Here is a 72,089-nt window from a genome sequence, read left to right as displayed (position 1 = left end):
AAGAAGCCACGCAACCAGAAGATGGTCTTGTTGTTGATGAACCAGAAACGCGGGATTAACCTTTTTGGCGGTAGCATCGTCGGTGGTGAGAAAACGCGGTGGAGGAGGAGCAGATCCGTCAAGAAAATGAAAAAGCTGAAGACCACTTACATGAGCAAGAATTTGTTGTTTCCATATGAGATAGTTATCATCGTCGAGTTTTAAGAAGAGAGGAACCGGAAAGGTATGCAATTGTGTGGAGGAAGAAGAAGAAGGAGACATGATGGTTTGAGAAGAGGCAGCGGAAGGAGATGTTACGGACATGGTGATGAGGACAAAAACAGAGGAAGAAAAAGAGGGGTAGAGGAAAAAAAAAAATCAATGCTCTTGAGTGCTCATACAGGGAAGATTTAAGAAGATTATTATTGAAGAAAAGTGTTTACAAAGAGGAGATAAAACCTAATATATACAAGAGAGAAAGACCCACTAAAACAACTAACAGCTCTATTAACAAACTAACAGCTCTATTGCTTAATAGGTTGCTTTATATATTCCTACAATCATTTTTCCTTTTATATATGGTTTTGTGTTAGCTATGCTTGAACTATTGGTTGGGCATTTTTGTGCCTGTACTCCAATCCTTTGTACTTTAGTAGTATCGATGTGCTTATAACATGATCCGTTGTTCAGGAGGAAATGGACCTTCCTTCTTGTTGTTATGCTTATAGTCTCTAGAAAGGGTTTTGTTAACGAGTGTCCTGACCTGAGGAGCTGGTTCAGCAGCATGTAGTACACTCTAAATAGGGCCTATTTGGATAATATTCTTCATAAACCTTTCTAGACAAGAAAATAAGAAGAAAAAATTAAATGAGTCTCTCTGTAAGTTAAAATTATCTTATGCAAAAGTTAAAAACAAGAATCTAAAGAAACTATGAGAAATTTTTTACAAATTAGCTTATACATAAACCAATTTTAGTTTATGGGGAAGCGCATTTAATTTTTTTTCTCTCTTTTAGAAATGTTTAAGGAGACATTTGTTCAATTAAACCCTAAATGCTTTCAAGTACTTAGGAGGAACAAATATTAAATTATTTCTGTTCTTGTTATAATACATGTTTTATTTTCCATAAAAAACTTAATACTTTTGATTCCTTATAATAAATTATTAGCTTGTGCCTTCAGGAAAAGATATTGCCTTTTGATTAAGCGAGGTTCAATTTGTAAAAAAGTGAACTAAACCTCCTTCACATTCTTATATTAAATGTGTATCAAGCACGTTGATAATATATACTGTTGGAAGACCATGGACATAATTTGTTACTTGTCAAGACCGCTGTAATTTTTAAAGATCTGGCTTTCATTTTTTGCTCTCGATATATCTAAATTAAATCCAAAAAGAATGGCTTAGACCATAATCATATTGGTAAAGCCTGATAAAAAGAGTTTTTTTTTGGTTTTTCTATTTCTTAACGAAACAGCAGAATGTATGTGAATTTTTCTGATTATCTACCAAGAAAAGTAGCTTTTCATTTGAAAATTACCTTTGATAATAGAGAAACAGTGATAGGGAAATAGGGAAAGCAGTGCTGGAGTCAAAACGGTTGAGTCAACTGTTAAACGTTAACTTTCTGAAAAAGAAGGAAACAGTACTGCCAATATTTCCTTATAATCAAATTGTAAGAAGACTAAAAATGCGAAAATAACGAAACAGACAAAAGTTCAATATAACAAATTATTTGTCTCTCTTACTGAAACCCCACTAAATCCTAAAATACTCAATATAACATCATCATAGAGAACCTAAATGAATACATTTACTCGTACACACTATAACCAAAACCTAAGCATTAGAGTTCAAATCAAACTGTATTTCTCTTGAAACTACTTATCCTTTTATATTTCAATTTTGACCATAGTATATCCCAGTTTGACTCCATATGTGATCTGCATAGTTAACAGTGACACAGCATTGAGACACATTTCGTTTTACTAATGGTGTGAATTTCTTTTACTATGTATGTTTTTATGCAAAAAATGTTATAACATGGCTATCATGTAAAGCTGTAGTACGAAATGTTTTTCAATGGTAGTTAGATTAATCAGAGATTGGACGTGGTCAATCCACATTATCTATGCATATCAGCTATTGCACTATGCCTTGAGTTTTGGCGATTAATTGTTTTTTTGTTTTCCCAGGAGATACTGGGATGAAAGATGCAGAGTCATCTGGTACTACCAAAATAATAGCCTGACATCTGCTTAGTATCAGCACTTTAGAAGTTTTTGGCCGGAAGGATGTTAATAAATGTTTTTCAAGAGAACAAAAAGGTATAATCCTTTGGTAATTTGTTGTTCTGTTTGCATGTAAATGTAGAACATGGAAGAAGTTAAAAAGGGTGAAAAAATAATTTTGTATGGACAAAAACACTCTTAGTTTTGTTAGTTGAGACGACGCAGTCTTGAAATATTGTTCCATCAAACTTGTCTGGTTGACTGCCATGATGCGTGTAATGGACAACTTTTAGTGAGCAAAAACATTGCTTCATTATATCGCCTTTATTGACTTGTAAATTTTCCTTGTGATGACCATTATAATATGAGCTTTTGGTTCATGCTTTCGATTCAGGAGAGAGAGTTGCAAAAATGCTATTTGTTTTGGATCTAAAATGACCACTCCCTCTGTTCATGAGTCCTGCATTTTTTTTAAACCAAATGACTCATGATTTTCTGTCAATTGACAAATTGTATTGTTCTTTAATCAAGTAATGCAGTTTATTCTAACTTAACGAGCAACATCACCCATGCGAGAGTTATATGATGACGTTTGATTTCTATTTTTTTTTAAACTTTTGTTTTAAGATCTTATAAAATGTACATTTTAATAATTTTTATTTACATTTTAAATTTTAGAACTTAAAATGTTGATTTAATTATTGTATTTAAATATTATTTTAATGTTATTATGATTAAATGAAGATATTGGCGAATCAGGATATTAATAGGCTAAATTGGGTCTTAGATTGAAAATTAGTTTTATACTCTTATGTTCTAAAATTTTATTTAATATTGGGGTCTTATATTTATGGTTTTTTTTATGTTGCATCAACATAGTTTAATGATAGTGTTTTATAAAATTTAGATTTGGATTATCTTTTTTGAATTTCAATGAAAATTGTTTCATAAGATTTTAAGAGAGGAAGTGAGAAGCAAAAGAAGAAGAAATTGTTTTATTATCATATCATCATAATAATAGATAAATAGAAGTGTAACTTATATAAGAGAGAAGCGTGCACATAGAACCATGTAATTATACATATTGTCTAAAATCCCCCTTAAACTAATGAGTTTATCACAAACATCATGAAATGAAGGTCCAGAAACTGGTTTGGTTTAGTAGGAGATCTGCAACTTGATAGCAAGTATAGCAAGTAGATAAATGAATAAAAATGTCTCTCTTTTGATAAATGTAATCAAGAACAAAATGAAGATTTAGTTTAAAGTGTTTGGTTTTGAAGTGCATGAATAAATTTTTGGGATATAAGTGGTGATGTGCAACTCAGACAGATAAGATCCAAATGATTTATGCAAGAACAACAACAATGCTACGGTATTGATCAATATTCATGCTATTACGTGACATTGCTTTTTGTTTATGAAAAGACTAGGCAACGATCAATGATGTTGGAACCAAGTAGACACAATATCCCATTGTAGATACAGTATCTCAATCACCATCACAGAATCTAATGATAGACGAGGTTGAACCTTTATGAATGAGTAAACCAAGATCAACAGTTTCCACAAGGTACCTTAGGATGCGCTTCACAACTTTCATATGATGAGCTTGAGAGTTGTGCATGAACTAAGACATTTTGTTAAAAACACAAGATAGTTTTGCTCTAGTGATGGTAACATATTGTAGAGCTCTGATCCTGCCTGTTGACCGGAACGCTGGAAACTGCCTCGTCAAAGGATCTACGTGCGCACCGCTTCTCACCTCCGTTCCTCTTCGGGATCTACCTCAAGAACCTGCAAAGAAACAGTACGGCGCCGCTGCGGCCGATCGCACTCCAACGCTCAAGTCAGTGACGGGATCACCAAATACTAAGAGAACAAGAACCGTGCAAATCCTCTCTCACAGTCAGCTCTAACTCGCAAGCGTAAAGTGTATGAACTAAACGTGCGTACCTCAGAAAGTTCGTTAAGAACTCTTATATACCTGGTAGCTTTCTCTCTCCTGGCAGTTACAGACTTGGACACGTGGCTCGCATCCAACTGTACACGTGCCATCATCTGGAGGCTCCCTGACTTGGCGCTGCTTCTACTCTCATTTTGGCTAAGTTACTTATGCATGGTACTGCCCAGTGCATAGCTAACTTGGGAGTGCGATCTCTACTGGAACTGGCGAGTTAGGGGCCTTCATACTCCTTCCCTGTGGTCTCGCCGGCCGCCTTCACAATCTGCTTCTCCTTCATCTTCGGCGATGTGCTCGCTCTGGCGATCTCCAACGACTAGGTCGCCTGAATCTACATCTGGCGACTTCGATCTTCACCCTGGCGATCGCCGCTTCTGGTAAGCTGAAGATCGGAACACGCCAATACAACAACTGGCGACTACACGAGCCCCCCGACTTCCTTCCCTTTTGCCAACCTGGCGTCTTGTCAACACGCCTATACTGTAGCAGGATGCCACGTCATCACACCCGACCACCAGGGCGGTACACAAGCCCCCCAGTCTTAAGTGAAGACTTGTCTAGCGAAAAGACTGAAAAAGCCTTCGTTAACACCGATCTACGTGGCACTGACGCAGAATTCCAAGCGGTTGTACCTTCTGCTGCTCTGACGCCCCACCAAACCCCTCACTCATCGTCTGACGCGTGGCTTCATCAACGGCTCTCTTCATTTGCCGTTTGCGCTTCCTAAAACCATTTCGAAAACACTTAAACCCATTACGCTCCACTGTTCCATCACTTTCTTCGTGCTTGCAAACGCTCTAACTTCCTTCTGCGAAAACTCTCAACGCTCTTCAACGCTCTAGATCATCATCTTCCTCCACCGTCTTCCTGATCATCGAAAGGTAACTACTTTCCTTCATCTGCTGGGTTTCCTTGCATTTTCACCGATTTGCATCATCCTGTAGCTGCCTGGTGCATACGCTGTGGGTTGTTTTTTCCATTTCTCATTCTGCGCAACTTAGGGCTTCGTCAATCGTCGCAACGAACCTTCATTCGTTCGTTCTTCACCTTCCTTCTATGATCGAGTCAGCCTCTGTAACCCCCTGACCATTTTTCCTTTCTTCTTCCTATGCAGCTGCCATCATGACTCGCACAAAGATTACCCCGAACCCTCCTCCTTCAGCACGAAACCTTCCTTCACAAGCACACGACCCAACACACGTTCGTGGCGCTTCGTCTTCGCAGGCTGAGAGGCCTGCGTCTTCCCAACCTGTCCTGGCCCAGGCGACTCCACCTAACGCTGGAGGAGCCCCCGTTCCCCTGCCCGACTTCAAAACTTTGTATCCCTGGGCCAACTCGACCCTTCTGAGGGAGACATCGTCGGTGAACACTGCGGGAGCAGTTTTGCGGCTGACTAAGGGGGACGAGATCCATCAATCGTTTCACAAGGAGCACGACGAGAAGATGATGGTGCTGCCTTGCCCCGCCGATCTGCCTGTGTGTGCTGATGACAAAGTAAGCGCCGACGGGCCCTTCTGCTTTGTCTATACGACTTTTTTCAAGAAGGTCAAGCTCAGGTTCCCTTTCACCCGATTCGAGAGGGAACTTTTGACCGAGCTCAACATTGATGCCGCCCAGCTTCACCCCAACAGCTGGGCGTTTGTTCGAGCCTTTCAAATAACGTGCGACCACCTGGGGTTGCCCGCGTCGGTGGACGTGTTCTTGTTCCTTTTCGAAGCCAAGCACCCAGGAGAACGCCTGTGGGTCAGCTTGAACGCGATTGCTGGGAGGTCCATTTTTACCATCTTCCAGCAATCGTACAAAGACTGGAAGGGGAAGTTCGTTCAAGTACGTGCGAACGACAAGGACGCCTCCCTTCTTGATGGCTTCCCCTTGTACTGGGTGGACAAGGGGAAGAAGGAGTCCAAGAGCTGCTTCAGGAGGCCCAGAAGTCCTGACAGCATGGGAGCATTGGACAGAGACCTCTGTCTTTTCTGGAAGAGGGTGGCGGACGCCAATATAACATTCCTGACCACCACCTTGATATCCTTCGAATTCTATGAAGATCAGCTAGAATTCCAAATAGGTTAGGACATTCAAACTGTTGCTTCGACACTGCTTCTATTTAACTGTTCTGGGCGTCTTGTGCGTTATGCACAAGACTTTGGTTTTACCTTTCCTGCACATACCATCTGCTCTGCTGTTTTGTTACCTTATACACTTATCTTTTTCTTCTTTGAGTTAACCCATACATTTTCGTTTTATGCAGACAACATGTTGGGCAAAGGCATGCTCGCCGAATTGAAGGCGCTCGCCCGAAACCACGGGTTGGCGACCGGTTCCCAAACGGTGCCCAACTCGGCGGTCGAGAAGGCCATCATTCATGGGCGATCACCACCCAACGCAAAAAATTGGTCCTTGAGAGACCCAAAAGAAAAGCCCCTCAAGTCGTCCATGAGGAGGAAGAAGAGGATGACGAGGTCACCGAGGATGGCCTCGTTACGAAGAGGAAGAGGGTGGCCCCTTCTTCACCACCTGCTCCACCCCCTCTTCCAACCTCAACACCACCATCGACGCCTGCTCCTCCTCCATCATCGCCAACACCGCAGGCTCCTCCCTCTCTAGTCCAAGCGGTTCCACTGGCCACTGCGCCACCTGCAGCTGAGGCCCAAGAGCCAAATTTCCTGGAGGACCCCCCAAGCGCCTCTACGCCATACGTGTCAGCTGGAGGGGGCCCCCCTTCAAACGCTTCAGCTGCAGAAAATGCTCCAATCGGGGATGAGGTTGCTCATACCTCTCCCATTCTGATTACCGAATCCCCGATTGCGTCGCCACGCCAGGAAGCAACTGCTGAAGATATTGCTAAGGAAGGTGGCGGCGAGAACCCACAACAAGCCCCCCTGGCGCCTCTCCAAGCAGCAAACCTTTCCCTTGAAGTCACAAGGATGTGGGAGCCTCTAACTGCCAAGCTGAAAACCATAGCAGAGGATATCCCAGCGATCATAACAAGGGCTGTGGAGAGCTCCACCAGGAGGCTTCAAGACGATCTCTTCAACCTCAAGACTGACAATAGCACTATGAAGGTCGAGGTGGAGAAATTGTCTTTCAGCCTGACGCTCGCAGAAATCGAACACTCCCGAGTGGAGGATGCAATGAATACCGAGCTCAGGCTGGCGCGCAAGGAAGCCGCTGACCTTCGCCACAAAGTTCACCAGCTTGCCCAAGAGAAGATCGAGCTGGAAAGCAAAATTGTGCCTCTTCGCGCCAAGGCGGTCGACCTGGAGGCTCTCATGAAAGCTGACGCCGCTAAGGTGCAAAAACTGGAGCAGAGGTCGATCGACCGAGAGAAACTGCTTGGGCAAGTAGAAAAGGCGAGGGACGACGCCATGGCTGACCTCGTCGAGGCCAACAAAGAGAAAGGAAAGATGGCTGCTGAGTTGGCCCAAGCACAATCGGAATCCAAGAAGGTTACTGAAGACCTTCTCCATGCTCAAGAGACCAACGAACAACTCAGAAAACAGGTTGAAGAGCTGGAGCAGCAGAACAAAGAGCTCAAGAAGCAGGTTGAGGAACTTCAAGGGCAAATTGAAGAACTTAAGCTAAACTCTGCTCAGATTCTAGCTGCTGGATTTGAAGCCGCTCGGGAACAATTCGCATGCCTATTCCCCGATCTCGACCTCAGCATGGTGTCGCTGAACAACGAAGTAGTAGATGGAAAGGTCGTTCCTGCTGAAGACTAATCAACTCCACCTCATCTGCTACTTTATGATTTCCCTTGTATATACCTTGTAATAAACTCGTGCATATGTGCTTTTAACAGATACTTATTTCAATGACAAAGTTTGGATATTCCCTTTCCTGACTTCTTTAAGCGCTTTAACCTTCTTTGCATGTTTAACTTTGTCGGATTTAACTTAGTGATTTTGCAAACGCGACTTTTGACTTAACTGCTTCGAACCACTTCAAACTTAAGCAATAATCACTTTAAACAACTTGTACTCTTAAGGCAACTAACCTTATTGTAAGAATACCTTTCAAGCAACGAACCGTAACTCAGTTATTGGCTCAAAACACCGTCCCACTCGACCCGCTTCATCAAACAAGTCTTTTAACCTTTTCGCCGCCGTTTAAACTCTTCCCGATCGCCAAGAACTCTTGGTAACATCAGCTTTTCCCAGCCTCATGCTTTGGCAATCGTTTCTTTATCTGGGGCAGAAGCGCCCTTTGGGACCTTTCTTTGCCCCCCCTGAACTTCAGAGCGAAAGATCGGTTAACTAGGCGTTCTCTTCGAACCTACCTTAGTCACCTTCCAATTTTCTTCCACCCTCTGCACCATACCTGAACTCGTTCGAGACGAGAAGGATTTTATCTTGCCTATGCTCGCATGTAAGCGAGAAGGTCTTTAACTCGCCTGAACTCGCTCAACGACGAGAAGGACTTTATCTGGTGCCTCAACTTGCCCAGGGTGTACATCTCCTCCCCCCTGGATGCACTGAGGACCTTTTCTCTCTCTCGCCTGCGCTCGCTCGACGGCGAGGAGGTCTTTATCTTGCCTCTACATTGCCCCATGGGTTACATCTTCTCGCCCCCAGAAACACGGAGGACTTTTACTCTTTCTCGCCTGCACTCGCTCAACGGCGAAAAGGTCTTTATCTTGCCTCTACATTGCCCCAGGGGTTACATCTTCTCGCCCCCAGAAACACGGAGGACTTTTACTGGTGCCTCTACATTGCCTCAGGGGTTACATCTTCTCGCCCCCAAAAACACGGAGGACTTTTACTTTTTCTCGCCTGCACTCGCTCAACGGCGAGGAGGTCTTTATCTTGCCTCTACATTGCCCCAGGGGTTACATCTTCTCGCCCCCAGAAACACGGAGGACTTTTACTGGTGCCTCTACATTGCCCCAGGGGTTACATCTTCTTGCCCCCAGAAACACGGAGGACTTTTACTTTTTCTCGCCTGCACTCGCTCAACGGCGAGGAGGTCTTTAACTTGCCTCAAAACGCGCGAGGGCGTTGAGGTCTTTCATCTGGTGCCTCCGATCGCCGAAAGACAATGAGGACTTTGAAAACTTAACTGATGCCTCCAATCGCCGAAAAATGATGAGGACTTAAAAACTTCAACTGATGCCTCCAATCGCCGAAAAACGATGAGGACTTAAAAACTTTAACTGATGCCTCCAATCGCCGAAAAACGATGAGGACTTAAAAACTTTAGCTGGTGCCTCCGATCACCGAAAAACGATGAGGACTTTAAAAACTTTAACTGATGCCTCCAATCGCCGAAAAACGATGAGGACTTAAAAACTTCTTAGAAAGCACGCGATATATCTTTACTTGCCTTAAATCACGTACAAGTGACAAGGTCTTTCTTCAAAACTTTTGAAAATAGCACACATGCAATCTGAAAACGCCTTATACTTCGAAAACTCTTCTTTTATTGGGTGGCCTCATTAAAAACCCTCCTTAGGGAAAAAAGAGTGCCCCCTTCAAACTGTTTTCATAGAGACATTGCAATATAACCTTTGTGTTTGTCTTTACTTACAAAGCTCTTAACTATAGTACAACTTCAGGTGTGTGGCGTTCCAGGTGCGAGGAATCGCCCCTCCTTCCAGCGTTTCTAAGCGGTAGGCTCCGTTCCCGAGCGCCCCGGTTATTCTGAACGGTCCGGTCCACTTGGGTGATAGTTTATTCTCCATCTCATACTGGTGGGCCTTCCTCATCACCAGATCGCCTTCTCTAAACTGCCTTGGCATCACCTTTGAGTTGTATCTTCGTTCGATCCTCCTCTTCACCGCCTCAGCCTTCAGCCTCGCCTCTTCCCTGACCTCATCCAGTAGATCCAGGTTCAGCCTTCTCTCTTCATTCGAGTCTTCCTCTACGAAGTTCTGGAATCTCGGCGAGCTCTCCTGGATCTCTACTGGAATCATGGCGTCACACCCATAAACCAAGCTGAACGGGGTCTCATGCGTTCCTGACTGCTCGGTGGTGTGGTACGCCCAAACTATACGGGGCACCTCCTCGGCCCAACTTCCCTTGGCTTTCTCAAGCATTCTCTTCAAACCTCTGAGCAACACCCGATTAGCTGACTCCACCTGGCCATTTGTCTGAGGGTGCTCGACGGATGCAAACACTTGTTGAATTCCCACCCCTTCACAAAGCTTCTTCAACAGGTGGCTTGCAAACTGCGTCCCATTATCTGACACCAGGTGTTTAGGCACTCCAAACCGGTACACGATGTTCTTCCACACGAAACCTTCGATCTTGTGTGCGGTGATCTGGGCCACTGGTTCTGCTTCAATCCACTTGGTGAAATACTCAATCGCCACCACCAAGTACTTCATCTGCCTGATCGCCAGCGGGAAAGGTCCCAGGATGTCGATTCCCCAAGTATGGAACGGCCAAGGGCTGTAGATCGACTTCAACTCCTCGGGAGGTGCTTTGTGCCAATCGGCGTGCTGTTGGCATTGTTTGCAACACTGGGCATACTTCTTGCAATCTTCCCTCATCGATGGCCAGTAGTAGCCTGCACGGAGAGTTCTCGCGGCCAGAGCTCGACCCCCGACGTGGCTTCCGCATATACCTTCGTGGAGCTCTGCCATGATTCTCGTGCACTTCTCACCGTGTATACATTCCAGGAGTGGGTGAGTGAAACCAAACCTGTACAGATCGCCATCAATCAGTGTGTACTTGCTGGAATTTTTCTTTACCTTCCTAGCTTCTGACGGATCCAGCGGGAGGAGACCATCTGCCAGGCACCGCTTGTACCGTGTTATCCAAGTGTCTGGCTCATGGGTGGCGCAGACCTGCATCACATTCACCTTCTCTCCTCGACATGCTCTAACTCTCGGCGATCTCAGAGTTTCTTGCGTCAAGGACTTATGGCTTCTCGCTGCTCTCTCCGTCGACTTACTTATCTGAAGGACCAGGTGATCTGCTACAAATGCCCTCGGCGTCTTCAGAGTTTCTTGAATCACCGTCCTCTGCCTACCCCCCTTGCCTGAGCTGGCGAGCTTAGCAAGCAAGTCAGCTCGGGCATTGTGCTCTCTGGGCACATGTACTACTTCAAAGGAGGCAAAGGAACTCTTCAATTCCTGCACATACGCCAAGTAAGCCGCCATTTGTGGATCTTTAGCCTGGAACTCGCCTGTTACTTGCCCCGTGACTAGCAGCGAGTCGCTCTTAGCCATCAGCACCCTAGCCCCCATCTCCTTGGCCAGCAAAATTCCGGCGATCAACGCCTCATACTCTGCTTGATTGTTGCTGGCTTTGAAGGCAAACCTCAAAGACTGTTCAATCAGCACGCCGTTGGGCCCTTCCAAAATGACTCCAGCACCGCTACCCTGCTGGTTCGACGATCCATCCACCGAGAGTACCTAACGGAAATCGTCCCCTTCAACCCGCGTCGCCTCTGATGAGAGCTCAACCACGAAATCTGCAAAGATTTGTCCCTTGATCGGGCCTCGGGGCTCGTACTTAATATCAAACTCTGACAATTCTACAGCCCACTTCACCATCCTTCCCGCAACGTCAGGTTTCTTCAAGACCTTCTGGATGGGCAGGTCAGTCATCACCAGTATTGTGAAGCTGTGGAAGTAGTGGCGCAACCTCCTCGCCGAAAACACCACAGCCAGCGCAGCCTTCTCCAGGGCCTGATATCTCGTTTCTGGGCCCTGCAACACCTTGCTCACAAAATAAATGGGCTTCTGGGCCTGATCTTGATCCTGGGCGAGCACCGCATTCATCGCCCTCTCAGTTACAGCAAAATACAACCTAAGAGGGGTCCCCACCAGCGGTTTGCACAGAACCGGCGGGCTCGCCAGATACTCCTTCAGTTTGACGAAAGCTTCCTCGCATTCTTTCGTCCAAGCGAACTTGTTATTGCGCCGCAGACACTGAAAATAGGGATGCCCCCTCTCTCCGCTAGCTGACACGAAGCGAGATAGGGCTGCCATCCGACCTGTTAGCTGCTGGACTTCTTTCACCGTAGCCGGGCTCCTCATCGCCAAGATGGCGGCACACTTGTCTGGGTTGGCTTCAATTCCTCTTTCAGTCAAGAGGAAACCCAAAAACCTTCCAGCCTCCACGCTGAAAATGCATTTCTCCGGATTGAGCTTTAACTTGAACTTGGCGATCGTCGTGAATAATTCTTCCAAGTCTGCCACGTGCTTGGTTTTTTCCTGCGAGGTCACGACCATGTCATCGACGTAGGCTTGCACGTTCCTTCCCAGCATTGGTGCAAGTACTCGATCCATCAGCCTCTGGTACGTGGCCCCCGTGTTCTTCAGCCCAAACGGCATCACCTTATAGCAGTAGCACGATCTCTCCGTCATGAAGGCGGTTTTCTCTTCATCCATGGGATGCATCTTGATCTGATTATAGCCTGAGAAGGCATCCAGGAAACTCAGCAACTTGCACCCTGCAGCGCTATCAACCAGGGCGTCAATGCTTGGTAAAGGATACGAATCCTTTGGGCAAGCTTTGTTCAGGTCGGTGAAATCGACGCACATGCGCCATTTCCCGTTACTCTTCTTCACCAGCACGACATTTGCCAACCATTCAGGGTACTGGACTTCCCTGATGTGGCCTGCAGCGAGGAGTTTCTGTGTTTCGTCCCTGATCGCCTGCCTCCTTTCCTCGTTGAATTTTCTTCTCCTTTGTCGCACCGGTCTCACCATGTTGTCCATCGCCAGATGATGGCACAAGAAGTCGGGATCAATCCCGGGCATGTCCGAAGCGGACCATGCAAACGCGTCCAGATGCCGCTCAATCACCTTGGCGATCTGGTCTTGGAGATCGACCTCCAGAGATCTTCCCAGCTTGAAGATTTTCCCTCCGATCTCCTTCTCGAGCCACTGCTCGACGGGTTTAGGCCTGGATTCTCTGGCGATCACCGCCCTAGCGATTCCCTGCTCTCTCGCTTCCTCAGGGCGATTCCGCACCTCTTCCACCTCCAGACCAGCATCCCCTTCGCCCAGCTCAGCGTCTACCATCTCCACATCTCTTCCGGCGGCCTCCTCTGTTACCGTCGATCTGGGCTTCACACCGGGAGGTGGGGTGGTTGTTACATAACTCACTGATCTTTTGTTTTTCAGGCTATTCTCATAGCACCTTTTCGCTTCTTTCTGATCAGACTTGATCGTGATCACCACCCCTTCCATGGACGGCAGCTTTACCTTCATGTGCCGAGTCGACGGAATGGCGCCTATCCTGTTAAGCGTGGGCCTTCCCAACAGGATGTTATATGCTGAAGGTGCGTTTACGATGAGGTACTTGATTTTCTCCGTTCTCGAACCAGCCTCATCAGTAAACGTGGTTCTCAGCTCTATGTACCCCCTGACCTCCACCTGGTCACCAGTGAACCCATATAGGCACCCTCCATAGGGCCTTAGCTGGTCAAGGGGCAACTCCAGCTGCGTGAAAGTCGGCCAGAACATCACGTCTGCCGAGCTTCCTTGGTCCACCAGAACCCTGTGGACCTTCCTCCCCGCCGTAACCAACGAAATAACTATGGGATCGTTGTCATGAGGCACAACGTCCCGAAGGTCCTGCTTGGTGAACGTAATGTCCACTTCCGGCGAGTGATCTTCAAACATGTCCACCATCATCACCGATCGCGCGTACTTCTTCCTCTGCGATGCGGTGCATCCACCACCTGAGAAACCCCCTGCTATGGTGTGGATCTCCCCGTGGATAGGCATCTCGTGTTGCTGGGCTTCTCCACCTGCTGGCTGGGAACTCGACGCTCCCCCCGTCCTCCTGTCCAGCAGATAGTCATTTAGGAACCCGCTCTTAACCAGATCGTCGAGCTGATATCCCAGCGACAAACACGAGTCCAAAGCGTGGCCAAAACACTGGTGGAACTCGCACCAGGCTTCCGGCTTTGACCCCAACACCTTGTCGCCCACTTTCTCAGGCGCTTTCAACTTAGCAGATATGTTAGGAATGGCGATCAGATCCGCCAGCCCCATGACAAACCTGTGCTTAGGCGGGCGATTGAATTCCCGGCGTGCTGGTTGCTGGCGCGCTTGGCTTCTTCCCTTGTTCCTCCTATCATAAGGATGGCGAGTCCTCTGGTCCTTCCTGGCCGCCGCCGCTGTCTCCAGCACCCTCTGCGGCTGGATCCTGGTCTGGGCGCGTGGCCTGGCGGGAGCCACGCTCCCTCTCTTCTCGGCGACTTCATTCTCGTCAGCGATGTGAGCCACCGCAAGTCGCCTAACTTCAGCAAACGTCGCAGGGTGAGCCCTGATCAAGGCTTCGCAGAATGGTCCTGGCTGCACGCCCTTCTTGAAGGCATAGACCAGCATTTCCTCATCCTTGGCCGGCGATCTGACCATCTGCGCCCCAAAGCGATTCAGGTACTCTCTGAGGGACTCTCCCTGGTACTGCCTTATATCAAACAGGTCATAAGACACCCTGGGCGGTGCCTTATTCACGATGTACTGCTCGACAAAAATCTTCGAGAACTGTTGGAAATTGGTTACGTGGCCGTTAGGCAGGCTCACGAACCACTCTAACGCCGTTCCCTGGAGCGTACTCACGAACATCTTGCAGTAGACGGCATCTGACCCTCCTGACAGCATCATCTGCGTATGGAACGTGGTGAGATGAGCCTCAGGATCCTCCACGCCGGTGAAAACAGCCTTAACCGGAACCACGCTCGCGGGAATGGGCGTGTCCGTGATCGCCTGAATAAAAGGCATGGGAAAAACACGAGGTGGCGACGATGGCGCAACTTCTTCCGCGGCAGAACGCCCTTGCTGCTCCTGAAGAGCTTGACGCAGCTCCTCAGTCATCTTGCTGAGCTCCTCATTCCTGGCGCGAGAGGCGACCAGGTCCTCATGCATTCTCGCCTGCTCCACGCGTGAGGCTTCCACAGTTGCCTGCAACGCGCGCATCATCTCCGCCATCTGCGCCATGGTCATGACAGCGGCGCCTTCAGCAGCAACAGGTGCCACGGACGCAACCGGACTTGATCGATTGCTTCTCATTTTTCTCATGAACTTCAGCGAATCACAGGAATGCGGCGAACAACACTTCAACCGCGATCGAATCAGCGATCAATCGGAGAAAACAGTGCAAAGCTGCGCAAGAAAACTCAAAAACACCGTAAGCCTTCAAAGAAACCACAACTTCACCAGAAATCCTACGAACAACCGATCGAGCGAAAGAACTAAAACTCCACCGAACGAATCATGCGCGAACAGTAGGAAACCTCACTCCATCGATCGAAAAGCCAAACGAACGGTACAAAACGCAAACTCACCGAACGAAACTCAGACAAACCGTGAACGATGGTTGCACCAGCACACAACCACGCAGAAAACTTCGAAAACCTCCACGAACTCACGCTGTGGATGGGAGCAAGTTTTACACGGCCCCACGGTGGGCGCTTGATGATCCTGCCTGTTGACCGGAACGCTGGAAACTGCCTCGTCAAAGGATCTACGTGCGCACCGCTTCTCACCTCCGTTCCTCTTCGGGATCTACCTCAAGAACCTACAAAGAAACAGTACGGCGCCGCTGCGGCCGATCGCACTCCAACGCTCAAGTCAGTGACGGGATCACCAAATACTAAGAGAACAAGAACCGTGCAAATCCTCTCTCACAGTCAGCTCTAACTCGCAAGCGTAAAGTGTATGAACTAAACGTGCGTACCTCAGAAAGTTCGTTAAGAACTCTTATATACCTGGTAGCTTTCTCTCTCCTGGCAGTTACAGACTTGGACACGTGGCTCGCATCCAACTGTACACGTGCCATCATCTGGAGGCTCCCTGACTTGGCGCTGCTTCTACTCTCATTTTGGCTAAGTTACTTATGCATGGTACTGCCCAGTGCATAGCTAACTTGGGAGTGCGATCTCTACTGGAACTGGCGAGTTAGGGGCCTTCATACTCCTTCCCTGTGGTCTCGCCGGCCGCCTTCACAATCTGCTTCTCCTTCATCTTCGGCGATGTGCTCGCTCTGGCGATCTCCAACGACTAGGTCGCCTGAATCTACATCTGGCGACTTCGATCTTCACCCTGGCGATCGCCGCTTCTGGTAAGCTGAAGATCGGAACACGCCAATACAACAACTGGCGACTACATGAGCCCCCCGACTTCCTTCCCTTTTGCCAACCTGGCGTCTTGTCAACACGCCTATACTGTAGCAGGATGCCACGTCATCACACCCGACCACCAGGGCGGTACAAGCTCCAACTACTGATAGATTCAAATTGGGATTAGAAAATAGCTTTTGAGGCATCTTGCCGAAGGCGAAGAAAAGATTTCATAGGTGTAGGTTGAGGATTGGATTGAAGCATACTAGTTTTACATAGCAAATCCTCTATATATTGAGCTTGTGACAAATCAAGATTTCCTTCCTTTCTCGTGGAGACTTGTATGCCCTGAAAGTGATGGCGAGAACCAAGATCCTTCAAGACAAAATAAGAGCTTAATGTGGTTATAAGAGAATGCACATCATGCGAGAAGAACATGTAATAATGATTTCATCTACATATATAAACACAAAAATAGTATAGGAGGTGGGGAACTTAACCAAAAGAGATGAGTCACTTTTATTGCATGAAATCCAAGATGTTGTAAGGTAAAGCTAAGTTTTTTAAACTATGACCTTAGTGCTTGTTTCAAGCCATAAACTGCCTTGTGTAGTCTACAAACAAACCTAGGATCATGTGACACAAAATCAAGAAGGCATTGTTCACATCTTGTAAACTTCTTGTAATTCACCATTCGAAAAGGCATTGTTCACATCTATTTGATGTATTAGCCACTGAGTTGTAACAACATGAGCAAGAACCACCCTTATAGTATTGTGTTTCACAACAAACTGAAAGTTTCGGTATAATCAAATCCTTTGTTTGGCTAAATCCCTTGGCAACCAAGCAAGCCTTGTATCTATGAAAACATCAACATTGAGTTTCGTTTTAAAAATCCATTTGCATCCCACAAGTGAGGCACCCAGAGTAAGCTTGGTTAGAGTCTAGGTTTGATTTTGAAAAATGGCAAAATATTCATCATTCATGCATTTAAACCAAAGTGGTGAAGATAACACTTCCTTTACTGAAGAAGGTTCATGAGATATGGTAGTGATAAAACCATGAATAGTATAACACTATCTAAGCCAACCTAACCTCCCATAAAGATGACCAAGAGCATGACACAGGACCCTGAGTTCTTTCACACTTATATAACTCTTCTTAAGTTAAATTTATGTCCAGTGGCATTCTTCATTAAGTTCCACCCTTATTTGAAATCAATTAAAATTAATTAAGTGAAACTCTAAAACATGGATTGTGTGAAATCATAACTCAACTTATATCACGTAGGAACAATATATATTTTAGATTTCGTATGCTCTTGTTTTAGCATGTGTAATCATCAAGTGTTAGTGTGAGGTTGTGTTATGTATTGTGTGAGGTTGAGGAGTAAAAATATTACTGTTCACTACAAAAAAAGAACTGATTTATCTACGGACCAAATCCGTATGTAATAGCAGAAATCCATAGGTAAATCAGCATTACCTACGGATTTCCCACGGAAAAAAATTCGTATGTAATGTTGGCGTCGGTAATTTACCTACAAAATATGAACCCTTGGGTAACAGCAGTCCGTGAGTAATACCCATGAACAACAGTCCGTAGGTAATACCCATGAACAACAGTCCGTTGGTAATACCTATTAACAACAGTCCGTAGGTAATACCCATGAACAACAGTCTGTAGGTAATACCCATGAACAGAAGTCTGTAGGTAATACCCATGAACAGAAGTCCGTAGGTAATACCCATGAACAGCAGTCCGTAGGTAATACCCATGAACAGAAGTCTGTAGGTAATACCCATGAACAGAAGTTCGTAGGTAATACCCATGAACAACAGTCCGTAGGTAATACCCATGAACAGAAGTCCGTAGGTAATACCCATGAACAATAGTCCGTAGGTAAATTTGTAGGTACATCCATGAAAATGTTTCATGCATTTAAATGAATGCTGTTTTTAAAACGTGTATAATTTAATCCAACACATATTTAATTTCAAATTCAAAGATAACATAATATAAAAGTCAAGTCCTCTTGAAACATCTAAAAATACAAACAAACTTGAAACATAACTAAAGTTCCCAATTCAAAAGTCAAGTGAACTTGTAATGTAATTTGTTGTTAAAAAAAACTACAAACATAATCCTAATCCTAATAGTCTGCATAATCATTATCGTCATGTTGTTGTTGCGTATGTGGATCCTTTTGCCTTGGTGGTTCTTGTGGCGACAGTACTTGTTGAGATTGTTGTGCAACGGAACTTCGTGCTTCAGGAGGAAGGAAAGGAAGAATGATACTAACCAATGATTTCACATGCTCGGTGAGTTTATCATTATGTTGCTTATAATTTCGAACTTCTTCCTTTAGCAACAAAACGCTTGGCGAATCCTCAGAGGAAGTTGAAGGTTGATTATAGGTGAGAGTATTACCACGTTTAAAGTTATGAGCCAAGTCTCCAACCCCATAGATTCGACCTTTCTTCTTGCCACCTACTGCAAGAAGCCAACTTTCAAGTCTAATTCTGTCTTCCTCTACAGAATCTATGGGGGATGATCCAGATTCTGATATACAAACCTCTGATCTGACTTGGGAAAGTCTACTATGAAATTCTTCTTATTATTGATACACAAAAATAATGTCAAATGTACAATATGTAACTAAAATAAATAAAAATAACAACAAAATATAACTGACGTGTGTACGTCTCGATCTTTCATCAACAAATTCACCATTACTTTTTCGTATAGTCTGCATAAATACCTCATTAATATATGCAGGACGACCTAACTATTTTGCCTATAAACAACAAACATAAATAATATTATTCTTATGAAAAAGAATATCATCTAACTTCTTAAACTTGATATAATCCAATGTACTATTATCAAATATATAACCTTCAAACATTGTATAATAGAGTAATACGTAATCATAAAACATAATTCAAAACCAATTAAAAACAATATCCAATGCAACTTATATGTTTCCTGAATAAGTATGTAATCATAAAACATAATTCAAAACCAATTACAAACAAATCCCAATGCAACTTATATGTTTCGTGAATACATACCATGCGAATGGCATGCTCATGTGTACTAATGGAGCCACCTATGTGTAAAGAACCACCCGTGTTAGATGTTTGGTTTTTTTGGTTTTGAATACACTTGGATCGAAAGTGGGGTGAATTCCACTGGGATAGCAAAGAAGTCCACACATCATCAAACATCCAAATAGGTTGTTCCCGCCGGTTGACTCGAACACCTTCGTGCATCTCTACGAACCGTGCTCCAATAACTCCTTTGCTTCTGTTCCAACGTTCTCCTTCCTCCGCCGTGAACACCTGAAGCAGAGAGACAAATGGCACCCTCGCGGCCGTTTGCACTCCAACGGTCAAGTCAGCTATTGGACAGAAAACACCAAACATTTCTCGTCGCAGAACACCGTAAGGTCAATGTTCAGAGAAATGCATAACTGAATCGTAATTGAAAATGCTAGCTTTCGGTCCAAATGTCTTAGAATGTGTAAAACGTACCTTATTCTGTTTATCGTAAAACCTTATATACCTTCCCGGTGTTTCTTTCCACGTGTCATCTTGAGACTTGCGCATTCTGGGGGCGCTCCTTAGCAACACTGTTCCTAGTCTTAGGGCCTTCTTAGTGTGTAAGTTTGCCCTGTCAAAGTGCAACTCCCGCGGGGGTGACTGCATGGGTGCCAACTCATGCGCCCATTCTTTGAGTCATCCGCTCTGGGAGTTCCCTACCTTCCTCACGTGCCATGCATGCAGATCACCCTCTGGGACGTGACCCTCCCATGGGTTGTCTCTCCCTTTTGGTAACTGGGGGTGTGGCTTGAAAACCACATTTCTTTATCTATTATTACTGTTTGGGGTGCCGATGCCCGAGGCCTCCACAACCCTATTGTGTCGCCTCCTCTTGTACTACCTTCTACTGTGCCGCCCCCTCCACGGTTATCCCTACCCATGGGTATAAGGAGGGGACACTTCCCTGGACTACCAAGCTCATCGGGCGCCTTTATTATGCTGAACTTGGGTGACGCCCGAGGCCGTGGACCTTACAGAAACTCCTTCCTGCCCTGTAGTACTTTCTAGTGGATCCCTCTCTCGGGGTCCCACCGCGTTGACTTTGGTCAACGCCTGATGACCATACGGTACACAAGCCCCCCAGTCTCGAGCTGACAACTTGTTCAACGAAGAGACTATGGCCTCGCCCTATCGTCCTACGTGGCATCCTGTGACAGGACAGGCACAGTGTACTGAAGTGACGCCTTCCTGTTCATGTTGTGATCAACGCACACGTGGCTTAATCGTGCGGTTGGGACTTAACGTCGCTTGCGCTTCTCAAGTTTACATTAAGTCCTTCAAAATTGCGCGCTCCAGGCACTGTTCCATCACTTGCACTTGTTCTTACACTGTTCATCTTCTTCCTTGAGCTTCTCTGATCCCCTTCTTACAAAAATCGAAACTTTCGCTGATCAACCATCAAAGGTATGATTTTACGCATTGATTGCCCTTTACTCTTGCTCTTATGTACGGATAAAATGTCTGGGACTGTTTAGATTCTCGCATTTACGTTTTTCTCAGCATTTTCCTCGTTCGCCTGTTTTCTGAGTTTTCTCGCGTGGGTAGGGTTTTCTGGGTTTTCCTTTAGCTTCGCGCCATAGCCTCCATTTGCTGAACCTTTCCTTTTCTTTCCCAGCTTTTTTGACCATGACGAGAATGAAAATCACAGCCAACCCTCCTCCTCCTAGCGTCAATTACAGAACATCATACCCCTGGGCCTCCGATAGGCTTCTCCCAGAGACCTCTTCTCTTACAACCATCGCTTATTGGAGGGCTCATTTGGATAGTGAGCCCAACTTCGTGGGTAGGGCGTTCGGTAGGGTCCACAACGCATACATATCAGTTCGCCCCTGCGTTGCTGGCTAACCCGTGTGCGTAGACAACCAGGCCAATGATGGTGAACCTTTCTTCTTCTTTTATCAAACGGTTTTCAAGCGCATTAGGCAGCACCTTCCTTTCACTCGCTTCGAAAGGGAGTTACTTACTGAACTCAAAATTGCCCCTGCCCAGTTGCATCCCAATAGTTGGTCCTTCATCAGGGCTTTCTCCATCCTTTGCGGCTATTTTGGCCACCCCCCATCTGTAGATATATTTTTGCACTTCTTCGAGGCCAAAAGCCCTAGGAACAACCAGTGGGTCAGTCTGAGTGGGGTAACGGGGAAAGTCATCTTCACCTTGTTCTAACAATCCTATAAAGGACTCAAAGGCAAGTTCTTCAGGGTGTGCTGCTCTGACCATGACCGCACAACCCTAGGTGGCTTTCTCCTCTACTGGGTGAACGAAGTGAAGTCTGATCCTGTCGGTTGACTTAGTGCAAGAGTGTTGCCTCGTCACGATCTTCCTCACCAGCTTGACACCACGTGCCCTCCAAGTCCGCACCGCAGATAGCCTATCTGAAAACCTGAAAAACACAAAGTGGCGCCTCTGCGGCCGGTGGCGCTCCGACGCTCAAGTCAGATCACAGAATCACTAGAAAAACAATGTGTGTAAAAACAGCGTGTAAAAAACTATCCCTCTGAATCTCACTCTGATTCTCTTTTATGCCTCCCTCTGTACCTGCGCCTAACAGAATTCTGTTATGCCTCTCTAGCATGTGTCAGAACCCTGTTGTGCTTTTCTGTGGCAACGTACCTCCAGAATCAGTAGAACGTGAGTGTCTGCGCGTGTCTGCGATTGTCTGTACCTTCGGCAGCACGGATGCACGATTCTCATGCACGATTCTCTGAGACGTGTTCATGCGAGGTCCGTGCGTGACGCTCTTGCTGGTAACCTCAGCCCCAGCTTAACTGCGTGTAACATGAGCCCCCGATGACCATGCATCCGACGACTGATCGGTGTTCTATTGCTTCTCGCGTTCTGCCCCCAGGTGTTCATCTGGGAACTGATCTGTCGATGACCGCTTGGTTACTGGCCACCGATCACCGTTCTGGGTGATCTGTCCCCTAACTTCTCTGCCAACTGGTCTATCGGTGGCCACCTGACTACTGACCACCGATCACCTCTTTGGATGATCTGCTCCCTGATCTCTCTGTCACCCGGTCCACGTGTCACCCTACAAGTGGTCCACGTGATTGTCTTCTGCTGACGTCATCAACCACCGATGACCGACCGGATCAAAGTCCAAGAAAGCTAAGAGCTTGGATGAGCTCTCATCCGCTGATCGAAACGTATGCCAGCTGCTGGCCAGCTTGGAAGTCGTATTTGACATCACAGAGCTCATCAGAAAGGAATATAACCCAGACGAGCTAGGTAGTTATATTGGTACAAGAACTTGCTCTCGATCTCTTTCATACATCACCATACTCTTATCTACTAACTCATACTTGTACCAATTCTCTGATTTCTCTTGTTTACTTGATTCTGAACTCTTCCTCTTTGGTGCAGGCATGGTGCTAAACGCTGAGAAACGGGCAAGACTAGCTGGACTCTTGTTTGTTCGCAACAATGCCTCACTTGGCAAGGCGGGTACCTCTACACACCCAACCATGCCTGCCTCTCCTACCGCTCCTCTCGCTTCTTCTGCCCAGGCCACCCCAACACCTGCTTCACCATAAACTGTTAGAATGTATGGCTTTAAACTAGAGGGGGTGGGGGTGAATGGTTTAAAGAGGGTTTTCACAAACTTTTAAGTCAAGAATGAAATCACTTCGAGAAATACTTGAATCAGAATTCAGTTTGCCAAAACACAAAGCAAATAAGCACAACACCAGAAAAACAATCGGTTGTTTCGCAGAAATAATCGGTTGTTTATACCAGTTCACAAATTTAAAACTGAAATTAAAGAGTTTAAGGATAAAGAGAATGGACACGAAGGTTTATACTGGTTCACTCTTAACCAAGAGCTACATCCTGTCTTCCCAGAAACCACTAGGGAATCCACTAAGCAATCAACCCTAGATTACTTACAATACCACCAAAGAAGTGACCTTGATCCCCTCAAGACACACACTTCCTTTGGCTTCAGCACAACACCACTAAGAATACTGATCTTGACAACCTCAAGAACACACAACACTTCTCAGCTATACACATAGAGTTTCTTTCAAAGTACAGAGGATTACACTTGTTACAGAACAAATCTGAAATCAATACAAGATGAAAATCCTATCTCACACTCTCTTTGATCCAACAATCTCAAAGCAATCTCTAACTCTTTCAAAAGCCAAATCAGTGAAAAACTCAAATATGTTTTTCTATGATTAAAACTTAGTTATTTTTTACACAAACTTAACAAACTATTTATTGCTTTCAAAGACTGGTCAAAGCATTTAAATTTAGAGCGTACTCAGTTATAAAATCATTTAATGTTCAGTCAAAGCACAACATAGTTTTTTGTTATGGTCCCAAAACAAACAATCGGTTGTTTTCACGATTCAATCCATTGTTTTGGTTTGACAGCAAGTCAACCATCAAAAACAATTTTCAACCTTTCTAAAAACACCTAAGTATAAAACAATCGGTTGTTTCGACAAAACAACAGGTTGTTTTTCAATTAGTTTGAAAAACTCATTTCAAATAAAAGGTTTGAGAGTGCTTATGCTTTGGATTCAATCAAGAGTGGATTTATACATAAATTCTACCCCAAATCCTATCTAAAGACAACTCAGCAACAACAAGCACATCCAGCCTTTCATCAACCTTCAAAGGGATTTGGATTCTTCAAAGCTTGAACACACTTGATTCACACACTTGTCATCCTGAGACTTGCACATTCTAGGGGCGCTCCTTAACAACACTGTTCCCAGTCTTAGGGGCTTCTCAGTATATAAGGTTGCCCTGTCGAAGTGCAATTCCCGCGGGGTGACTGCATGGGTGCCAACTCATGCGCCCATTCTCTAAGTCATCCACCCTGGGAGTTCCCTGCCTTCCTCACGTGCCATGCATGTAGATCACCCTCTGGGATGTGACCCTCCCATGGGTCGTCTCTGCCCCAATGGCTTTCCAACGGTGGTGCGTACTGTCGCGTCCCTACACCCCATGCACGGATCCCTCGTGAGTTGGGTCTTCCCTTTTTGTAACTGGGGTGTGGCTTGAAAACCACCTTTCCTTATCTATTATTACTGTATGGGGTGCCGAGGCCCGAGACCTCCACGCCCCTACTGTGCCGCCTCCTCTTGTACTGCCTCCTACTGTGTCACCTCCTCCACGATTATCCCTACCCGTGGGTATCAAGAGGGGACACTTCCATGGCCTGTCAAGCTCCCCGAGCGCCTTTATTATGCTGAACCTGGGCGACGCCCGAGGCCGGTCAACACCCGAGGCCGTGGACCTTACAGAAACTTCTTCCTGCCCTACAGTACTTTCTAGTGGATCCATCTCTCGGGGTCCCACCGCGTTACTTTGGTCAACGCCCGAGGACCGTACAGTACATAGGCTTTTTCCCATTTTTCTAGCTTCCATGAACATTTCAGAGAACCAATGTGCAGCTTTTGAGTGGAAGTTTTTTTTAATCCTTTCCTCATATTCAGGTTTCCAACAGACTTTTTTCTATGTAAACACAAAATTTGTGGTTAAAAATGTGAAGAAATTTTTAATAGAACACTTTAAAGAAATTATAACTGAGAATTCAATTATGAAAAATGCTCAATACCAAATGAAATGGACATTTTAATTAAATGCAACAACTCTAATATAACAAGTATTGTTGATATTAAATATCACAAAAAATACTTTAAAACGTTTGAAGAAGATTTCTCTGACTTCATCAGTCATTGAACCCCATGTAAGCCATGACTGACAATATTGTTGTTTAATTATGAATGTGATTGCCTATGATGCAACCCTACATGGATGAAACCTTAAAAAAACAAGTAATAAAGAAATTATTAGATAATAAATTGATAAAAGAAATAATGTGAAAGATTTTATTTATGGTCATTACTTACCCATGACCATAAGGTGAAATCATAGGAAGAGCATGACCAAGAGTGTCATCCTCAATGTTTGATTCTGCATCACCTCTATCAGGATAAATCGGTGTACCTTCCCCAATAGCACAATCATTGATTCTAGAAGGCACTGATAGCGTGAGGGTGTTGATAATGGTGTAACCCTTGGCAATGATGATGGTACTGATGATGTTGAGGGTCATGTACCTGATGGAGAAGGCGCTAATGCCACAACTGGGGTTGGGGAAGATGTGGTGGGAGAAATGTCTCTTCTTGATTGAGAGGGTATGTTTGTAGTCCTAGGACATGGGAAAGATGCAGCTGTAGGTACAACATTTTCTGAGATAGGTGTGACTTGAGGTAGGAGAAGATGTATGTGCAGGAGTTGGGGATGGGGAAGGTACCTGTGCAATAGGTGCATTTGGTGGGGGTGGGATATTTACTTTAAGCACATATCGTGGCCTTTTACGCTTCATTACCCTTTTCCCCTTATTTTGAGTAGATAAGTAAGGTTTTGGTTGGTCACATCCTCCTGAAGACATCTATAACAAAAAAAATTATATTATCAATTATAAATGAAAGGAACATACCGTAATTAAAAACACACAACATAATAAAAATTTCCTTCAGAGAAGAATCATTATGTTATTACATAAACAATAAAATAGAAACACTAACAATCACATAATGTAATCATAACACATAATTCAATCATCATCAAATTCATGTTCTTCATTGTCTTCTTCTGAATCATTTCGTTCAAGTTGCCCATCTTCACTATCCTCTCCAGTATAATCATCTTCAGTGTCCCCATTTTCACTATCTTCAAACTCCTCTTCATTGTCCTCTTCTTGAAAATCTTGAAATTCATTATCTTCTTCCACTTCTTCAACATGAACCTGCGAATGTTGGAATCCCGAAATACCTTCAACTTCAATTACTTCATTTACATGTGACATTTCATCTATTTGGTAAGGAACATCATCTTCCATATCAAGAGATTCAATTCGACCTCTGGACTTTGTTTTAATTGCAACACACCAACTTTTTTTGTCCTTTCTTGATGTTGGATAGGGGACATAATATACTTGTCTTACATTATGTGCAAGGATAAATGGATCAAAGGGTAAATACCTTTTCTCCATGTGAATGTCCACAATTCCATATTTAGGATCCACTATTGTACCTCTATGTGATGGATCAAACCACTGACAATAAAATACCACCACTTTCTTCGGGGAGCTCTAAGAATTGTACTCTAGCTCATATATGTGTTCAATGATTCCATAGAAATCATCATGGCCTCCTTCCATGAGCCCCTTTACATAAACACCACTATTTATTGTTTTTTTCCCCTTGCTCCATGCATGAGTGTGAAATTTGTACCCATTGACGAAGTAAGTGTGCCATTCATTAGCACATGTGAAAGGGCCATATAACAATTCCCTTAAGTGTATGTTTCTTACATTTAAAGGCTCACTTGTAACCTACAAAGGCAAGATATACTGACTTATTTATATTTTTTTAGGTTATATAACACATAACTTAATCACATTGAGTTTGATCATACTTGACCCGTAAACCATTCAGGGAAATGTGCATGTATATCATTTGATACATTTGATGAGCTTATTTGTTTAGATTGCAAGAATGAACTGTGAAACATATTAACACAATCAAGAATGGTTTATTTAGAGGATCAGTTTTGTCAAAAATTGAAGCCAATTATTTGATATACTCACTCGAGGTATGGTTTGACTTCGTTGCAATTGATCAAAACATGAACATGGACAGAGTTCCATTCTTTATGGTTGAACCAATGGATTAACTTTTTTCCTGAAGAATGACCAGGCTGGTTAAAGATGGATAACATTGACGGAAAACTTTCATTTCTACGATTTCGTGGTGACAACATGAAGTTCTTGAAATAGTGGGAACAAAAGTGAATTGTTTCTCGGTGCAAGTAAGATGCAGAAATTGATCCTTCAACTTGACTCTTATTTTTCACTGAGCGTTTAGAATCACCCATAAATCTATATAATTAAGTAAATTGGAGATGGATTTAAACAAATAAATGAAGTATTTTGACATAATAACAATAATATTTTTCATACCTTTCAAATGGATACATCCATCTATATTGGACTGGTCCACCAAGTCTTGCTTCATTCGTAAGATGAATTGGAAGGTGTTCCATTTAATCAAAGAATGCAGGGGGGAATACTCTCTCAAACTTGCAAAGAAGTATTGAAATATTTTCTTCCATTCTAACCAAGTCATGATCCTTTATTGTTGCCGAGCACAAATCTTTGAAGAAATGGCTAACTTCGATAAGTGGATTCAAAACATGCACTGGTAATGAATGAAATGCAAAAGGAAGTAAACACTCCATGAATATATGACAATCATGACTTTTCATCCCAAGCATCTTCCCCTTGTCTACATTCACACATCTTGCCAAATTTGAAGAATAACCATCAGGCATACGAAGTTCTTTTATCCATTGATAAACTAACTTTGATTCCCCTGTAGTTAAAGTGTAATTTTCTTTTGGTTTTAGAATCTTCTCATTAGCTTGCAACTTTAACTCCAAATCAGGTCTCCTACAATGCAATGTTAGGTATTTTCTTGCCTTATCATTGTCCTTTGTTTTACTTTTTACATCCATGACGGTGTTAAATATATTGTCGAAGAAATTTTTCTCTATATGCATAACATCAAGATTGTGTCTCAATAAATTATCTTTCCAATATGGAAGATCCCAAAAGGTACTTCTTTTTGTCCAATTATGCCACTCTCCATAACCAAGTAATTTGGACATGTGAGGCTCATCTATGATTGTTGGTAGATTCCTGACTGTATTCCAAACCTCTTCAGATGTCAACATAGGTGGTGGTCCACCCATTTCAACTTTGTCCTTTTTGAAAGCCTTTTTATTCCTCCTACATGTATGATCATTAGGCAAGAACCTACGGTGTGAGTCAAACCAACTATTTTTTTCCATGTTCTAATCTAAAGGCCTTTGTGTGCTCCATGCAATACGGGCAAGCCAATTTACCTTGAGTCCCCCAACCAGACAACATGCCATATGCAGGGAAGTCATTAATTGTCCACATTAGACTTGCTCACATCATAAAGTTTTTCTTCCTTGAAATATCGTATGTTTGAACACCACTCCACAACTTTTTAAGATCATCGATAAGTGGTTCTAAATAAACATCGATACGAGCCTTGGGATTATATGGACCGGGAATGAGACAACTCAAAAACTTATAGGGTTTAGACATGCCCATTTCAGGAGGAAGATTATATGGGGTGACAATTACTAGCCAACAAGAGTAAGGTTTCGCTAATGCTTGAATATATGGATTAAATCCATCAGAGCATAAACCAAGTTGTATATTACGTGGCTCAACAGCAAATTCAGGATGTAATTGATCAAAATGTTTCCAAGCTTCACCATCTGAGGGATGTCGTAGCACACCCGAAGGCATTCTATTATCATAGTGCCATGTCATTTGTCCTGCAGTTTGCATGGATGCAAACAATCTTTGTAATCTTGGAATTATAGGAAAATAGAACATTCTTTTCAGAGAAATTGGTTTTCTTTTACTTGTTCCAACTTTTGGGTCGTGATACCGTGCATGATGACAAAATTTACATTGTAATAGTCGTCCATCATTTTTCCCATATTCATTTTCATAAAAAAGCGTACAACCTTTTACACAACAATCTATCCTCTTAGCCTTCAACCCCAACATTGACACTAACCTCTTAGCATCATAATAACTTTTTGGCAAACCCTCTTTTATTGGTGTAGCATCCGACAACATTGTTGTGATAAAATCTAAGTATTGGTTAGGAACATTCCAATTAGACTTGTAAGCTAACAATTTCATACACATTGATAATTTAGAATCTACAGCCCCTTCAAACAATGGCTCATTAGCCTCTAACAACATATCATAAAATCTCCGAGCTTCTTCATTGGGAGGCTCCTCTCTGTTATTAAAATTAGATGGTTCAAATCTCTCATGTTGCCCAAGAGCATCATACACCATGTCTTGCATTGCTACAAATTGTTCACTTTCATCCACATGTATATCACTACTTGAAACACGAACGTCATCGTGATTGTCATTAACATGTGGCACTTGTTCACCATGATAAATCCAAACATAATAATCATACATGAAACTATTTTTTATAGAGGTGAAGCTTGACCATTTCAATTGGAAAAATCTTTGTACATTCACATTTATTGCATGGACATCTAAGCTTCCTTTCATTCAAATAAGACTGTTGTTGACAAGCTTTAATGACAAACTCTTCAACCCCATTCACAAAACTTTCTTTTAATGCCCCTCTGCTAATATAGCATCTATCGTACATCCAACTACGATTTACATGAAACCATTCCATGTTCTGAAGCAATGACAACTAAAGATTGAAGTTACCACAAAGATGCTTTTAGCCCTTTAATGTATTAAAAAAGAGTATTATAAATTATTTAACATTTGTATTTAAGCTGAACTAGCAAGTAATGTAACAATCAATTGTGTTAAAAAATGTTGGTTTGTATCTTGTTCAGGGTTATATCTATGAACAAAGCATCTCTTAAACCAATATAAAGATATCTCTTAATAACAAAGAGTTTCCTAAATTATTGCATTATATGACAACACCAATTACTTATATAAGTTTTATGCAGAACATCAATCACTTCCTAATCTATTTTTCTCCATTATGATATAAACAAACAATTATCATAAATTACATGTCCAAACAATTATCATAAACTACAGTTCGGTCTATGTAGTATGTAATTTCAATTAGTACCATTTACAAAACAACAAAAAACAAAAAGTAAAGAAAATTTTGGACCCACTTATTCTACTAAGAGAGGTTCACCAATTAGTGAAAATAATGTAGATCCTAATAAATTGCAATGGATACGCATATGAGTATACTTATTTAATCTATTTCAGAAAGACTTACCTCTTTTTCAACTGATATGATAAAAATCCTTAACTGTTTAAAACCTTCAAAGCAACATCCTGCAATTTTAAAAGTACAGTCAAAATTATAATACAAAAATATTAGTTTGTTTTGAAAATATTTGCTCAAGATAATATCTACTAAAAGAAGTTGAGAAAGAAAAATAGATAAATGATATCCCAACAATCAACAACCTAAGAGAATAGGTACTTAACTGCATTACCCAAAATACAAAAAACAAAAATCTCTTTATCAATAATTGTATACTGTCAAATTGTAATGTATATTGTAATGTATAGTAAATTAATTCTAAAAAATTTCCTTACTCTTAATTATGCTTATAATGATTTTATAGCAAATCTGTATAGGAATTTTATACCACAAATATAAAATTTGTTTGATTTACATCTTTTCAAAATTCGTTTCAAGTGATTATTAAAAGTTTTTGTATCTAAGAAATTCATTTTTGGTTTCTAAATTTTTAAATAGCATCACAATATTGTAGGAAAAAATAGGGTATATTCAAAATTTACAAAATAAAATCACAAAGATGGAGTTTAGAATTTCCTTATTTTAGAAGACTTTGGTAAATGTGTTGTTGTGCATGAGGTGGCTGAAAACTTGAGAGCAAAACTAGGATTGACCCGTTTGGTTTTCTTGCTTTCAAATGTTTACAAACAATAAGACATGGGCCCATGATTGTGTGATGTAAATTTTGTAAATTTCTTATGTTAATTATACCCATATTAAAGGTAATTAAAGATAATTAATTGAGACTAATATTTTCATTTCTACTCTAACATATCATAAGAATATTTAAATCAAAATGCTAAAACGATTTGGCTGAAAGGGATAATTTTTTTTAACATCATTGCCTTCATTAACATATATCCAGTGTTACAGACCTAGTGTTACAGATTCATTTTCATCCACTTACCTAATGTTACAGTTTATGAATTTCTACTATATCCAGCCTTGTTTGCTATTAGCCGGTGAAGTTGATCACACAACAACAAACATGAAACTTGTGACTTCAGACCCCAAAGAAGGATGACATTCTCTCAGGAACACTTCTGTATGTATAGAAATTTTTTTTAAAGAAAATGAAATGAACTTCTCTACAAAATAAACTTAGTTCATAAAAAAGTTAATTTGTAATCTAACCTGCAGTACCTAACTCTTAGCCTAATCACTACTATCAATATAAATAAATTGTAATATAATATAAATAAATTGTGATATAAACATACTCACATGCTTTTTTGGGCCCAACTTTCATCTTCACCAAAAGTCCAGCTTCAATATCTTTTTTCCTCAAGAACATTCCAACTTCAATATCTTCTTTTCTCAACTACACCTTCTTTTCTCAACTACAGTCCAACTTCAATATCTTCCTTTCTCAACTACACACAGGTAGATTAACATTAATAATTTATATTAGTTATTAATACAAAACTACTCCTACGAAGGACAAAACAATAATATTGAATAAATCCCTATAATACGAGTTGAAGCAGTCTCTAAGGACTTGGTGTAAGGAAATTTGACAAGATGGAGATGCAAGAAACAAACTGGAGTGGCTAAGAATGGAAAAGGTGTGGTCTGGGGACTTGGTGTAAGGAAATTTGATAAGATGGAGATGCAAGAAACAAACTGGAGTGGCTAAGGGTGCAAAAGTTGTGGTCAGAGGTTGATAAGCTGCTACCTAAACCATCTAGGAGGTATAGCAAAACCACATTGAAGGCATGCAGAATAAGCCTTCTATAAGGTGGTATCTAGGTGGTATAATAGTACTAGAATGATGTTATGATTTACAGTAATCTAAGAATTCTGATTTAGAGTAATCTAAGCACAATCATGAGCAATAAGGCTACGGTTTTTTAAGAACTGGCAGCAGGCTTATGTAAGGCTAAAAGTGTCTTTTTGAGATTGGAATGATGTTCTGATTTAGAGTAATCTAAGCAGAATCAGGAGCAATAAGCCTACGGTTTTCTAAGAACTGGCAGCAAGCTTTTGTAAGGCTAAATATGTCTTTTTGAGATTGGAATGATGTTCTGATTTAGAGTAATCTAAGTAGAATCAAGAGCAATAAGCCTACGGTTTTTAAGAACTGGCAACAGGCTTATGTAAGGCTAAAAGTGTCTTTTTCAGATTGGTTCCTTCTTGAAAGGCAAGGTTTTTCTCTGATGCTTTTTTGGTTTAGCATGAGCTTAAATTGCTACACATAATCCTAGTAGGTTCCGCAATATCCAGACTAAGTTCTCCTCATATTTGTAGATGTGTGGGAGCTAGACTATTGAACTGGTTTATTTTGAGGTCCACTCTTTGGTTGGAGCAAAATCTGTGACAAGGGTTTGAGTTATTGTTGAGAGATTGGTATGAATGAGTATATGAATCTTAGTACTCATTTTTTGGTCAAGGAAGGAAGAAGCAAGTCAGTATATCTGTCAGATGTGATCATGCAGGGGCAAGTCAGAGAAGTAGGTGCTGGAGAGGGTTGTTTTTTGAAGATTTTTTCTTCATAGGCAAGGGTGTGCTAGAACTGTGTGTAAATAATTCAGGTCCTTTAGAGCTATTCAGCCTTTGTGTGTCTGTAGGTCAGAGAAGTAGGTGCTGGAGAGGGTTGTTTTTTGAAGATTTTCTCTTCATAGGCAAGGGTGTGCTAGAGCTGTGTGTAAATGATTCAGGTCCTTTAGAGCTATTCAGCCTTGGTGTGTCTCATTGGTAGAAGTAACAGGAAAAGGAAGCAGATAGAAGGAACATTGGTACTGGTTTTTCCAGGTGTTGGTTAAGGTGGTACAAAAGCTGGAAGCAGAGATAGAAGGAACTTTGGTACTGAAATTTTTTGGGAGCAAACAATGTGGCAACCATAGTTTTAGATCTCATATGTCACATAGTGGCCAACTCTGAAATCACTATAGTAGGATGATCATCATTTTAAATACGAACAAATAGTTCATATATTAGACAAATGAATACTCAAACAAAAAAAAGAAAACTAAAGAAACTTAAGATAAATAATTAGTCCCAGTTTATACACACAATCCCCATCAATCAGGCATAAGAGCATAGTAATAAAATGAAAAAAATAAAATAAAAGATGAATTAGATAAAAATTTGCAGTGTGAATAAGGAAGAACATAGCACAGGAAGAAAAAAAATTGTAATAAAGTGGAAAGAAACAGAGGTACCTTTTCATGGAATGGTAAATAGGGAGCTAATTCAAATACTATATCTATTAAGCGAAAATTGTAATACGAAATGGGAGAGAAACTGCAGTTGTATCCGAAAAAACATTATACAAAATGGGAGAGAAACTGCAGTTGCATGCGAAAAAACCTAAACAATGTTGCTTTAGTGGTAGAAATAGAATTTTGAAATCTAAATCATGGTAGCACTGCCATAACATGTGAAAAGCACTATTTTGGCCCCTATTGAAAACAGCTGAGAGCATAGGAGCAACTTTGTCACGTTGTTAGAAGATATAAGGAAGTGAAGGGAGAAGAGTTTCAAGGAAGTGAACAGTCTCACATAACAAGGGGAAAAACATACAAGATTGCAAGATCCTTTTAATGATTCCATATTTCATGACCATATGTCTCAATAGATCATTTTAATGTTATGCACTAGTATTACCAAATTACAACAGAGGGTAGACATTAAAAGTTCCTAAATATTCAAGACAGAAAAAGAAAAGACACATGTCAGACCTATAACTTACACATTCATTCCAAACACCTATAACTTACTCTTAGAAACTATTTCTTTGAATAAACTACTCATTCCATAAAGCCTTATTATTCCACTATCGTGACACATACTGATCTGTCACAACTGCTAAGTCCTTTTCAGCTTTCTCAAGTACTTCCATTTTATTGTATTTACTCATCCTTCTTCAGAAATTAGAATACAATAACGCCAGTAAGATCATGAAGATGTAGATGACATGTAAGTTTATAACAATAAATCATTAACCATCTGCACTACTATTTGGACTCCTATTTCTTTAACTTTATACTTTACTGTAAAAAATAATTCATCAACATATAAAGGCCTTAATAACTCATTTACTCATTCTATTTGCATTTAAAAATACAAGGGGGATTAAGGTATAAATAATGAATGTGAGACTACAAGAGTAATGCATTTCAGATAATACTCACTGCTAATACAAAACAATCTCACCAAACTACAAATTTTTGAAGTACAACTAACTTGATTTAGATGACAAATTGAAAAGATAGGACAAATTAATCACAAAAAAGAGCATGAAAAATGTTTCTGCTAGTGACTCGAAACGCCTTTGTGCGCCTACGTCAATGAACACCTGAAACACAAAGACAATGGGCGCCCTAGTGGCCGTTTGCACTCCGATGCTCAAGTCAGTACTAGGGCTAGGAAACACCAAAAAACTGTATATTCTGGTTGCTATGTGTGTGTTAACGGTGCAAGAAAGTTCTCCTTTGCCAAGTTTGTCAACTTACTACTTATAGACTGAAAACTAGGGTTTCCTATTTACCTGAAAATGGGCCTTTCTGATGGGCGGGCCCAACACTGTTATTACCTTGCTCTCTGGATAACCTAGTGCATGGGGTCCCTAACTGGAGTGCAACCTTTAACGGGATGACCACCTGGATGCCTCTTCGTGCACCTGATCTCTGGGGTCACCCGCCTCTGAGAGTGCCATAGCTGTTCACGTACCATGCTTGTAGCTCGCCCCTGATCGTGGCCCTTGCTGGCCACATCCTTTCAGTGGCTTTTATACTTCGTGTCATGCCTGAACGCGTCGTCCACTCTACACGCATGACACTCGTGATCTAGGCTTCTCCCTTACTGATAACTGGCGTTTGATCTGGGATGCACCTCTCGTGGCCCATCTCTACTATTTGGACTTCTGATGTCCGACCTCTCTACACTGCTGAGTGGCAAGTCAGTGCATCCTGATGATCGATGTCTGACCACTCTCGGCTCGTTTGGCGCACGTGTTTTGCGAGGTACTGGCCTGCGCTGCTCGTGGGACCCGCTTACGTGGCACCAACCTTACCAGTGGTTGGTCAACGCCCAGGGACTGGTCGGTACACAAGCCCCCCAGCCTCGAGCTGTAACTCGTTCAGCAAAGAGGTTAAGTCCTAGCCCTGGGTGATCTACGTGGCTCTGTGCGACAGGACGTAAATACGGCGCCAAAGTGACCTCTTTCCGGGCCTGTCTTATCTGTATACACGTGTCCTGATCAACGGCTAGGGTTTAACGTCACTTACGCTTCTTCGTTAGCTTTTAAACTCTAGAGAACGCGTGCATCTAATCGCTTGTTACATCATTCTCCGAAACTCTTCGATTGTTTCTCCTTCTTCCTCAAGCATTCACGCGTTTCTTCCACGTCTTTCCGCCTTCTCTTCGCTATGACCTGCAAGTATGAACACTGACTTCCATTCACTCTTGTTTATTGGTTCTGGATAACTGCTTGTGTCGCTTAATCTTTGCATCGATCACTTTCTGTTTCTGGGTATCCCTTTGATTCAAGAAACCCTAAACTCTGGGAGATATTGCTTATGGTTACTGTAACGTTGCGTTTGTACTTTCTTTCCGCACATTCGCGTGGTTTATCTCCATATCTCTTGAACTTTGTGTGCAGGCATGGGTTTAACCGAGGAAAAATGGGCCAAGTTAACTGATATTCTCACTCGTCTTCACGGGGTTTGTAGGGACGTGGGCACTTCTCTTCAGCACGCCCGCGCCCTCATTGTCCCTGCGTCTTCACTTGTTCCCTCCAATCCTGGGGTTTCAGTCCCTCTTCCCGCAGTTCAACCATCTCCCACTTCCCTTTCTTGCCGGGGTAAAGCCGTGGTGATTGAGTCAGATGAGGATTTTGCTGAGGGGCCAATCTATAAAAAACCCAAACCTACTCCGGTGATGGTATCACACTCTTCTTTCTCCGACCGCTCTCGATCGGTGTTTCCTTGCTCCCTGGTCTCGGAAGGATTGGTGTCTCTTCTCCTCATCCCTTAAACTGCCTCTTGTCCTTCAACATGCCATCAAGGGCTTTCAGCAAGAGGTGACTGTGGACCTGGATGGAGCTGCTGCCAAGGAGAAACTGGGTTTCGACTTCGGGGCGCTTCTCGCTCAGTTCAACATCCTATTGTCCAGGGATGAATTTGGGGGCTCCTCGACAACTCGCTCGTTTGCTACCCGCGAGGCGACTCTGAGAGAAGAGTTGGTCCATTCTCGAAACTGCTCCACACCAAGCGCCAAAAGATTCCTACGCTGGAGGCGAGAGTTCTGTCCCTGCGGGTCAGGTCTTTGAGTTGGAGGAGGCCGAGGAGGTGTCCAAAGCCAAGATCACCAGGCTTGAACGAAGGTCTGCCAACCTTGAGGTGCAACAGGATCGGGAGAAAGCTGAGTTTCGTCAGCAAGCCAAAAGGTTTAAGGAGGCTGAAGCTGATCTGACCGGAGACGTCCTGGATGCTTACGACGAGGGTTTCAAGGATGCTCTGGCTCAAGTTGCTTGTGTGCACCCAGAAGTGGACACTACACCCTTTTCCGCATCGAACTTGGTTGATAATGGGAAGATTGTTCCCAGGGTCTTTCCTTGACTTGTATTCATGCACAAACTCTTTTATCTGCTTGCTACCTTTACTGTCTGAACATATATCTGCTTTATTTCTATATGTTGAACTGCATTTTGATTCTTACAACTGCTCCTGTCGTGGTGCCTGGCGCCAAGACATTCCTTTGCATGTTTTGCTACCTGCCCCCTTCGTCATGTGGGGAGGCTTTTACTGTGAATTGGATCGTTCTGCCTCGGGGTTCTTCGTAAGGGGAACAAACTCTTAACTATCCTCGGCTTCGCTCAAAGGCGCGGAGGATTTACCTAGCGAATTATTTCGTTTTCCTTGGCACTTTCACTTACAAGGGGAGGTGTTCCCTCACGAACCCTCATCTCTGCCCGTAAGGCTTCTAGCGCGAGGGAAATTAATTCTTTAACTGACCTCCGCTTCGCTCGAGGGCGAGGAGGATTTATCTTGTACCTATTTAAATGACCTCAGCTTCGCTTGAGGGCGAGGAGGATTTAACTGATAACTATTACGTTTAACCTTAACGCTCTCACTCAAAAGGGGAGGTGTTCTCTGCGAACCTACCTCTCCGTTTTACGAGACTTCTAACGCGAGGCAAACGAATGCTTGACTGACCTCAGTTTCACTCGAGGGCGAGGAGCATTTAACTAATAACTGTTACGTTTAACCTCAACGCTCTCACTCAAGTGGGGAGGTGTTCTCTGTGAACCTACCTCTCCGCCTACGAGACTTCTAACGCGAGGCAAACAACTGCTTTACTGACCTCAGATTCGCTCGAGGGCGAGGAGGATTTAACTGGTGTACTATTTCTTTCAACCTTGGCGCTTTCACTCGAGAGGGGAGGTGTTCTCTACGAACCTATCTCTCAGCTCACAAGACCTCTAACGCAAGGAAAACAAGTTCTTAACTGAATTGTACATAACTCGGGAAAAATACTTCAATTATCTGGCGACCTCATTAAAAAACCCTTGTAAGGGAAAAAAAGTGTCCTCTAATACCACGTACAATATTCTTGTTTAACTGAAATAAACTTATAGTCGGCTATGTTCCGTGTATGAGGAACCGAGCCTTGCTTCACCGCCTGAACATGCATGCTTTGTCCTCAAAGATCTTTGTTTTCCTGAGGGAATTGGTCTACACGGGGGAGAGCGAGTGCGATGGTACCTGAAGTTTCTCTCCAGGCTCTCAGCATACTCTGCTTCCCCTAGGCGCGAGACCTTGAAACTGACCCTGCCTTTGTTCGGGGCCCGAACCGATTGTCTAATCGATCCTCACTGGTGGTCCCGGTTCTGGACTCTACGATCTTTTCAACCGGGGTTTGTGCTGTTTGCTCGAGGGTGTTGTTTAGGTTGGAGACTCTTTCTCCAATCTCTTTTTTCCTGGAATTGCCAAACAGATCAAATTTGGTCCCGCGGGCGATTTCTGCTACGGGCCCGCCGGGTTTGGGGCGGCTGACCTCAGGGTAAGGGGACTTTCTCAATATACGATGGTCCACTAGCGATCATGGACACCCCTCGCCTTGTTTTGAGGCTATTCTCGTAGCATTGCTTGGCCTCCTTTTGATCTGATTTGATGGTAATCACCTTCCCCGTCAGGTCCGGTAGCTTCATCTTCATGTGCCTTGTCGACGGCACCGCCCCTAACCTGTTTAGCGTTTGTCTACCTAACAACATATCATAAGCAGAGGAGGCATTAACGACACAGTACCTGATGCTTTCCACACGCGACGAGGTGCCATCTGTGAAGGTGGTCCTTAACTCCAAGTATCCCCACGCCTCTACTTGGTCTCCTGTGAAGCCATAGAGACAGCCGCCATAGGGCCTTAGCATGTCAGGGGATAGTTGTAGCTTGTTCAAAGTCGTCCAGAACATTACGTCTGCCGAGCTTCCCTGATCTACTAGCACGCGGTGCACCTTCATTCCCGCGGTTACCGCCGAGATCACCACTGGATTGTTGGCATGGGGGACAACGTCCTCTAAGTCGACCTTGGTAAAGACCAGGTCTACGTCGAAGGCGTCATCGGTTCTTTGTGCCTCTGCCTGAGAACCCTCCTGCGATGGTGTGGACCTCACCATGTACGGGGACTTCGTGCCCTAGGCCACCCCCTGTTGCCACCGCGTCCTCGGCCCCCTGTTTCTCTATCAGATAATGTCTTAGGAGACCGCTCTTCACCAGCTCATCTAGCTAATGTCCCAACGCTAAGCAATTGCGTTTGGGGTGGCCATATGCTTGGTGGAACTCACACCATGCGTTCTTGTTGGGCCCGAGCTTCTTGTCGGTCTTGGGAGGCACCTTTAGTCTCTCCGCTATGTTTGGGATAGCGATGAGGTCTTTCAACTCTACAATGAAGTCGTGCCTTTGGCAACGCGTTATCTCTCCCACGCCCCCTCGTGTTGGGCCTTTGATAGGGCTGCTGCTTCACGGGGGCCTTCATCTCTGTTGTCGTCTCGTGGACCCTTATGGTTTGAGAACAACCTGCCGCGCGTGGCCGCGTGGGAACCACACACGTACGTTTTTCACTAAGTTCTTCCTTCGCCATAATGTGGGCCATCGCGCGGCGCTTTATCTCGGCGAAGGTCTTCGGGTGGTTCCGGATGAGTGACTTGCTAAAGGGTCTCGAAACGGTGGAGGAACTCCTTCAACGACTCTCCTTGATACTGTTTTACATCAAAGAGGTCGTAGGAAACTGACGCGGGGTGGGGGGGGGGGGGCTCGATTCGCGAGGTATTGTGCCTTCAACAACTTTGTGAGTTGCGGAAACGACATTACATGGCCATCAGGGAGGCTCATGAACCAGTCCATCGTCGTTCCTGCCAAAGTGCTCATGAACAGCTTGCATCGCGCCGCATCAGAGCCCCCAACCAGTATCATCTGTGTATGAAAGGCCGCATGGTAGGCCTCCGGGTCTTCCATCCCGATGAAGGTCACCTTGGGCCCCACGAGCGTGGCTGGTATCACTACCTCCATGATTTTTGTCGAGAACGGTGTTGGGAATTCTTTGGGTGGCGTCGTAGGCCCCTGATCTACACCCTCACGCTCAGTCGTGTGGGTTTACAGGTTTCTGCGCAGCTCCTCGTTCATGGCTTGTGACACTACAAGATTAGCTTGTATGCGTTCTTGATTTGTTCTTGACGTGGCCACTTCCTCCTGAAGGGCTCGCATCATCTCCATAACCTGTTGCAGGGTGAGGGCCTCACCCCCGTTTGGCACAACAGGTCCTTGCCTCGTACTTCTCATCTCTTTGGGTTTTTCTGGTTCTTGCTGGTGGGACAGTGTTTTGTATCCTGCCCCACGGTGGGCGCCAAATGTTCGTGCCGGTTGACTGGAAACACCTTCGTGCGCCTACGTCACACTCACGCTTAGAGCCCTTGCCTTTGCTGTCGCGGTTCCTGTAATGAACACCTGAAACACAAAGACAATGGGCGCCCTAGCGGCCGTTTGCACTCTGACGCTCAAGTCAGTACTAGGGCTAGGAAACACCAAAAAACTGTATAATCTGGTTGCTGTGTGTGTGTTAATGGCGCAAAAGAGTTCTCCTTTGCCAAGTCTGTTAACTTACTATTTATAGACTGAAAACTAGGGTTTCCTGTTTACCTGAAAATGGGCCTTTCTGATGGGTGGGCCCAGCACTGTTATTACCTTACTCTCTGGATAACCTAGTGCGTGGGGTCCCTAACTGGAGTGCAACCTCTGGGGCCTGGAAGAAAGGCAGCAGCGGGTGGACCAGCTGGCGGGGGTTGAAATGTGTGAAGGAGTTTGAAACCATATGCGAAGTAGAACAGCAACATCAAAGTAGGAATGAGAAAATGCTAAGTCAGTTTTAACGCGAAGTGAGAGCCTTGGTGTTGGGAAAGGGGCTAACCTATGTACATGTCGAGTTGGCCCTCAAGGAATTCAAAGGATATTATCTGAGCAGTGGGAAGGGTGATGTTGGCAGAAGCCACGCTCTTCCAGAAGAGACAAAGGTCTTTGTCCAACTCCCCCATGTTGTCAGGGCTTCGTGGTCTCCTGAAGTTGTCCTTGGATCCTTGTTCCCTTTGTTCACCCAATACAAGGGGAAGCCGTCAAGCAACGAAGGATCTTGATCGTTCTTGCACACCTTGACGAATTTCCCCTTCCAATCTTTGTAGGATTGCTGGAAGATGGAGAGGATTGACCTCCCAGCAATCCCATTCAAGCTGACCCAGGGGCGATCTCCGGGATTCTTTGCCTCAAATAGGAAGAGGAAAACATCAACCGAAATCGGTAGCCCCAGGTGCGCGCAGAGGATTTGGAACGCCCTCACGAATGCCCAACTGTTGGGATGGAGCTGGGCAGGGGCGATGTTGAGCTCGGTCAACAACTCCCTCTCGAAGCGAGTGAAAGGAAACCTGAGTTTCACTTTCTTGAACAGCGTGGCGTAGATGAAGCAAAACAACTCGCCATTGTTCCCCTTATCGTCCACACAGATTGGTTCTCCAGGGAGGCAAGGCAGCACTGTCACTTTGTTATCATGCTCCTTGTGAAATGAAAAGTCAGATCGATCCCCTTTCCTCAGTCGAAGCACCCTCACCTCAGTATTTATCGATGAGGTTTCCTTCAGTAGAATCGGGGAGGCCCAAGGATAGAGCTTTTTGTAATCTTGCGAAGGAAGGGAGACTCCCCCGGTTTGTGGTGGAGTTGCTTGGGTAAGATTGACGCGAGAAGAAGCAGGCCTCTCAACCTGTGTGGAAGGAGCACTAGAGGCTCGTGGGGGGTTGCGTGTTGGTGGAGGGTTCGTCCCAGTGGTAACCCTACGAGTTTTGGGAGGAGGGTTTCCCGATGAGGAAGGAGGATTAGCGGTGGACTTTGTCTGAGCCATCGCAGGAACTGCAAAGGAAAGGAAAGGGAGGAGATGAGGATAGGGAGAGAATGACTCGATTGAAGACGAAGAAGATAGAACGAGTGAGAATTCACTGGGGTGGACGTTATCAGGAACGAACCCTTAAGTTACGAGAAAAAGAAAAAACAACCCACAGCGTATGCTTCAGACAGTTAATGGATGATGCAAACCGATTAAAATGCAACAAATATCAGTGGAAGGAGTAAAAGAGTTACCTTTTGATGATCGGATGAGTGTTGGAAGGAGTTGAAGATTGAGGGAGACGTAGGTTTCGTAGTTCACAGATAGAGCGTTCAGAATGCTTGAAGATGAAGAAAGATAATGAAACAGTGAATAGCGCGAAGGGTTTAAGGGTTTCGAACGTTGCAGGAAGCGTAAATGACAGGGAATAATGGTCGTTGATGGGTCCACGTGTCGAACGATCGAAGGAGTTGGTGAAATGTCAAGTTAGTGAACAGTTTTAGCGCCAACGCGCAAAGCCACGTAAGCCGCCGAATTTAAACTCTTTAGTCTCCTCGCTGAGCAAGTCGCAGCTCGAGACTGAGGGACTTGTGTACCGACCAGGTCATCGGGTGTGATGACATGTCTTGCACGTGCTCGGGTGGGGCGTGCTCAGTGGAACACGTAGGCTAGAAAAGATGAATGGTTCAGTAGTGGGCATAGGCGCCGATCGCTGAATTGGCGTTCTCCGATCTCTGGTGTGCGTAACCGGCGGTCACCATAGTTACGACACAGTCGCCGTATGAGAGTGTTAGGAGATCAGATGATCAGAGATCGCCAGAGAATGCTAGGTGTACCGCCCTGGTAGTAGGAAGTGATGACGTGGCACCAAGCTACAGTGTAGGCGTGTTGACAAGGCGCCAGATTCGCAGAAGGAAAGGAAGTCGGGGGGCTCGTGTAGTCGCCAGTTATTAAGTTGGCGTGCTCCAATCTCCAGCATACCAGGCGATCGCCCAGTTGAAGATGAAGTCGCCGGATGTAAACTCAGGCGACCAAGTGATTGGAGATCGCCAGAGCAAGCACATCGCCGAAGATGAAGGTGGTGCAGATTATGAAGGCGGCCGGCGAGACCACAGGGAAGGTGTACGAGAGCACCCTACTCGCCAGTTCCAGTAGAGATCGCGCTCCCAAGTTAGCTATGCACTGGGCAGTACCATGCATAAGTAACTTAGCCAAAAGAGAGTCAGGAGCAGCGCCCAAGTCAAGGAGGCTCCAGATGGTGGCACGTGTACGACTGGATGCGAGCCACGTGTCCAGGTCTGTAACTGCAAGGAGAGAGAAAGTGACCAGGTATATAAGAGTTCTCAACGAACTTTCGAGGTACGCACGTTCAGATTATACTCTTTACGCTTGCGAGTTCTTGAGCATACTGTGAGAGAGAACATTGCACGGTTCCTTGAGAGTCCTAGAGTGTTCTTGCTCTTAGTATTTGGTGGTTCGGTCACTGACTTGGGCGTTGGAGTGCGATCGGCCGCAGCGGCGCCGCTATGTTCTTTTGCAGGTTCTGGAGGTGGATCTTGAGGAAGGACGGAGGTTAGAAGCGGTGCACACGTCGATCCTTTGACGAGGCAGGTTCCAACGTTCTGGTCAACAGGCAGGATCACTAGGAGATCGGGTGGTTTACACACCGCCACAAGGAGCACATCGCCGGATCTCCCAGTAAACTTAGTTAAAGCTGTTGAAAGCTCAGAAGGGTAATTTCAAGCGTGTAAGTTCAGTAAGACGATTGTTGCACCAGCATGGGGCATGAGGCCGAGGGGGTCGGGGGGAACATCTTGCTCATTAGCGACAGGATTCTCAGAGTGGACATTCGTTGGTGGCAAGGTTTCCCCAGCTGGAACATGCATGGCGTAGCAATAAGGAGGGTGCCACTTGCGACGAGCGATATCACAGAGATGATGCACTTTGTTGCATCCGATTCTTGCCTCGTCAGGTGGTGTTTCACAGCGCATGGCGTGCTGGGTTACTCCTTGAGTTGAGGACTTAGCTGTGCGGCTGGTTACTACACAGAAATAACATTCAAGTTACCCCAATCCAGATGACGACACGTGTAGGGTTGGATGTCACCAGTTACTCCAACCTAGATGATGACGTGTGTAGGGTTGGGAGCAATAGAGAAATGACGCTCAAGTTGTCCTAGCTCAGATGACGACACGTGTAGGGCTGGTGCTAGCTGCTATCCCAACCCAGATGGCGACACGTGCAGGGCTGGATGCGAGCCACGCACCCAAAAGCATAACGACTTGGAGAGAGAAGAAACCTAGCTATAAAGGTAACCTTAACAGAATTTGCAGAGGTACGTTTTTCATACGGCTCATTCTGCTAGAGTTGTGTGCCTTTAGTACGGTCCTACAGAGCATATTTTCTCTTAGTTTCTTGGGTGTTCTTGTCACTGACTTGAGCGTCGAAGCGCCACCGGCCGCAGAGGCGCCACTATGTGTTTTTCAGGTTCTCAGAGAGGCTATCTGCTGTGTGGACTTGGAGGGCACGTGGTGACAAGCTGGTGAGGAAGACTGTGACGAGGCAACGCTCTTGCGCTAAGTCAACCGGCAGGATCAAGATGCAACAACAATATCGTCATATGTCTATGTTTACATTCAATAGCTATATTAATATAATTTTAATTTTGGAATTTTGAATTAAAAATAAATATAATGGTTTAAATAAAATAAATATTATTTGGATGGTGTAGAAAAACTGAAATAAGGGTTTATTAATTTAATAATTTTTGCTGTTAAAGTCTACGATGATATTTTATTTTTTTTGGACGTTGAAAAAATTAAAAGAAGATTTTTTAGATGTTTAATATTATTTTGGAAAGGTAAAATTGTTTAAAATGATTATTGAAAAATATATTTGATGTTATAAATTTGGTGATAAAAATTGAAATGGTTAATTATAACTTTAAGGTCAAAATTAAAATTTTAAAATGTCAAATTGTAAAATTCATAACTAGAATGATTTTTTTTTATATTTACTAAATTATAATAATATTTGGATAAAAACTTATATAAAAAAACATCTATCTTTTACATTTAATAAAGAAAAATTGAATATTTAATAATGACTAATTGAAATTTAATTTATTTGATACATAAAATTAATAAAACATAAGTATTATAGGTATTCATTAATGTTGTGTTTGTTTAGGGTGATGTACTCTTTAGAGTGATTTGTGGGCTGAGAAACACACTGCAGTGTAGCCGTTTGTTTAGGGTAGAACTGATTTGTGAGAAAAGAAAGTGAAGGTAGGAAGGGAGAAGCATCCACATGCATTTGAGAATATTCGCCTGAAAAAATGGTAAGGGAGTGTGATGAACATTTTGTTCGTGGATGAATATGCGAATTAGGTGCATGTTGTGTCCTTTGTCTTATTCATCACAAATGAAAAATTGCACAAATATTTGAATAACCCAAATGTGACTTCACTCTTGGCTGCATGCATCAAACATCCTTACACAATAAACTCCACACCACAACTCACATAAACACACAAATTTCCACAACCACTAAAGGTTTGGAATTTGCAAGCATTGGAGTCACTCTAAAACTAAACCAGACTAAGAATTTACACTTTCGAGCAAGCATTTGGAAGCACATTGTAAACAAAGTAAGAAGTTTATTGTTGTGTTCCATGGATTTATGATTTTTGTTTTTGTTTTATTTTAGGATTTAGGGTTTTTCAATTCACTTTTGTACTTTAAAAACAATTACATGATATTATGTGAAACTATAATGTCTTGATGCTTTCAATGTTTATCTACCATAATCCCAGTCCTGAAACATGATCTTAGTTTGTTTTCACTTAAAAATTGTACATATGATTAACAGGAATTATGATTTGTAGTTAGGAATTATACATATGGTTTCTGATCCTGCCCGTTGACCAGAATGCTGGAGCTTTGCCTCGTCAAACTTGGATCGACGTATGCGCCGCGTTTGCTTCCGTCCTTCGCCGCGATCCACCTCAAGAACCTGCAAAAGAACAGAGCGGCGTCGCTGCGGCCGATCGCACTCCAACGCCCAAGTCAGTGACCGAACCACCAATTACTAAGAGTAACACTCAAGAACTCTCAAGGAACCGTGAACCAGTTCTCTCTCAATATACTCAAGAACTCGCAAGCGTAAAGAAGACAATCTGAACGTGCGTACCTCAGAAGTTCGTTGGGAAACCCTTATATACCTGGACACTTTCTCTCTCCTGGCAGTTACACATCTGGACACGTGGCTCGCATCCAGCTGTACACGTGCCATCATCTGGAGCTTCCTTGACTTGGGCGCTAGTTCTGACTCTCCTTTGGCTAAGTTACTTATGCATGATACGCTCAGTGCATAGATGCCTTGGAGCGCGATCTTTACTGGGATTGGCGAGTTAGGGTGCCTTCGTACACACCTTCCCTGTGGTCTCGCCGGCCGCCTTCATGATCTGCACCGCCTGTTTCACCGTGTATGCTCAAGCAAGCTGTCCCCCGACCTCATCCTCTGGCCAGCTGGGGAAATGTCTATCTGCCTTCATCTCCGGCGATGTCCTTGTTTCGGCGATCTCTGATCACTTGGTCATCTGGGTTTACATCTGGCGACTTCATCTTTAACCCGGTGACCGCCGGTTCTGGTGCGCTGGAGATCGGAGCACGCCAACTTAATAATTGGCGACTACACAAGCCCCCCGACCTCCTTCCCTTCTGCCAACCTGGCGTCTCATCAACACGCCTATACAGTAGCTTGATGCCACGTCATCACTTCCGATTACCAGGGCGGTACAGTTTCCACTTAAAAACACTATGTTTTCCAATAAACACACTACGAATTATAATTACTGTTATTGTCGGTTGATCTAGTCGCCGATTGACTTCAATCCCAAGCTCTGACTCCGTATATCTCTATGGAATTTGATCCTTTTTTTGGAACGTTGGAAAGCGGCTTCGTTGAGACAGAGGGGGCCCTACCTGTTGATTGCATTCCGACGATCAAGTAAGTACAAGGCTTATAAGAAACAAGAAGTAACTAGTTTCAGTCTTAGAAACACCCTACCTTTACCTGGGATCTCGAGTCCCTTTTATAGTCTACCTCTTGTAACAACTTTCTATTTCAAGAGCCTCATCTCAACTGAAAGCCTGTGCAATAGGAAGATATTCTATTTTAGGGCACACTCTCTTAGCATCGCAACTGAACAAAACCTTTCCTCTCTGGAGTGCATAAAATCTTAATAAAATAACCACCAGGGTACCAACTCATGTACTAGCTTCAAGGGTCCAATCTGTTTCGTGTAGGCACCCTCAGTGAGGCGCTACGCATCATGCATGCAACCTAACTCATCATGCCCTAGCACGCATGAGCTTAGGTTTAGAAAAAACCTTTGCTCGTGCTAGACCTATACGCACTAAGCGCACCCCTAGGTCCATTAATACCCATTGTTGACCGCTTAGGCCTTGCGCACGAGGGGTTATGTTAAGTATACAGGAAAGAGTTGACACACACATCTTGAGCCCAACCACATGGCCCATCAAATCCGACCAGCGAGCACTGAGCTTTGGGTGCCCTGATCCAGTACACAAGCCCCCTTGGCTCGAGCTGAGCATGTAACACCAAGGTAGGTCAGCTTACCTGCCTTTGGGTAAATAATCTTAATCCCATTCAGCGTGCCTAGACTCAGAGTCTTACTGAGAGAAGGTTTCCCCATATGAATAGTATGATCTTCAAGTCACCTAGCCCCAGAGTCTTACTAGAGGAATAGGTGACCTCGTTTAGTTATCAATCATGCACACATTGTGCTTACTCGGATAACATACCGGTTATGTCACCTTCTTGTGTGTTAACGAAGTATCCTGGCAAAAAACATCTTTCCAAGAATAGCTTTCATTGGGCGACCTCATTAAAAAACCCCCGTAAGGGAAAAAAAGTGTCCCCATAATTATTCAAATTTTTCATAAAGATTGACAAAAGAAAAAAATACATTAACTGAAATAAAACTTGAGGTTGACCCCATTCCATGTTCGGGGTATAGCTCCACCCTCCAGAGTCTCGAGCCTGTACGCCCCGTTTTCGAGTGCCTCTACCATGTGGAATGGGCCGGTCCACTTGGGAGAGAACTTATTCTCCAACTGGTAGGGGTGAGCTTTTTGTATCACCAGGTCGACAATTTGGAACTGCAGAGGTCTCAGCTTGAACCTTTGTTTCTGCTCCACCCTTCTCTTCAAGGCTTCAACTTTGACGCGTGCTTGCTTTCGCACCTCGTCAAGTAAGTCTAAGTTCACCTTCCTCCCTTAGTTAGACTCTTCTATCACGAAGTTATGGAGTCGCGACGAGCTCTCCTGGATCTCCACAGGGATCATCGTGTCTGATCCATATACAAAACTAAAGGGCATTTCCTTCGTGGTGGAATGTGGGTTGGTGTGATAGGCTCACAAGATTCGAGGTACCCCTTCTGCCCAACCTCCTCTTCAAGCCTCTAAGCAAGAGTTTGTTGGCAGATTCGACTTGTCCGTTCGTCTGAGGATGCTCTACCGAGGCGAACACCTGCTTGATGTCGAGCTCTATGCACAGCTTGCAAAGCTGTTGGCTCGCGAACTGGGTGTCGTTGTCAGAAACTAAACGTTTTGGAATCCTAAAATGAAAAACAATGTTCTTCCACACAAAGTGCTAAACCATGTGGGTAGTTATCTGTGCAACTGGTTCAACTTCTATCCACTTGGTGAAATGCTCAATGGCCACCACCAGGTACTTCATCTGACGAATTGCTAGTGGGAATGGGCCCAAGATGTCTATTCCCTAAATATGGAAAGGCTAGGAGCTATGTATGGATCACCACTCCTCTAGGGGTGCATGATGCCAATCAGCGTGATTCTGACATTGATCACATCGCCGTGCATACTTCATGCATCTTCCCTCATGGTCGGCCAATAGTACACCGCCCGAACTGCCTTCAGGGAGAGAGCTCGTCCCCCAACATGACTTCCACAGATGCCTTCATGGAGCTCTGCCATGATGCGCGTACACTGATTCATGGTTACGCAGGTGAGGATAGGATGAGTGTACGCATGTCTGAACAGTTTTCCATCTACCAAGGTATACCTGCCTGAGTTCTTCTTAATCACCTTAGCCTCTACAGGTTCTGCTGGGAGCATCCCATCAGCAAGGTAATGCTGATATGGTGTCATCTAGGTTTCGCCCATGTCGAGCTGACAAACGTCTAATGATTCTTCTTCCGACAAGCCATAGACGCTTACCTTGGGCACCTTTAGCGTTTCTTGTGTTGAAGATGGTTACTGCCCCTTCAAGATTGTGTTTGATGAAGACTTGTATGTAGTGTTTGATGAAGACATTTATGTACTTTCCATGTATTTGTGCTTTGCTTTAAGTATGTCTTAGTTAGTGCTTAGAGGTTGTCTAAGAGTAGCTTTTTGCTGAGTAACTCACCTCATAACCACTGGCCATGTGTTAAGAACAAGCATAAGTTTTCTTAAACTGTTTTCACATGTTTTACACAAAAACACGTTTACTGCATAAAAATAAATCTGTTCTTTTCTAAATAAACAGATTCATTTTCTTCACTGATGCCTTGGCTAAAGTCTTGTAAAAATTAGATTTTGTGCATCAGGTATTTTGACTAAGTCTTCTTCTTTTCAAAACGACTGAGTTTTAAATAGTTAAACTTTCTCTGTTTTCGTTTTGAAAAATAAATCTGTTCATCTGTAAATGAATAGATTCTTTTTCTCTCTGGTGCCATGATAAGCTTAAACGTTTTCAGTTTTATCTCTGCACCAGAATGGTTGACTAAGTCTCCTCACTTAACAGATTCTCTAACTGCTTTTTGAAAATAAATCTGTTCATTTTATTTTCAATCTGTTCATTTTATAACAGCTTTAACTGTTTTTCAAATATCTGTTATAAGCTGGTTCTCTATAAAATGCAAACTTGTTTTCTGAGTTTAGAATCAATTCAACAGTTCATACATTTGCAAAAACGAGTTTTACAACAGAGAATCAAAGGTTTACAAAGGATTAGCATTTGTTCTTCAAAGATTTCGAAAATCACAAAGTGCTTGTTCTTGGTTTGGTTCCAAAAGCTTGGTGTGAGGTGCAGCTACTGTTCTAGCAATCTTGCCTACTGGTTTAAGGCTGATCTTTGTTACCTCAATCAGGTGTAGTCGTTTCACTTCTTATTACTTGTAATAGTTTGGTTGAATCCTCTTCTTGATAGGTGTTCTTGGAGAGTGGATGTGTGTGTGTGAGTGCTGAAATAGGTTTTTTCAGCAAGAGTACCTAAGTTCTTGTAGGTTTCAAGAACAGTGGGAAGTGTACTTGATTGTACTGTGTGTTAGTGAATTCCACCTGTTGTTGGTGAAGACTGGATGTAGCTCAGGTTGAGTGAACCAGTATAATTGCTTGTGTTCATTCTCTCTCTCTCTCTGCAATTTCGTTTCTGCATAATTGATAAAACAGCAAAGAAATAAATCTGTTCAATTGAAAATAAATCTGTTCTTTCTGGGCACTGTGCATACTGTTCTTGATTTCTGAAAAAGGTGTTTGAATCTGATAAGAACATATAAAATCTGCTAAAAGCCACTGGAACAGATTGACTGTGATAGGCTGTTCAAGAAACTGTAAATGCTATTAATTGAACCTTAAACAAATTGCTTAAAGTTGAAGCTTGCTGTGTTGTGATTCATTGTTCTTAATTTCTGGAAAATTTCTTGACATCAAGAAGAACACTCATAGTCTGTTAAAAGTCACAGGAACAGCTTGTTTGCAAAGGTCACTCAATTAACTAGCATGCTATCAATTGAACCTTAATCACTTGCTTGAAATTGAAGCTTGCTGTATTTGTGTTTCACTGTTTTTCAAATCTGATAATTGTGTGTGTGCTCCTGGAAATTCTCACTGCATAATCTTGTGATTAACCTTGCTGAAGTAAAAGCTTTTCAAACAAAAACAGTGCTGAAATAAATCTGTTCATTTTAACATAAATCGATTTATTTTCTGTAAAACTGGGTTAAACACTGTTTCTGCGAAGAAGTTTTAAAAGGTCAATTCACCCCCCCTCTTGAACTTTGGCACTATTAAACCCAACATCTTGTGTCAACGATCGGTGCCCTATTCTTTCGACCTCCAAAGCCTCCACGAGCTGGACTTCTTCCGCACAACCTGCGGTGGTTATGGGTGACTTCGGGATCTCTTGAATGATTGACCTCTGGCAACCTCCCTTGCCTGAGCTGGCGAGTTTGGCTAGTAGGTCTGCTCGGGCATTTTGTTCCCTCGAGACATGCACTAATTCAAACACGGGAAAACTTCCCTTTAAGAGCGTGACATACCATAAGTACGAGGCCATCTGCGAATCCTTGGCCTGATACTAACTGTTAGAATGTATGGCCTTAAACGAGAGGGAGGGTGAATTGTTTAAAGGGGGTTTTCGAAAACTTTTTAAGCTAGAACGAAATTCTTTGCAAGAAACCAGATTAGGAATTTAGTTAACCAAGAAAGAAAGCACAAAACAACAAAGCACCAGAAAAACTGTACCGCCCTGGTGGACGGGTGTGATGACGTGGCATCCTGCTACAGTGTAGGCATGTTGACAAGGCGCCAGGTTGGCGGATAGGAAGGAAGTCGGGAGGCACGTGTGGTCGCCGATTGTTAAGTTGGCGTGTTCCGATTTCCAGTTCACCAGAATAGGCGATCGCCAGGTTGAAGATGAAGTCGCCAGATGTAGACTCAGGCGACCAAGCAGTCGGAGATCGCCAGAATAAGCACATCGCCAAAGACGAAGGAGAAGTAGATTATGAAGGCGGCCGGCGAGACCACAGGGAAGGTGTATGAAGGCCCTAACTCGCCAGTTTCAGTAGAGATCGCACTCCTAAGTTAGCTATGCACTGGGCAGTACCATGCATAAGTAACTTAGCCAAAATAAGAGTAGAAGCAGCGCCAAGTCAGGGAGCCTCCAGATGATGGCACGTGTACAGTTGGATACGAGCCACGTGTCCAAGTCTGTAACTGCCAGGAGAGAGAAAACCACCAGGTATATAAGAGCTCTTAACAGACTTTCTGAGGTACGCACGTTCAGTTCTTACACTTTACGCTTGCGAGTGAGAGAGGATTTGCACGGTTCTCGTTCTTAGTATTTGGTGATACCGTCACTGACTTGAGCGTCGGAGTGCGATCGGCCGCAGCGGCGCCGTATCGTTTCTTTGCAGGTTCTTGAGATAGACCTCGAGGAGGAACGGAGGTGAGAAGCGGTGCGCACGTCGATCCTTTGACGAGGCATTCTCCAGCGCTCCGGTCAACAGGCAGGATCATCAGGCGCCCACCGTGGGGCCGTGTAAAGCTTGCTCCCATCCACAGCGTGAGTTCGTGGAAGTTTTCGAGGTTTTCGGCGTGGTTGTGTGCTGGTGCAACCGTCGGTCGTAGTTTCTTTGAGTTTCGTTCGGTGAAGTTTGCGTTTTGAACCGTTCGTTTGGCTTTTCGATCGGTGTATTCGGGTTCTTTCGTTTGCTTGGTTGATTCGCGGGGAAACGGTGGTTTTTGGTGAAGCTGTGGTTTTCTTCGAAGGTTTGCGGTGTTCTTGGGTTCTTGCGCAGTTTCTTGAGTTTTCTCCGATTGATCGCTGATTCGATCGTGGTTGAAGTGTTGTTTGCTGTATTTCTGTGGTTCGCTGAAGTTAATGAGAAAAATGAGAAGCAATCGTTCCAGTCCCGTGGCGCCTGTCGCAGCTGAAGGCGACGCCGCCATGACCATGGCGCAGATGGCAGAGATGATGCGCTCGTTGCAGGCAACTGTGGAAGCCTCGCGCGTCGAGCAGGCAAGGATACATGAGGACCTGGTCGCCTCTCGCGCCAGGAACGAGGAGCTCAGCAAGGTAACTGAGGAGCTGCGTCGAGCTCTTCAGGAGCAGCAGGGACGTTCTTCTGCTGAAGAGGTGGCACCGTCGACGCCACCTCGTGTTTTCCCAATGCCTTTTGTTCAGGCGATTACCGACACGCCTATTCCCACGAGCGTGGTTCCGGTTAAAGCTGTTTTTACCGGCGTGGAGGATCCAGAGGCTCATCTGACCACGTTCCACACATAGATGATGCTGTCGGGAGGGTCAGACGCCGTCTACTGCAAGATGTTCGTGAGTACGCTCCAGGGAACGGCGATGGAGTGGTTTGTGAGCCTGCCTAATGGCCACATAACCAATTTTCAACAATTCTCGAAAATCTTTGTCGAGCAGTACATTGTGAATAAGGCACCGCCGAGGGTGTCCTATGATCTGTTTGATATAAGGCAGTACCATGGGGAGTCCCTCAGAGACTACCTCAATCGCTTCGGAGCGCAGATGGTCAGATCGCCGGCCAAGGATGAAGAAATGCTGGTTTATGCCTTCAAGAAGGGCGTGCAGCCAGGGCCATTCTGCGAGGCCTTGATCAGGGCTCACCCAGCGACGTTTGCTGAAGTCAGGCGACTTGCGGTGGCCCACATCGCCGACGAGAGTGAAGTCGCCGAGAAGAGAGGCAGCATGGCTCCCGCCAGGCCACGCGCCCAGACCAGGATCCAGCCGCAGAGGGTGCTGGAAACGGCGGCGGCGGCCAGGAAAGACCAAAGGACGCGCTATCCTTACGATAGGAGAAATAAGGGAAGAAGCCAAGCGCGCCAACAACCAGCACGCCAACAACCAGCACGCCGGGAATACAACCGCCCGCCTAAGCACAAATTCGTCATGGGACTAGCGGACCTGCTCGCTATCCCTAACATATCTGCTAGGTTGAAGGCGCCCGAGAAGGTGGGGGACAAGGTGCTGGGGTCAAAGCCGGACGCCTGGTGCGAGTTCCACCAGTGTTTTGGCCACAACCTGGACTCGTGTTTGTCTTTAGGATACCAGCTCGACGATCTGGTTAAGAGCGGGTTCCTAAATGACTATCTGCTGGACAGGAGGACGGGGGGAGCATCGAGTTCCCAGCCAGCAGGTGGAGAAGCCCAGCAACACGAAATGCCAATCCACGGGGAGATCCACACCATTGCAGGGGGTTTCTCAGGTGGTGGATGCACCGCATCGCAGAGGAAAAAAGTATGCGCGATCGGTGATGGCAGTGGACATGTTTGAAGATCACTCGCCGGAGGTGGACATTACGTTCACAAAGCAGGATCTTCGGGACGTTGTGTCTCATGGCAACGATCCCATAGTTATTTCGTTGATAACAGCAGGGAGGAAGGTCCACCGAGTTCTGGTGGACCAAGGAAGCTCGGCAGACGTGATGTTCTGGCCGACTTTCACGCAGCTGGAATTGCCCCTTGACCAGCTAAGGCCCTATGGAGGGTGCTTATATGGGTTCGCTGGCGACCAGGTGGAAGTCAGGGGGTACATTGAGCTGAGAACCACGTTTACAGATGAGGCTGGGTCGAGGACGGAGAAAATCAAGTACCTCATAGTAAACGCCCCTTCAGCATATAACGTCCTGTTGGGAAGGCCCACTCTTAACAGGATAGGCGCCATTCCATCAACTCGGCACATGAAGGTGAAGCTGCCGTCCATGGAAGGGGTGGTGATCACGATCAAGTCGGATCAGAAAGAAGCAAAAAGGTGCTATGAGAATAGCCTGAAAAACAAAAGATCGGTGAGTTATGTAACAACCACCCCACCTCCCGGTGTGAAGCCCAGACCGCCGGCATCAGAGGAGGCCACCGGAAGGGATGTAGAGATGATAGACGCTGAGCTAGGGGAGAGAAATGCTGGCCTGGAGGAGGAAGAGGCGCGGAATCGCCCCGAGGAAGCGAGAGAGCTGGGAATCGCCAATGTGGTAATCGCCAGAGAATCCAGGCCCAAACCTGTCGAGCAGTGGCTCGAGAAGGAGATCGGAGGGAAAGTTTTCAAGCTCGGAAGATCTTTGGAGGTCGATCTTCAGGACCAGATCGCCAAGGTGATTGAGCGGCATCTGGACGCGTTTGCTTGGTCCGCCTCGGACATGCCCGGGATCGATCCCGACTTCTTGTGCCATCATCTGGCGATGGACAACATGGTGAGACCGGTGCGACAAAGGAGAAGAAAATTCAATGAAGAGAGGAGGCAGGCGATCAGGGACGAAACACAGAAACTCCTCGCTGCAGGCCACATCAGGGAAGTCCAGTACCCTGAATGGTTGGCAAATGTCGTACTGGTGAAGAAGAGTAACGGGAAATGGCGCATGTGCATCGATTTCACCGATCTGAACAAAGCTTGCCCAAAGGATTCGTATCCTTTACCGAGCATTGATGCCCTGGTTGATAGTGCTGCAGGGTGCAAGCTGCTGAGTTTCCTGGATGCCTTCTCGGGCTATAATCAGATCAAGATGCATCCCATGGATGAAGAAAAAACAGCCTTCATGACGGAGAGGTCGTGCTACTGCTATAAGGTGATGCCGTTTGGGCTGAAGAACGCGGGGGCCACGTACCAGAGGTTGATGGATCGAGTACTTGCACCGATGCTGGGAAGGAACGTGCAAGCCTACGTCGATGACATGGTCGTGACCTCGCAGGAGAAAAGCAAGCACGTTGCAGACTTGGAAGAATTGTTTACGACGATCGCCAAGTTCAGGTTAAAGCTCAACCCGGAGAAATGCATTTTCGACGTGGAGGCTGGAAAGTTCTTGGGTTTTCTTTTGACTGAAAGGGGGATAGAAGCTAACCCGGACAAGTGTGCCGCCATCTTGGCAATGAGAAGCCCGGCTACAGTGAAAGAAGTACAGCAGCTGACAGGTCGGATGGCAGCCCTATCTCGCTTCGTGTCAGCTAGCGGAGAAAAGGGGCATCCCTACTTCCAATGTCTGCGGCGCAATAACAAGTTCGCTTGGACGAAAGAATGCGAGGAAGCTTTTGTCAAGATAAAAGAGTATCTGGCGAGCCCGCCGGTTCTGTGCAAACCACTGGCGGGCATCCCTCTCAGGTTGTATTTCGCTGTGACTGAGAGGGCGGTGAGTGCGGTGCTCGCCCAGGATCAAGATCAGGCTCAGAAGCCTATTTATTTTGTGAGCAAGGTGTTGTAGGGCCCAGAAACGAGATATCAGGCCCTGGAGAAGGCTGCGCTGGCTGTGGTGTTTTCGGCGAGGAGGTTGCGCCACTACTTCCACAGTTTCACAATACTGGTGATGACAGACCTGCCCATCCAGAAGGTCTTGAAGAAACCCGACGTTGCGGGAAGAATGGTAAAGTGGGCAGTGGAGTTGTCAGAGTTTGATATTAAATATGAGCCTCGAGGCCCGATCAAGGGGCAAATCTTTGCAGATTTTGTGGTCGAGCTCTCATCAGAGGCGACGCGGGTTGAAGGAGACGATTTCCGTTGGGTACTTTCGGTGGATGGATCGTCGAACCAGCAGGGTAGCGGTGCTGGGGTCATTTTGGAAGGACCCAACGGCGTGCTGATCGAACAATCTTTGAGGTTTGCCTTTAAAGCCAGCAACAATCAAGCAGAGTATGAGGCGCTGATCGCCGGGATTTTGCTGGCCAAGGAAATGGGAGCTAGGGTGCTGATGGCTAAGAGTGACTCACTGCTAGTCACAGGGCAAGTAACAGGCGAGTTCCAGGCTAAGGATCCACAAATGGCGGCTTACTTGGCGTATGTGCAGGAATTGAAGAGTTCCTTTGCCTCTTTTGAAGTAGTGCATGTGCCCCGAGAGCAGAATGCCCGAGCTGACTTGCTGGCTAAGCTCGCCAGCTCAGGCAAGGGGGGTAGGCAGAGGACGGTGATTCAAGAAACTCTGAAGACGCCGAGGGCATTCGTAGCAGATCACCTGGTCCTTCAGATAAGCAGGTCGACGGAGAGAGCAGCGAGAAGCCATAAGTCTTTGACGCAAGAAACTCTGAGATCGCCGAGAGTTAGAGCATGTCGAGGAGAGAAGGTGGACGTGATGCAGGTCTGCGCCGCCCATGAGCCAGACACTTGGATAACACAGTACAAGCGGTGCTTGGCAGATGACCTCCTCCCGCTGGATCCAACAGAAGCTAGGAAGGTAAAGAAAAATTCCAGCAAGTATACATTGATTGATGGCGATCTGTACAGGTTTGGGTTCACTCACCCGCTCCTAGAATGCATACACGGCGAGAAGTGCACGAGGATTATGGCAGAGCTCCACGAAGGTATATGTGGAAGCCACGTCGGGGGTTGAGCTCTGGCCGCGAGGACTCTCCGTGCAGGCTACTATTGGCCATCTATGAGAGAAGATTGCAAGAAGTATGCCCAGTGCTGCAAACAATGCCAGCAGCACGCCGATTGGCACAAGGCACCTCCCGAGGAGTTGAAGTCGATCTATAGCCCTTGGCCGTTTCATACTTGGGGAATCGACATCCTGGGACCTTTCCCGCTGGCGATCAGGCAAATGAAGTACTTGGTGGTGGCGATTGAGTACTTCACCAAGTGGATTGAAGCAGAACCAGTGGCCCAGATCACCGCACACAAGATTGAAGGTTTTGTATGGAAGAACATCGTGTGCCGGTTTGGAGTGCCTAAGCGCCTGGTGTCAGATAATGGGACACAGTTTGCAAGCCACCTGTTGAAGAAGCTTTGCGAAGGGGTAGGAATTCAACAAGTGTTTGCATCCGTCGAGCACCCTCAAACAAATGGCCAGGTGGAATCAGCTAATCGGGTGTTGTTGAGAGGTTTGAAGAGAAGGCTTGAGAAAGCCAAGGGAAGTTGGGCTGAGGAGGTGCCCCGTATAGTCTGGGCGTACCACACCACCGAGCAGTCAGGAACCCACGAGACCCCGTTTAGCTTGGTCTACGGGTGTGACGCCATGATTCCAGTGGAGATCCAGGAGAGCTCGCCGAGATTCCAGAACTTTGTAGAGGAAGACTCGAATGAAGAGAGAAGGCTGAACCTGGATCTGCTGGATGAAGTCAGGGAAGAAGCGAGGCTGAAGGCTGAGGCGGTGAAGAGGAGGATCGAGCGAAGATACAACTCAAAGGTGGTGCCAAGGCAGTTTAGAGAAGGCGATCTGGTGATGAGGAAGGCCCACCAGTATGAGATGGAGAATAAACTATCACCCAAGTGGACTGGACCGTTCAGAATAACCGAGGCGCTCGGGAACGAGGCCTACCGCTTAGAGACGCTGGAAGGAGGGGCGATTCCTCGCACCTGGAACGCCACACACCTGAAGTTGTACTATAGTTAAGAGCTTTGTAAGTAAAGACAAACACAATGTTATATTACAATGTCTCTGTTAAAACAGTTTGAAGGGGGCGCTCTTTTTTCCCTAAGGAGGGTTTTTAATGAGGCCACCCAATAAAAGAAGAGTTTGCGAAGTATAAGGTGTTTACAGATTGCATGTGTGCTATTTTCAAAAGTTTCGAAGAAAGACCTTGTCATTTGTACATGATTCAAGGCAAGAAAAGATATGTCGCGTGCTTTCTAAAAAGTTTTTAAATCCTCATCGTTTTTCGGCGATTAGAGGCACCAGTTAAGTTTTAAGTCCTCATCGTTTTTCGGCGATTGGAGGCACCAGTTAAGTTTTAAGTCCTCATCGTTTTTCGGCGATTGGAGGCACCAGTTAAGTTTTAAAGTCCTCATCGTCTTTCGGCGATCGGAGGCACCAGATGAAAGACCTCAACGCCCCCGCGCGTCCTGAGGCAAGTAAAAGACCTCCTCGCCGTTGAGCGAGTGCAGGCGAGAAAGGTCCTCAGTGCATCCAGGGGGGAGGAGATGTACACCCTGGGCAAGTTGAGGCACCGGATAAAGTCCTTATCGCCGTTGTGCGAGATAAGGCCAGTTAAAGACCTCCTCGCCGTCGAGCGAGTGCAGGCGAGAAAGGTCCTCAGTGCATCCAGGGGGGAGGAGATGTACACCCTGGGCAAGTTGAGGCACCGGATAAAGTCCTTATCGCCGTTGTGCGAGCTAAGGCCAGTTAAAGACCTCCTCGCCGTCGAGCGAGTGCAGGCGAGAAAGGTCCTCAGTGCATCCAGGGGGGAGGAGATGTACACCCTGGGCAAGTTGAGGCACCGGATAAAGTCCTTCTCGCCGTCGAGCGAGTTAAGGCCATTTAAAGACCTTCTCGCCGATGAGCGAGTTCAGGCGAGTTAAAGACCTTCTCGCTTATGTGCGAGCATAGGCAAGATAAAATCCTTCTCGTCTCGGACGAGTTCGGGTATGGTGAAGAGGGTGGAAGAAGCTTGAAAGGTGGCTAAGGTAGGTTCGAAGAGAACGCCTAGTCAGCCGGTCTTTTGCTCTGAAGTTCAGGGGGGCAAAGGAAGATTGTAAAAGACGTCTCTACCCCAGATAAAGAAACGATTGCCAAAGCATGAGGCTAGGGAAAGCTGGTGTTACCAGGAGGTCTTGGCGATTGGGAAAAGTTCAAACACGACGAGAAGATTGAAAGACTTGTTTGATGAAGCAGGTCGAGTGGGACGTTGTTTGAGCCAATGATTGAGTTACAGTTCGTTGCTTGGAAGGTATTCTTATGATCAGGTTAGTGCCTCAAGAGTACCAGTTGTTTAAAGCGATTATTGCTTAATTTTGAAGTGGGTCGAAGCAGTTACAGTCGAAAGGTTGTGTTTGCGAAATTGTTAAGTTAAACTCGACAAAGTTAAACATACAAAGAAGGTGAAAGCGCTTAAAGAAGTCAGAAGAAAGAATATCCAAGTTTGCGATTGACGTAAGTAACTTTTCAAAACACATATGCACGAGTTTTTTACAAGGTATATGCAAGCAAAATTATAAAGTAGCAGATGAGGTGGAGTTGGTTGAGTCTTCGGCGGGAACGACCTTTCCATCTACTACTTCGTTGTTTATCGACACCATGCTGAGGTCGAGATCGGGGAATAGGCATGCGAATTGTTCCCGAGCGGCTTCGAATCCAGCAACCAGAATCTGAGCAGAGCTTAGCTTAAGTTCTTCAATTTGCCTTTGAAGTTCTTCAACCTGTTTCTTGAGCTCCTTGTTCTGCTGCTCCAGCTCTTCGACCTGTTTTCGGAGTTGTTCGTTGGTCTCTTGAGCATGAAGAAGGTCGTCAGCAACCTTCTTGGATTCCGTTCGGGCTTGGGTCAACTCGGCAGCCATTTTCCCTTTTTCCTTGTTTGCCTCGGCAAGATCAGCCATGGCGTCGTCCCTCGCTTTTTCTACTTGCCCAAGTAGCTTCTCGCGATCGATTGACCTTTGCTCCAGTTTTTGTACCTTATCGGCACTAGCTTGAATGTGAGCCTCCAGGTTGCTCGCCTTGGTGCGCAGAGGCACGATTTTGCTTTCTAGCTCAACTTTCTCTTGGGCAAGATCATGAATTTTGCGGCGAAGGTCAGTGGCCTCTTGACGCGCCAATCTGAGCTCGGTGCTCATTGCGTCTTCTACTCGGGAATGTTCCATCTCCGCGAGCGTCAGATTGGCAGACAATTTCTCCACCTCGAGCCTCATGGTGCTGTTGTCAGTCCTGAGGTTGAAGAGTTCATCTTGAAGCCTCCTGGTGGAGCTCTCCACAGCCCTCGTTATGATCGATGGGATATCCTCTGCTATGTTTTTCAGTTTGGCAGTCAGAGGTTCCCACATCCTTGTGACCTCGAGGGAAAGGTTTGCGGCTTGGAGAGGCGCCAGGGGGGCTTGTTGAGGGTTCTCGTCGCCACCTTCCTTAGCCATATTTTCAGTGGTTGCTTCCTGGCGTGGCGACGCAATCGGGGATTCGGTGATTAGGATTAGAGAGGTGTGAGCGACCTCATCCCCGATTGGAACGATTCCTGCAGCTGAAGTTTTCGAAGGGGGCCCCCCTCCTGCTGACCTATGCGGCGTAGAGGCGCTCGGGGGGTCCTCCAAGAAATTTGGCTCTTGGGCCTCAGTTGCAGGTGGCGCAGTGGCCAATGGAACTGCTTGGACTGGTGATGAAGGGGCTTGTGGTGTTGGCGATGAGGGAGGAGGAGCAGGCGTTGATGGTGGTGTTGAGGTTGGAAGAGGGGGTTGAGCAGGTGGAGAAGATGGTGCCACCCTCTTCCTTTTCGTGACAAGGCCATCCTCTGTGACCTCGTCGTCCTCTTCTTCCTCTTGGACGACTTGGGGGGCTTTCCGCTTAGGCCTCTTAAGGACCAGCTTCTTGCGTTGGGTGGGCTCCTTGGGCGGTGATCGCCCATGAATGATGGCCTTCTCGACCGCCGAGTTGGGCACCGTCTGGGAACCGGTCGCCAACCCGTGGTTTCGGGCGAGCGCCTTTAAGTCGGCGAGCATGTTCTTACCCAACATGGTGTCTGCATAAAACGAAAGTGCATGAGTTAGCTCAAAGGAGAAAAGGATAAGTGTATGAGGCAATGAGGCAGCAAAACAGGCATATGCAGAAAAGATAAAACCAAAGTCTTGTGCGTATCGCACAAGACGCCCAGAAACAGTATCAGAAGCAGTATCAAGACAAGAGTGTAGCGTCCTAACCTATTTGGAATTCCAACTGGTCCTCAAAGAACTCGAAGGAGATCAGGGTGGGGGTCAGGAATGTTATGTTGGCATCTGCCACCCTCTTCCAGAATAGACAGAGGTCTCGGTCCAAAGCTCCCATGCTATCAGGACTTCTGGGCCTCCTGAAGCAGCTCTTGGACTCCTTTTTCCCCTTGTCCACCCAGTACAAGGGGAAGCCATCGAGAAGGGAAGTGTCTTTATCATTTGTGCGTATTTGGATGAACTTCCCCTTCCAATCTTTGTACGACTGTTGGAAGATGGTGAAAATGGATCTCCCCGCAATGGCATTCAGGCTGACCCACAGGCGGTCTCCCGGGTGCTTGGCCTCAAACAGGAACAAAAACACGTCCACCGACGCGGGCAACCCCAGGTGGGCGCACGTTATTTCGAAGGCTCGAACAAACGCCCAGCTGTTGGGGTAAAGCTGGGCGGCAGCAATGTTGAGCTCGGTCAAGAGTTCCCTCTCGAATCGGGTGAGAGGGAACCTGAGTTTGACCTTCTTGAAGAAGGTGGTGTAGACAAAGCAGAAGGGCCCGTCGGCACTCACTTTGTCATCGGCACACACCGGCAGAGTGGCGGGGCAAGGCAGCACCATCATCCTTTCGTCGTGCTCCTTATGAAATGACTGGTAGGCCTCGTCCCCATTAGTCAACCGCAGAACCGCTCCCGCAGTGTTCACCGACGAGGTCTCCTTTAGAAGGGTTGGGTTAGCCCATCGGTATAGAGTCTTGAAATCTGGCAGAGGGATGGGGGCTCCTCCAGCGTTAGATGGAGTCGCCTGAGCCGGGGCAGTTTGGGAAGATGCAGGCCTCACAGCCTGCAAAGAGGAAGCACCACGAACTTGTGTTGGGTCGTGTGCTTGAGAAGAAAGGTTTCGTGCTGAAGGAGGGGGGTTCGGGGTGATCTTTGTGCGAGTCATGATAGCAACTTGATGGAAACCAAGTAGAGGATGCTCTAGGCCATGAAGCCCAAGCCCAACAAGGGGCCCAAGCCCATCAAGGGGTCCAAGCCCAACGAATTACTAGGAGCATGGCAAGAGCTTTGGGACAAGAGTATAATAAAATGGCTCTTCTTATTTCTTTTGTAGAATAGGGGTGTGAATGTAATAAAAAGGTGTAAGTAGTAAGGGAGTCTAGGGGGAAGTGTAGATAGGAGCCTAGGGGGTGCCAAACCGAATTTCATTGCATTTGTGTGCCATTTAGCTTGCATTTTCAGCACCTCTAGGCTATAAATAAAGGTGCTTAGCTTGTACAATGCAGATTGGAATTTTATAGTAGAGAGACTATACTCAATTTGGGAGAGAATTTGTGAGTTTTGAGTCTTCCTCTTCTTTGCCTTATCTTGTGAGCTATGGTGAGCTTCAAGTGGTGGCACTCCATCACTTATCTTGGTTCAAGGTTCCAAGTGGCGTGAATGGCTTCTTCCAATTCTCAAAATCCAGCAAGCATCTTCTTCTATAAGTGTTCTTCTTCCTTTTCTTCAATTTCCATTTGGTAGCTTAATTTCCTAGTGTTTTCCTTCATTTTTCTACCGTTTACATTTCTGTTTTCAGCTTGGTTTCCATTTATTCTATTTGGTTCAGTAGCTAGCTTTTCAATTCTGTCCAGTTTTTAATTCTTGTTCTTCATTCCTTGTGTTTGATTCAATTTGACAATACATGGACTTCCATATGAGTCTTGGTTGGTGCTAAGTTTTGGTGAGTTCTTGAATTTAGAACATTGATCCAATTCTAAAGTAAAGTGCCTTTCAATCCAGCTCAAGTTGCTCCTAAGAATGTCAAGAATCATGTGTTCTTGTAGTTACATTCACATCATGTGGTATCTAGAGTCTAGGCTTGTTTTTGCTTAATTCTTGAGTTGTATTGCACTTTACTTTCAAGAGCTCTTTAATTCAAGTTGTTTACCATTCTGTTTTAGGATTTATTTTGAGTTTTCTTGCTGTTTTCTTTGTTACACCATGTGTTTGTGAAAAGGACTCTAGCACTCATTGTTCATATGAGTATGGCTGCTCTTTTGGAATGGCATTCTCCTTCCTAGAGCTGACCTTAAGCTTCCTTTCACTTGTGGTTATATCTTGTTATATGTCTTTTAATTTTGTAATCATGTCAAGTTTTGTCTTAGTCATGTTATTCCATAATTGTCATTACTTCTAGTAGTACTTTTATTGCTTTAATTGTTTCTTGCTTTGGTTTACTTTCTGTTTTTTGAGTTTATTGCTTGATCCTTTGTGCATTTTCCTTTTTAGATTTGAGTTCATGCTTGTATTTTCATTCTATACAAGTTCCTTTACACAATTTCCATTATGTCTTTGCTAGTTCATCATACTGTTTTTCATTCCTAAATAGGCTCCTCTGTTTTCTTCCAAACGTGCTACTGTTTTCAATTTACTGCAATTAATTGGCTTATAGGAAATTTCTGAAAATTTGGATTTACATACTTCAAAGTGTTACAAAAGCATAGAAAAAAGAATCACTCAAAAATTCCAAGTACACAAAAAATGATAAATAAAATACGAAAAGTGTACAATACTGCCGAAAAGAATACGGTAATTGGGCAGCAATTTTGAAAAAATTATTTCTCTCAATTGGCTTACTGTTTTTACCTCATTCCAGTGCCATTTTTGAGTTAAGACATTGAAGTTTCTGTGGTTAATTTTTCACATTCCAGTTCGCTTTCAATCGGTACAGTTAAATCTGTAAACATAGCACAGTTTGCTTTAAAAAAAAATAATAATAATTTCAGTAGCTGTTTTCTGTTTTCTTTAATCTACTCTAGCACTTTTCTTTAGGACTCTTTTTGTGTGCCTTCTTTATTCATTGAGTTCCTTATTTTTCTTGATTGTCTTTCATTCATATTCTTTCTAGTTTGTCATACATTACTCTCTGTTTTTGGTTTAGCTTTTATTGTTTACACCTTTTTCTTGCTTGTCTTTTTGTTCTTCTTAAAAGTTGTGTGGAGACTTGTTCTTAAGTAAGTTGGTTTGCTGTAACATATTTCACTTGAAGCTATTCCATTTCACAAGCAAGGCTTGGTTGAGGACAGAATATTTTCTTGGAGTGGTTTGAGTGCTTTCTTGGGCATTTTTCCAGCAACCTATATCTCACTGTTTTTAATTGTTAACAAGTTTCTTTCACTGTTTTTGTTTTCTGTTTTTGTGTATTTTCTGCTCATGGCTCATTTCTCTAGTGGAGAGTCCTCCAAACCGTGCTCACCACAAAAGGCAGCCCTTTATGAGGACTTAAAGAATGCCAAGCAATCCAATGCTCACTATCTTGAGGTGATAAGGAAGATGGAAGCACGGCTCCAAAGTTTGGAGTTAAACCGAGAGGAAATGCATCAAAACCGTGAGCAAAGAACTCCTCCTCCTAGTCGGCATTCTTCAAGGCACTCCCATGGTTATTATGAAGACAATCCAAGGCCAAGACATCATCACCATGAAGAGAGGCGCCAACATGTGGCTGGCCCTTGTTCTCCAAATGTAAAACTTCCTAGTTTTAGTGGTGATAGTGATCCCAATGTATACTTAGGATGGGAGGCTAAGGTGGACCAAATTTTTGATGTAAATGGGGTTAGGGATGAGCATAGAGTTAAGTTAGCTTCTTTAGAATTTTTGGACTATGCCATGCAATGGTGGCATCAATACCTCATGGACATTGACCTACACAAGAGGCCGCCCGTGGTCTCTTGGAACGATTTGAAAGCATGTTTACGCGCTAGATTCGTACCCCCACACTTTAGGAAAGACCTTATGTTGAAACTCCAACGGTTTCATCAAGGCGCACTAAGTGTGGATGATTACTTTAAACAACTAGACACGCTTTTAATTCGAGTTAATATGGATGAGAGTGAGGAGGCTAAGATAGCTAGGTTTGTGAGTGGACTTCGAAGGGATATTCAAGACGTGGTAGAGTTACAAGAATATTCTTCTTTGGAAAATGTGGTGCACCTTGCTAGCAAAATTGAAAATCAACTTGCAAGGAAAAATGCTTTCAAAAATTCTTCTAAAGATAACTACTACCACTCTTCTTGGAAAAATAAAAACTCATTTTCAAACATCCCTTCTAAGGACTCTACTTTCAAACCTAGAGAGTCTAAGCCTTCCACTTCCAATGCTAGGCCTAAATCACCACAAAAATCGTCTAGTAAGAAGTGTTTTAAATGTTTAAGCTATGGACATATTGCTTCTAATTGCCCTACTAAACGAACTATGTATATGCATGATGGGGTAGATAGTAGTGAGCATGGGTCCAAATCTTCTAGACATTCCTCACCTTCTAGATCCCCAAGTGAGAGTGAAAGTGAAAGCCCACATGAGGGTGACCTATTAGTAATAAGACGCATGCTTGGACAAGTGTTAAAACCTTTTGATGAAACTCAAAGAGAAAATATTTTTCATTCAAGGTGTCTTATTAATGATAGAGTTTGCTCTTTGATTGTGGATGGAGGGAGTTGTGCAAATGTGGCAAGCACAAGAGTGGTAGGCAAACTTGGATTGCCTACCATCTCTCATGCCAAGCCCTACAAGTTACAATGGTTGAGTGAGGTGGGTGAGATAGTGGTGAACAAACAAGTCCTCATTACATTTTCCATTGGCAAATATAAAGATGAGGTCTTGTGTGATGTTGTTCCAATGGAAGCTACTCATATCCTTTTAGGTAGGCCATGGCAATTTGATAGAAAAAATTTTCATGATGGCTTTACCAACAAAATTTCTTTTAACTTCCATGGACACAAAGTCATTCTCAAGTCTCTCTCTCCAAAGGAGGTACATGAGGACCAAGTCAAAATGAGAGAAAAGAGAGAGAAAGAAAAAGAAATTAAAAATTCCAAGAGAAGCCTTCTCATATCTTCCCAACAAGTTCAAAAGGTAATAGTTACTCACAAGCCTATTTTTTTAGCTATTCCTAGACCTATTGAATATGAGTCGGCTAAGGATAGTCCCACATGTTTGGACCATTTGGTAAAGGAATATGAAGATGTGTTTCAAGATCCTCCTAAAGGCTTACCACCTCTAAGAGGGATTGAACACCAAATAGACTTCATGCCCGGGGTTTCTTTACCAAATCGCCCTGCATATAGGACCAATCCCCAAGAGACCAAAGAAATTCAAAGACAAGTTGAGGATTTATTAGCTAAGGGGTGGGTACAAGATAGCATGAGCCCATGTGCTATGCCTGTCATACTTGTCCCTAAAAAGGATGGGACATGGAGGATGTGTACGGATTGTCGCGCTATAAATAACATCACCATCAAATATAGGCATCCCATTCCTAGGTTAGATGACTTGTTGGATGAATTACATGGGTCTAAAATATTTTCCAAAATTGATCTTAAGAGTGGTTACAATCAAATTCGAATTAAACATGGTGATGAATGGAAAACCGCTTTTAAGACCAAATTTGGTTTATATGAGTGGTTGGTCATGCCTTTTGGCTTGACTAATGCTCCTAGTACCTTCATGCGACTCATGCATCATATTTTAAGAGCATTCATTGGCAAGTTTGTTGTGGTTTACTTTGATGATATTCTTATATATAGCTTGTCCTTAGAAGATCATGAGTCACATGTTAGACAAGTTCTAGAAACCCTTAGGAAGGAGAAGTTGTATGCTAACCATGCTAAATGTTTCTTTGCATTAGATCATATAGACTTCCTAGGGTTTGTGGTTAGTCATAAAGGGGTGCATGTAGATCAAACAAAAGTTGCAGCAATTCAACTTTGGCCTACACCCACCAATGTTAATGAAGTACGAAGCTTTCATGGCCTTGCTAGTTTTTATAGGCGGTTTGTGAAAGACTTTAGTACAATTGCCGCACCTTTAAATGCCATAGTAAAGAAGGATGTGGTTTTTAAGTGGGGACAAGAGCAAGAAAACGCTTTTCAAACTTTGAAGGATAAATTAACTAAAGCCCCCATTCTAGCCCTTCCTAACTTTGCTAAGACATTTGAAATAGAGTGTGATGCCTCTAATATAGGCATTGGGGCCGTCCTCCTTCAAGAAGGACACCCCATCGCTTATTTTAGTGAGAAACTCAAAGGGAGTCATCTCAATTACTCCACTTATGATAAAGAACTTTATGCTCTTGTTAGAGCTTTGCAAAATTGGCAACATTATCTTTTTCCAAAGGAATTTGTGATTCATAGTGATCATGAGTCCCTTAAATATTTGAAAAGCCAAAGCAAGCTTAATAAGAGACATGCTAAGTGGGTGGAGTTTATTGAGCAATTTCCTTATGTGATCAAACATAAACAAGGTAAAATTAATGTAGTGGCCGATGCTCTTTCACGAAGATATACCTTGTTAAATGTTTTAAATGTTCAATATTTAGGTTTTGATCACATAAAGGAAATTTATCATGATGACTTAGATTTCTCTCTAATCTATCAAGAGTGTTCCAAGGGAGGTCACAAAGACTTTTTCTTACATAATGGTTTTCTTTTCAAAGGAAAAAGACTTTGTGTTCCCCAAGGATCCATTAGACAATCTCTTGTTAGAGAGGCTCATGAGGGTGGGCTTATGGGACATTTTGGGGTAGCTAAGACCTTAGAAACATTGCATGAACATTTCTTTTGGCCTCACATGCGCAAATCCGTACATACCTTCTGTGATAGATGTATAGCATGTAGGAAGGCTAAATCTAAGGTCCAACCCCATGGTTTATATACCCCTCTTCCTATCCCTACAATGCCTTGGGTTGATATTTCTATGGATTTTATCTTAGGACTACCCAAGACATCGAAGGGTAAGGATTCCATCTTTGTGGTAGTGGACCGTTTTTCTAAAATGGCTCATTTTATTCCATGCCACAAAGTGGATGATGCATGCCATATTGCAAATCTCTTCTTCAAGGAAGTTGTTCGTTTGCATGGACTTCCTAGAAGTATAGTATCTGATAGGGATTCTAAGTTCTTAAGTCACTTTTGGCGGACCTTATGGGGGAAACTTGGCACCAAACTTCTGTTTTCTACTACCTGCCACCCCCAAACTGATGGTCAAACCGAAGTGGTTAATAGAACTTTGGGTCAATTATTAACATGCTTTATTTCCGGGAATCCAAGGGCTTGGGAGGATTTACTACCTCATGTTGAATTTGCCTATAATAGAGTAGTGAATTCCACCACTAACCATTCTCCTTTTGAGGTTGTTTATGGGTTTAATCCCCTCACACCTCTCGATCTTCTTCCCATTCCTGTCCTTGATGAGGTTCTATGCAAAGACGGTTTTGAAAAGGCATCTTTTGTTAAAGATTTGCATAACCGCATCAAGTTACAAATTGAGAAGAAAGTTGGTAAGTATGCTGACACTGCCAACCAAAGGAGAAAGGCATTAATCTTTGAGCCCGGTGATTGGGTTTGGCTTCATTTGAGAAAGGATAGATTTCCTTCTCTAAGGAAGTCCAAACTTATGCCTCGTGGTGATGGCCCTTTCCAAGTCATCAAGAGGATTAATGATAATGCCTATGAGTTAGATATGCCCTCTACTTATCTTGGTAGTAATTCTTTCAATGTTACTGATCTCACTCCTTTTGCTGCAGGTTTCCCAAATTCGTGGACGAATTCTCTCCAACCCGGGGAGTATGATGGAAACCAAGTAGAGGATGCTCTAGGCCATGAAGCCCAAGCCCAACAAGGGGCCCAAGCCCATCAAGGGGTCCAAGCCCAACAAGGGGCCCAAGCCCAACGAATTACTAGGAGCATGGCAAGAGCTTTGGGACAAGAGTATAATAAAATGGCTCTTCTTATTTCTTTTGTAGAATAGGGGTGTGAATGTAATAAAAAGGTGTAAGTAGTAAGGGAGTCTAGGGGGGAGTGTAGATAGGAGCCTAGGGGGTGCCAAACCGAATTTCATTGCATTTGTGTGCCATTTAGCTTGCATTTTCAGCACCTCTAGGCTATAAATAAAGGTGCTTAGCTTGTACAATGCAGATTGGAATTTTATAGTAGAGAGACTATACTCAATTTGGGAGAGAATTTGTGAGTTTTGAGTCTTCCTCTTCTTTGCCTTATCTTGTGAGCTATGGTGAGCTTCAAGTGGTGGCACTCCATCACTTATCTTGGTTCAAGGTTCCAAGTGGCGTGAATGGCTTCTTCCAATTCTCAAAATCCAGCAAGCATCTTCTTCTATAAGTGTTCTTCTTCCTTTTCTTCAATTTCCATTTGGTAGCTTAATTTCCTAGTGTTTTCCTTCATTTTTCTACCGTTTACATTTCTGTTTTCAGCTTGGTTTCCATTTATTCTATTTGGTTCAGTAGCTAGCTTTTCAATTCTGTCCAGTTTTTAATTCTTGTTCTTCATTCCTTGTGTTTGATTCAATTTGACAATACATGGACTTCCATATGAGTCTTGGTTGGTGCTAAGTTTTGGTGAGTTCTTGAATTTAGAACATTGATCCAATTCTAAAGTAAAGTGCCTTTCAATCCAGCTCAAGTTGCTCCTAAGAATGTCAAGAATCATGTGTTCTTGTAGTTACATTCACATCACAACTGCAAAGGAAGAAGAAAGAAAAAACGATCAGGGGATTACAGAGGCTGACTCGATCACAGACGGAAGGTGAAAAACGAACGAATGTATGTTCGTCGCAATGATCGACAAAGCCCTAAGCTACGCAGAAGGAGAAATGGAAAAGCAACCCACAGCGTATGCACCAGGCAGTTATAGGATGATGCAAATCGGTGAAAATGCAAGGAAACCCAGCAGATGAAGGAAAGTAGTTACCTTTCGATGATCAGGAGAACGTTGAAGGGAGATGGTGATCTAGAGCGTCGAGGAACGTCGAGAGCTTTCGCAGAAGGAAGTGAGAGCGTATGCAAGTGTGAAGAAAGTGATGGAACAGTAGGAGCGTAAGGGGTTTAAGGGTTTTCGAAATAAGTTTTGGAAGCGCTAACGGCAGATGAAGAGAGCCGTTGATGGAGCCACGTGTCGAGCGATGGGTGAAGGGTTTGGTGGAGCGTCAGAGCAGCAGAAAGTACAATCGCTTGGAATTCTGCGTCAGCGCCACGTAGGTCGGTGTTGACGAGGGCTCTTTCAGTCTTTTCGCTAGACAAGTCTTCGCTTAAGACTGGGGGGCTTGTGTACCGCCCTGGTGGATGGGTGTGATGACGTGGCATCCTGCTACAGTGTAGGCATGTTGACAAGGCGCCAGGTTGGCGGATAGGAAGGAAGTCGGGAGGCACGTGTGGTCGCCGATTGTTAAGTTGGCGTGTTCCGATTTCCAGTTCACCAGAATAGGCGATTGCCAGGTTGAAGATGAAGTCGCCAGATGTAGACTCAGGCGACCAAGCAGTCGGAGATCGCCAGAATAAGTACATCGCCAAAGACGAAGGAGAAGTAGATTATGAAGGCGGCCGGCGAGACCACAGGGAAGGTGTATGAAGGCCCTAACTCGCCAGTTTCAGTAGAGATCGCACTCCTAAGTTAGCTATGCACTGGGCAGTACCATGCATAAGTAACTTAGCCAAAATAAGAGTAGAAGCAGCGCCAAGTCAGGGAGCCTCCAGATGATGGCACGTGTACAGTTGGATACGAGCCACGTGTCCAAGTCTGTAACTGCCAGGAGAGAGAAAACCACCAGGTATATAAGAGCTCTTAACAGACTTTCTGAGGTACGCACGTTCAGTTCTTACACTTTACGCTTGCGAGTGAGAGAGGATTTGCACGGTTCTCGTTCTTAGTATTTGGTGATACCGTCACTGACTTGAGCGTCGGAGTGCGATCGGCCGCAGCGGCGCCGTATCGTTTCTTTGCAGGTTCTTGAGATAGACCTCGAGGAGGAACGAAGGTGAGAAGCGGTGCGCACGTCGATCCTTTGACGAGGCATTCTCCAGCGCTCCGGTCAACAGGCAGGATCAAAAACAATCGGTTGTTTCTTCGAAACAATCGCTTGTTTATACTAGCAAAACAACAACAACTGAATTTAAATGAGTTTAAAGGAAGAAATAGATACACAAACAGTTTATACTGGTTCACCCTTAAACCAAGAGCTACATCCAGTCCCCACAATCCATTGGGAAATCCACTAAGGAATCAATTACAGATTACACACAAAACCACAAAAGAAGTGACCTTGATCCCCTCAAGAAACACACTTCCTTTGGCTCAGCACACACCGAGAATGTTGATCTTGACAACCTGAAGAGCACACAACCGTTCTTGGCTTTACAACACCAGAATTTACAAAGTATTCTAAACGAATTACACTTGTTACAGAATGAACTGAAATCAATACAAATGTAATCCTATTCCACTCTCTCTTGTGAAAACCAAAGCTAAATAGTGAAAAATCAAATCTTGAAAGAAATCTCAGAAAAACTCAAATCTGTTTTTCTCTTTTCTTGTTTGTTGTAAAACATTAACAAACTATTTATTGCTTTCAAATATTGGTCAGAGCATTTAAAACAGGAGCGCATTCAGTTTGAAAATCATTTAAAGCATACTCAACCAACAAAATAGATTCTGTTAGGATTTTCAAACAAACAATCAATTGTTTTGGTTTGACAACAAGTCAACCAACCAAAACAGTTTTCAACCTTTTCAATAACACATAAGAGTAAAACAATCGGTTGTTTCGACAAAACAACAGGTTGCTTTTCACTTAGTTTGAAAAACACTTTAAACATAAAAGATTTGAAAACACTTAAGCTTTAGATTCAACAAAGAGTGAATTACACAGATAAACTACCCAGATCCTACTCTAAAACACAACAACAACTTCAGCCTTCCATCAAACACTAGGATTTGGATTCTTCAAAGCTTTTGATCACACTTGATTCAACACTAACTTGTGACTTGCCCGGTCACTAGCAGCGAGTCACTTTTCACCAGCAAGCTCTGAGCACCCAACTCCTTAGCCAACAACATTCCAGCTACCAACGCTCCATACTCAGCCTGGTTGTTGTTGGCCTTGAAAGCAAATCTGAGGGCCTACTCGATCAGCAATCCATTTGGTCCTTCCAGGATTATACCAGCTCCGCTACCTTGCTGGTTAAAAGATCCATCCACAGAGAGGAGCCACTACAAATCTCCACCGTCTACCTGGGGGGCTTCTGAGGAGAGTTCCACCCCAAAGTCAGCGTAAACCTGACTCTTGATAGGCACCCTAGGTTCGTACTGTACGTCAAACTCGGACAACTCGACTGCCCAA

General features: G+C 44.5%; 2 protein-coding genes and 1 pseudogene across 2 annotated transcripts in view; 1 reads left to right on the top strand and 2 right to left on the bottom strand.

Moving 5' to 3' along the window:
• The window catches only part of LOC137817408 (uncharacterized), a 7,518-nt gene extending 4,991 nt beyond the window's left edge, over positions 1-2,527 (top strand). Inside the window, exon 3 of the mRNA XM_068620701.2 lies at positions 2,176-2,527. Coding sequence (XP_068476802.1) covers positions 2,176-2,231 — 56 coding nt within the window. The 3' untranslated portion in view covers positions 2,232-2,527. The remainder of the gene's footprint in view (positions 1-2,175) is intronic.
• Positions 2,528-25,870: 23,343 nt separating this feature from the next.
• On the bottom strand, positions 25,871-29,561 carry LOC150025896 (uncharacterized; annotated as a pseudogene).
• Positions 29,562-38,190: 8,629 nt separating this feature from the next.
• On the bottom strand, positions 38,191-38,808 carry LOC137817409 (uncharacterized). The gene has a single exon (XM_068620702.2). The coding sequence runs from the start codon at positions 38,806-38,808 to the stop codon at positions 38,191-38,193; it is 618 nt and encodes a 205-aa protein (XP_068476803.2).
• Between the last annotated feature and the right edge of the window lie 33,281 nt (positions 38,809-72,089).

This window comes from Phaseolus vulgaris, chromosome 7 (genome assembly GCF_051622355.1).
Source record: "Phaseolus vulgaris cultivar YP4 chromosome 7, ASM5162235v1, whole genome shotgun sequence".
NCBI lineage: Eukaryota > Viridiplantae > Streptophyta > Magnoliopsida > Fabales > Fabaceae > Phaseolus > Phaseolus vulgaris.
Note: the sequence above shows the minus strand (reverse complement) of the source record. Positions and strands in the feature narration are given on the sequence as shown.

Excerpts from the sequence above, each read along its gene's own strand:
- LOC137817409 (XM_068620702.2), bottom strand. The coding sequence starts at position 38,808 with ATGGTGAGGTCCACACCATCGCAGGAGGGTTCTCAGGCAGAGGCACAA.